Here is a 72,089-nt window from a genome sequence, read left to right as displayed (position 1 = left end):
GCGGTGGACATACCTAGTTGTATGGACAGCTAGGCGACAACGGGAGGAGTAAACTCTCACTGGAGGGGGGATGTTGTACCTCCAGAACATTGGAATTTTAATGAATAAGTTTGAGTAGAATTTTTACTAGAATACTGTCTTGATGCCGTTTTGCAATAATGGTTGAAGGGCTGTCTTAATGAACATTGTGATTCGGAATCTAATCAAGGAATGTTTATGTTGAATAATTATTGTGGTAGTAATTAGGACACACAAGGAAGTGTGAGTGTGGGGGTGGAAAGTGGGGGCTTGGCTCATGTTGCCAATGCCTTTGAGAAGGGTGGTCCCCATTGGTCGGGAACTCTCAGTCCCCATAGTGTTTAAATCGATACTAGTCATACTCATTGCCCCTAGAGCGGCGAAGTCTCAAGTGTACGTGCCTCTGAAACATGGGGAAAAAGGCACTCGAGGTTCTCTCCTTTTGGGAGGTGGGTCTTAGGATCGCTAGATAGTTTAAGTACGCTTCCCCTGAGAGGTGGAGCTAGATCTCATTGCTAGTAGGCTCGAGCTCGACTCACTTTGTGATGAGAGATCATCCCCCACTAGTTGAACCCTAAACCACTTTGTTTGCTTCCGCTATAGATATAGTGGCCACCAGGTTCATCATCAGATCCGTCGTTTGATATGGCGGGGTGGGGACCTCACACCTGGTATCAGAGCCTAGGTGAGGCTGAGAAATAAAGTCGTATTGTTTGAATATTTAAAAAAAGAACTGAAATTATATAGGTAGTTGATCCGAATTCCTTGCATTAGTGTTGCAGGAAGACCCCGTGCTAGAATATCGAAAGTTCCAAGTGTTTTAGCTTATTTATGAGCAAGCTCCACGATCCCTAGTTTACCAGTTCAGGCGAGATGTCATGGAGATACTGATGAAGGCTTATACGCCACACTCTACTTGCATCGATAGAGGATGGGGACTTGATTGGAAACTTGCAGGTGGGATTTACTACATCAACGCTCGGAAGCTAGGATGCCTAGCTACCGATTTGAAGAAGATACGTTGGGGAGAAGAGTTGAGGGTGGTGGAGTTATTCTACTTGTTGCCTACCTGGTTGGACCTGGCTGTTTCAGGCGACTCCAATCAAACCATCAATGATTGGCTCTTGGAAAAGGTCACCGAGGTGATCCCAGCGAGCAGAGTCACAACTTTTGGAGTACCAAAAGAGGAATCCCGGCTTGATATCTTAGTTTATTATCCACTGAAGGATGAGTACAGGAACTACTTCACGAACAAAGTAGTGCATCATGAGAACACAATCTCCTAGGCGTATCTTATACGCAATCCAAAAAGCCATGTAATAAGTTGAACATCAATTATCCTAAACCTTGAGGGGTTTCGATTGTAATAAATTTTCATCAATAAAGTGCTTTTTGTCTCTGAATCTCTGTCTCTTGATAAAGTGGAATCTTGAATTTTATTTAAAGTCTCGTGTCTATTTTGAAATCCAAGTAATGGTATCAAGAATCTCGTATAACCCATGTAGGCACCGCTTGTTGCTCTATACTCGGCAGCGCAAGAGAAGAAGCTCCTCCTTAAGCAAGCCCAACCTCCGATCTTTAAGGGCGAGGGGGCAAATGTGGAGAGAGATGCGGAAGTGTGGATGGAAGCCATGGATGATTACTTTGAAGCTGCAGGAACCCAACCCGTAAATCAGACCATGCTTGCGATGTTCCGCTTGACTGGCGATGCCAAGATATGGTGGAAATAACATTGCAGGGACCTGGATATTAAGGGATCTTCCCAATCTTGGGAAGACATCAAAGCTGCAATAATGGGACGTTATTTTCCACCTGCCTATAGAACCTTGAAGATGAATGAATTCTTTTCACTTCGGCAGCTGACTTCATCTGTCGAAGAATATTATGCAAAATTTTTCACTCTCAGGAGATATGCTCCTAAGATGACCTTGGAACAACAGGTGGCGAGATTCTGCCAAGGGCTAATCGACCCTTTGAATACTCGGTTGGAAGCTCTCAGGCCAACGACACTACAGGATGTCTTCTTGAGGGCCAAACCTCTAGCTCTTGAAGTACAAAAGGTTAATCAGAACAAGAGGAATCATTGGGCAAAAAGGGCAAGGGCGATTTCTTGGAATAACAGACCAGACAATCAGGTATATGACCAGCGTCCTATTGTGGCTACCACCACAACCATGGAGTTCCCATATGTTCGATGCTATGGTTGCGGCGAATATAGACATTACAGATCCAAGCCATACCCTTGAATACCCATGGGCGTGGCCAAGCTAATGAAAGAGGAGGACGTGGAAGGATGAACAGAGCGAGGTTGTGGAGCTACCGCTAGAGTGAATGCCGCAGTGGTACAACCAACTCTGGGTGATGAAGCAGTGGAGAGAGCAACCCTACATGCTGCAATTGACAACCCCAATGGTTGCGAGCAATACGCAGTCATTCATATGCCACGATCGCTCAGAGGTGAACAAGTTGACTTCCTTATAGATTTTGGTAGTACTCTTTCATTTCTTTCACCCAGATGCATGAGGAAGCTTAAGCTAGATAAGTATCCAACAAGCAAGCTAGTTGTAGAGTTAGCAAACGGCAAGGAAGTAGTATCTCAACACTCTGCAGGAAAAATCGACTTTGATCTAGGGGGACACCCAACTTCTGCCCAATTTCAAACCCTACCCTTAGGATTCTTTGATGGGATACTAGGGATGGACTGGTTAAAGAAAAACAAGGCCCATATCCATTGTGCACAAGGGAACTTTACCTTTACAGATAACTTGGGTAATGAAGCCTTAATCCAGGGAGAAAATGGGAGACCTAGGGCTACTCTAGTTAAGGCCAACAGACTCTTAAAGGGACTAAGAAAAGAACAACGAATTTATGCGGTAAAGTTCAACAAGGTGGACCAATCAGATACCTCACTTTGACCAAACTGGTTGAGGGAGTATGATTATGTATTCCCAGAAGACCTTACGAATCTTCCACCACATAGAGAGGTAGATCATGAGATTGAGACTATCCCTGGATGTGAACCTATCTCAAAAAGACCTTATAAAATGTCACTTCCAGAGGCCATCGAACTCAAGGAACAACTTAGGCAACTCATTGAGAAAGGATTCATTCGGCCCAATACTTCTCCTTGGGGTGCTCCGGTTCTTTTTCAGAAGAAGAAGGATGGAACCTTAAGGTTATGCATAGATTACCATGGACTGAACCAGGTAACTGTCAAGAACAAGTATCCAATTCCAAGGATCGATGAACTCTTAGACAAGCTCCACGGCGCCAAAATGTTTACAAAGATAGATCTAAGGTCAGGATATTACCAAATCAGGATCAAGGAATCAGATATTCCAAAGACAGCTTTCAATACTAGGTATGGGCACTACGAATTCACAGTAATGTCTTCTGGTCTAACAAATGCTCCTGCAAGCTTCAATCGACTTATGCACGATATTTTCAGACCTTACCTGGATGATTTTGTCTTGGTTTTCTTTGATGACATTCTGATCTATTCCAAGAATGAGGCAGATCATGAAGAACATGTTCGCAAAGTACTTGATCCTCTTCGGGAACACCAACTTTATGCTAAACAGAGCAAGTGCACCTTTTGCTCACCAAAGGTCAATTATCTTGGATTTGTCATATCGACTGAAGGGATTTCAGTGGACCCAGACAAAGTCAAGGACATCGTTGATTGGCCTCAACCATCCACTGTCAGCGAAGTAAGAGGATTTCTTGGAATAACGGGATGGTACAGGATTTTTGTCAAGGATTATGCACGTATTGCTGCACCCTTGAAGGAACTCCTAAAAAAAGGAATGAGGATCCAATGGAAGACTGAGCACGAGTCTAGCTTTGCTAAGCTAAAAGAATTCTTGGTCTCAGCTCCTATTTTAAAGCTTCCAGACTTCAGTAAAGAATTTGAAGTAGCGACCGATGCTAGCAAATTTGCTTTAGGCGGAGTTCTTACTCAAGAAGGAAGACCGGTGGCGTATACTTCGCGAAAGCTGAGGGATCATGAGAAGAATTATCCTACTCATGATTTGGAACTTTTAGCAGTTATTCATGCGCTGAAGTTATGGAGACATTATCTTCTTGGACGCAAGTTTCAGCTAGTGACAGACTACAAGAGCTTAAAATGGATATTTACTCAACCTATTCTCAATATGCGACAACGGCGATGGATAGAGCTATTACAGGAATATGACCTTGAAATAAAGTATAGACCAGGGAAGGAAAAAAGCATTTGCAGATGGTCTTAGCCGAAAATCCTTTCTCGGAGCTATCTCTATTCCAAATAACCCTATCTGGAATAGAATCAAAGAAGCATCCTTGGTAGATCCAGAGTACCAACGTATAGTATCATTAGTTCAACAGAATAAGATTCCTAAATCCAAATATTACTCTCTTATGGGAGGATGTCTTTACTACAGACATAGACTCTGTGTACCTAGAAACCCAGCTCTAAAGAAGGCTATTTTGTATGAAGCACACGATAGCCCTACATCTGGACATCCGGGCTATGCTAAGACTCTTCATGCTGTCAGGAGGAGTTATTTTTGGTCTGGAATGAAAGGAGACATACTTCGCTATGTGAGGCAATGTCTTTCTTGTCAGTGGATAAAGGCCGAAAGAATCAAGTTACCATGGCAACTTCAACCTCTTGACATACCCCAGATGAAATGGGAATGCATCATTATGGATTTTGTTACAGGATTACCTTCTACATGAGGTTATGATTCTGTTTTTGTGGTTGTTGATATGCTCACAAAAGTGGCTCATCTAATACTCGTAAAGACAACCTTTACTGCTTCAGATATTATCGTGTATTCATCAAGGAGATTTTTAGGCTACATGGTCTACCCAAGCGTATCGTCAGTGATAGAGACACCAAGTTTACATCAAAATTTTGGACTTCTCTTTTCCAATCTATTGGGTCATAATTAGACTTCAGTATAGCATACCATCCGCAAATAGATGGGCAAACTGAAAGAGTTAATCAAGTCATCAAAGGAAATTCTTAGAGCCTATTGTTCGTAAGAACCAAAGAAGTGGTTACAATATCTGTCTTTGGTGGAGTATGCTTATAATTCTTCCGAACACATAAGCATTGGAATGTCACCTTTCAAAGCTCTTTATGGACATGACTGTTTAGCACCACTAAACTTCTCAGATCCAACCATCAGGGTAGAAGCCTCTAGAAAGATGTTAGATGATATGGAAGCTCAGACTAAGCTATTCGCCAAGACATTCAGGCCGCTCGGGATAGACAGAAGCACTATGCAGATAAGAACCGTTCGGAAAGAACTTTCAAAGAAGGGGATAAGGTTTTTCTGCGAGTCCAACCAAAGAAAAGCAACTTATCACTAGGCAGATATAAGAAGCTAAGCCCAAGGTATTGTGGACCATTTGAGATTGTTAAAGTTGTAAGCGACCAAGCCTACAAGCTAAAGTTACCTGGAAACTTGAAGGTTCATGATGTGTTCCACGTCAGCTTACTCAAACCCTATATTCCTAACCCTGATCAATTCTTGGACTCAGATCAGATAGTCATGCCAGCACAAAGAGTTCTCGAGCTCCAACCTGACTGTGTACTTGAAACAAGGGAAAGGAAGTTATGCAACAGAACTATCACTGAGCATCTCGTAAAGTGGAAGGATTACCCTGAAGAAGATGCAACTTGGGAGGACGAACAAATGCTCATAAAGGATTACCCAAACACATTCTTGAGATGAGGACATCTCAAATTTTTCACGTTGGGGAGGTTGTAAGGTCTCTGACCCCGATCAAAAAGAGCACCATTGTACCATGAAATGAACACAATGGAAAAAGTTACTATTTTTAGTAGTTTTTTGAATTCTGTCAGTGCCATGATGTTTAGAATGTTTTAAATCTTCGAAATGTGAATTAAAATAATTTTTGTAAAAAATTTCCAAAAATAGTAAGTTTTTGGTCACCTGACCCGTCCAGTTTCGACCGTCTCGAAAAACTACACTCGCACCCCGAATTTCAAAAAATGCATTTTCGGACCCCGAGGGGCTGCTAAATATGGCAGGTACTCATGCCAGTGCGCCTTAGTTAGAGCTCGGTATAGCAATTTACGGCATTAAAATCAGACTCGTATGACTCGTTTTAGCCTAAAATCAATTTTTCCAAAAATTGAGCGGGGAGGCATCGGAGCCTGAGGCTGTGTGAGAACAGGCTCCAGGCCACTCCGGGTCAGCTTTAGCAGCTAGGGGGCGCATTTTGTTCTTGTGGGAGTCTTGGGAGAGTTTCCAAGCTTGCAACTAGATGTGAGAGCCAGTTAACCAAGCCAACTGGACACTTGGTGGGTAGGAGACTGGACTTGCCATGCTTAACTGGAGTAGCTCCCAGATGCAAATAGCAAAGAGGGTCGATTTTGAGCTTGAGGAGGCCTATTTAAAGGTGTGCTCACACACACACACACACACACACACACACACACACACACACACACACATGCTCACACACACACACACACCCAGTACACACACACACACACCTTGGGGAGGTGCTGCCGGTACACACACAGTTTTTGAAGAAGAAGCAAGGAGGGAGGTGCTGCTGAAATTCTCATCTTGAGGATTCATTGGATCAAAAAATCAAGAGGATTCTCAGCTTCTAATCACAGTAATTATGGTTTAATTCCGGTTCTTTTAATTCTCATCATTATTCTCCCAAATTCTTCGTCTACTATGCCTACTTTTAGCTATAATTCCCAATAGCTGCTCTCTAAGTTTACATAGCTATACTCCATTACATAATCATCATTCAATTAGCTAATTTATGCAGCCACTCATCATTCTTAATGGATGATTAATACTTGATTAGGAAAGATTTCTCTCTCTAGGCAGCATAGCTAATAAATTGTCAGCCAGTAATAATGTAGAATTGACGAAATTCATTCTTTTACCATTCAATAGTATTGTAATTAAATTAAACTCAATCTTCTCTTACATTAAGATGTGATTAAGGCTAAAATTAAACCTTCATTAGGCTAGCAAGAAGAGAATTTTCTATCACACATGCTTGTGGTCATTTTGCATCTTCAAATTGTACTAGGAAAGTGATTGAGCTTGCTTACTTCATCTCTCTAGTAAATCAATTAGTAAAATTATGAATTTCTTAATCATCTAAGCCAAGTGATTAACTTTAGAGCCAGTTCCCATAGGGCAAGTAAAGAATTACCCATAAAATTGCTAGGTCTCGAAGGAAAAATCTAATCTCTTGCATAAGGAGGATTCTTTAATGACTCTAATCTGCCAATTGGTTTGTTATGATGCTCTCAAACTTTAGCTCTTTTCTTCAAGTTTATCATTTAAAGTAGTGAGTAAAATGGCCCCGATTAAGAAAACTCGCTTCGGTGGTGCCCACGACCGCGAGGCGGGAACAAGCAATTTGAATGGAAAGGGAAAAGCTCCCATGGACGAACAAGCACCGGCCATCTCACGAGCCATTGACGAAGAAATGGAAGAGGTAGGTCACAATTTTATTCAGTTGTTTAATTAACATTGCACATGTTTAGCTAGGAAAGAACATATCCCCAAACATGTTGGAGAAAACCGACAGAAATCTTGGCATTTGAATTCATTGTACATTTAAGTCTAAGGTAGGAAAGAAATGATTGATGGATATACTGTTTGCAACAGGAAAGAATGTCTGATAGGGAAAATTTAGCTCGACATGTTCATTCTATTTCCAATGTTGAATTATTCCTGATCCCCCTACTGATCACAGGGGGCAGAGTTCCTCGTTGAGGGTTCTTGAATCCACGACTTGCTTTTTATGCGGTGGATACCCACAACTTGCTTTCTATGCGGTGGGAACCCACGTCTTGCTTTCTATGCGGTGGGAGTGTCCATGTCGTGCTTTCTATGCGGTGGACATACTTAGTTGTATGGACAACTAGGCGACAACGGGAGGAGTAAACTCTCGCTGGAGGGGGGATGTTGTACCTCCAGAACATTGGAATTTTAATGAATAAGTTTGAGTAGAATTTTTACTAGAATACTGTCTTGGTGCCGTTTTGCAATACTGGTTGAAGGACTGCCTTAACAAACATTGTGATTCGGAATCTAATCAAGGAATGTTTATGTTGAATAATTATTGTGGTAGTAATTAGGACACACAAGGAAGTGTGAGTGTGGGGGTGGAAACAAGGAGCTTGGCTCAGGTTGCCAATGCCTATGAGAAGGGTGGTCCCGATTGGTCGGGAACTCTCTGTCCCTATAGTGTTTAAATCGATACTAGTAATACTCATTGCCCCTAGAGTGGCGAAGCTCAAGTGTACGTGCCTCTGAAACATGGGGAAAAAGGCACTCGAGGTTCTCTCCTCTTGGAAGGTGGGTCTTAGGATCGCTAGATAGTTTAAGTACGCTTCCCTTGCAAGGTGGAGCTAGATTTCATTGCTAGTAGGCTCGAGCTCGACTCACTTTGTGATGAGAGATCGTCCACTAGTTGAACCGTAAACCACTTTGTTTGCTTCCGCTATAGATCTAGTGGCCACCAGGTTCACCATCAGATCTGTCGTTTGATACGGCGGGGTGGGGACCTCACAATGCCCCGCATAAGGAGGAACATGAGATTCATACATTACTTTCTCTTGTAGTGAGTTAGTAACACATAGCATGTTGCCATAGAGAAGATAACCATCTTGTAAGGTAAATGGTTCTTTCTTCTTCCCTAGTGCAAGGGCTGAAATCACATCTTTAAAATCGAGATCAATAGCATACTGATCTATCATAGAAGACATATCATTGTGAGTTGCTATGGATACCGCATTCACTCTAGGTTTTCTTGAGAATGCATCAGCTACTTGCTTATTCTTGCCAACAATGTGAGCAATATGAAAATGGATTTGCGAAAGGAAATTTTCCCACCTCATTTGTTTGTTGGAGAGCATTGTCTGTGTCTTGAAGTACTTACGGATTTGGTGATCCGTTTGCAGAATGAAAGGAGTACCCAATAAATAGTGCTTCCAGGAGTCTAGAGCATGTAGAACTGCTAAGAGTTCCTTCTCATATATACCTAGAGCTTGCTCAACAGGGTTGCACCTTCGACTTTCATAGGCTATGGTGTGCCCTTCTTGGAGCAAAACAGTTGTGTTAGAAGCTGGACACACCCCACGGCATTAACTACTCGGAGGATTATTATTTTTTGTAATTATTCATTCATTGAAAAAAACCTGATTTTTCACCTTGTAATTATTGGGACTTACAGAAGATTCCAGATTGTATCCCAGTTTTGATAGTTAGATTGAGTAGATGGTTGATTTTGGAACTTTAGGGTTTGAGAAATTGTTAGGTATATATACCACTTTTTGACCTTTATGAAAAAACCTTTTGTCATTTTAAAAACAAGTTTGAAGTTTGTGAGTGAGCATATTGTGTACGATAGAGAGAGTGTGAGCTTCATCTTGACTCTACGTGTGCTCCGGTGGTCGGAATTGAGTGCGAAGAAGTGCAGCGTGTTGCCCCCGACGAGAGCTACGCGCCGATACCTACATTGCGCGCGTATGGTCTGGTTTTGCGAGCTCCTTCTACGAGCTTCATCGGGTGTTTGGGTAAGCATACGTTGTCTGATTTTTCATTGCAGCATATCCACGCGTTCACATTGAGTAGAACTACACATTAGGCACTTTAGATTTTGGAAACAATGACTTGCATATTTTGGCCAGACATCCTACGTGTTTTTGCACCAGGTGTTTTGGAATGGGATTTTGGTTCATAGACCTTAGGGAGAGCGACCTATTGGTATTAGTAGGGTCTCCTTCAAGTTCTATGATGTTTCGAGATTGTTTGATGGGTGTTTGGCTCTAGAAAGCGTTGTAGGAAGTTTTCTCTTATGCACTCTTGAAGGCTGTGACTTAGACAATTGGTAGAGACCTCTGTAGGAATTAGTTAGGAGTCGGTCGAGTGTAGGTTGACACCTTATGCTTGCTTCCACGCGCCTGCGGGTCGAGCTTCGTCCTTAGCTGACATTACATGTTAGGTGAGTTCTCGCTGTGCTGACGTCCGTCGCGGTGTATCCGTCCAACATTGGCGCCGCTGCCGGGGACAAAAACCTTAGGTAGGTGACCGAGACTAATCCTTGAGGATTGGGATTTTTGGCTTGCCAAGAGTCTCGCTTTACATTTAGTTAGGATCAGAGGGTGGAGGACTCTCTAGGTCTTAGAGGGAGTCTAGGAAGCGTGTGTCTGGCCTAGATCCTTCGACTTAGGTAGATGAGGTAGACTTAGAGGAGAGCTTGAGAGTCCGGAGAGGCCAAAAAGCAACCAAAAACACCATTATCACCATTTCACATGTTAGGTAGGAGTAGAGTAAGTAGGAAATCATGATTCAGGATCTAGAGCACTTCATGCATGTACACTTGCTTGGTAAAGTCATTACAAGTTTGTAAAAGACGCAAAAATAAGCAAAAGTGTGTTTGAAAGCCTGATTGAAGTCCAAAAGTTACTGTGAGTGTTTCTGGTAGATCCACAGAGCATCAGGAGCATTCCTGTTAGAATAAAATTCTAATTTTAAGCCAGGAGACATCCTACGCGTAGGATGTCTACATGCTAATCTGGGAGGAATTTTGGGATTTTGAGTTGACCAGTGTGTTCAGAAGGTAGGGTTTACCCAAATTTCAACTGGAAAGTGGAAATTTGACCATATCTTGACAGGATAAGGCCAGATAGACTGAAATTGCCAGACATCCTACCCAAATAGTGCCAAAACATTATTTTGAGACGAAAACCATAAGAAGGCTGCATGAGCATGTCTTGCATGATATATTGAGTGACTGAAAGGGGTTTCACCTCATTTGGGTGAGAAAATTGGGTTCAAAGTGGACTTTAGCACTTTTGATTGAAAAAGGCAAGAACATCTGAAATTTGGGACTTTTGACATCCATACCAAAATCTAAGCATACCATTGGGTTACTGACATCAAGAGTAGGCTGTGGGACAAGTCTGGGGTCAAACACGCCAAATAGACATCCTACGCGTAGGATGTCTTCTGAGTGATTTTGGACTCCAAACTAGATTTTGAGTATACCAAAGTGATCAGCAACTCAAGGGGAGCCTAGGCTTTGAGTTTGAAGCCATTCTGATGAAAAAGACATCCTACGCGTAGGATGTCTAATGCAAGAAAATGAAGCCAGACTTTGACTTTGAGCATAGTAAGGTGTTATATAGCATAAGGCAAGCCTCCTAATCAATTTTGGTCCAATTTGGAGTTGATTAGACAGATCAATATCAGCAACAGGCTGTCGGAACAGATTTCTAACTCATTGACCAACTAATAGGTGTCCAAACCAAAAAGTAAAAGCAGCTGTAAGCTCAACACAACAAAGGGAAACAACAGTGCAAAAATTCAGGCAAAACACAGCAGGAGACATCCTACGCGTAGGATTTCTATTGGGGCACACTGCAAAGAAAATTTGACCTAGCATAGACAGTGAGATTCCATTTGGCTTAAGGGTGTCAGAACTTCTTTCAGAAGTGAATTTGGACCTTGTTTTCCCATCTGACGAAGCAAAGACTGAATTTAGACTTTTTCGCATAAATTGACCAACATCTGAGGGTAGTCTTATTTCAGATTAGCAAACCTACTCCAGAACATCAGCAGTGTATAAATTACAGTAGTGGTTGAGATTAACTCTCCAGTTATACAAATCATTACTAAGATAACCTCTAGCAGATAAATGCTTTGATTTGATTGCCGAAATTAAAACGCTTGTGTACAGGTATATTCAGCAACAAAGCAAGAAGTTGAGCAGAAACTGACCTTTGCCAGGTGAGTCGTTGGATTTGTGATAAATTGCATTGATAAGTTTGATGAATTTAAGATCAGGAAGATACATTGTTAGAGACCAGAAGGCGGCAGGTGATCAAGGTAGCTTAGTGCCCACCAAAGAGAGTGTAACTCAGGCAAGGTTAGACCCGCTAGCACCGATTATTGAGGAAGGTACTGATACTGACACTTCTTCAGACAAATCTTTCTTCATGATGGGTAGTCAACAGCCAGGAGGTTTCACCTATGATGGACCTATGCGAGGAGGAAAAACCTCCCAAAATCCTTTGAATGATTTCAAACTCACGGAGATCTTCTTAAAGGGAACAAACTCGAGAGGAGCCCTAGTCTATTCTGACTATCGAGGCTGCAAGTGCATTTGTATCGAAGAGAGGCCAGCTCAAAGATTGGAGATAATCCGAGTGTATGATGATGGAGATAGATTCCGAGACAAAAAGGGGAACCACTATTTAATAGTTAGTAATCCTGAAGATTACAACAGATATGAGATAACGTGGCGAAAGGGAAAATGGTTTCAGAAGCTCAAGAACCGCCACCAAACATTGATTGGCCTATAGCTATTTTTATGTATGATAAGAAAACAACCAGGGTTCCGACTTATAACAAGAACGTGGGAATCTACAAGCATGAGAGTGAGGGTATAGTCTCTTACTTTCGTAGCAAAGAACCATACGTAAACGAATTAAGCAAAGACAAGGTTCTTTACTTATTCTCTTATGAAACTGCTACGGGGAAGGGTATAGTTTTTGTTGATAGATACGGGCGAGAATACCAACGTATTCTCCCAGAGGAGGTAGAGAGGGCAACAGGTCCAGGAGCATCATCATATGCCCCTGAGGAAGTTCTAAGAGCCACCTACACCCCTAGCAAGTCCACAAATCCTTTTTCAGATGAGTATGATGCAACCTCACATTCCACCCAACTGTAAGCATTCAACAACCAAGACCAACCAACAAACCAGCCATCATTGCAGGCATGGATTTGACAGAGTGCAACAATGGAACCAGACCAAAACGGAGATGGTTATCAAGCCGCACGAGGGCTCGGGGATTTGCAAGAACCACCACTCTATTCAAGGTATCAGACAGAGAGTAAACCAAAGACTCAAGGGTCAACAGAGCCTGGAGGACCACCCATAGAACGAGTTAGGAGAGAAGAACCACCTCCAACGAGAACCGTTAGAAATTATGGCTTAGGAGCACCACTGGGAGAGAAACCAGCCTATTACAGAAGGCCTGAGAAGGTATACCGACTAGGACAGGGTGATCCAATGATGAGGTTTGTAGACCATCAAAGAATTAGACCCTCTCAAGTGCAAAAATGGTTAAACAAGAAATACACAGGAAGCAGAGACCCAAGAGATCATGTAGCAGCCTTTGTGCATGTAATTAGAGCCGAAGAGGTGTTAGATTTTCCTACCCAATTTGCAGGGTTTGGACTAACCCTAGAGGATGATGCTGCCACTTGGTTTGACTCTGTGGAGCGTAGAGACTTTGAGTCGATCGAGGAAGTGTTTGACGAGTTTATTGAGGAATTCTCTCAAGGGGGAATAGCTCATAATACCGTCTCACAGATCCATAAATTCAAACAGAAGGATGGAGAATCTGTCCGAAAGGCAGCCCTAAGACTAAAAAGATATGTTAAGTTTTGTCCTGTTGAAGAACTGCCAACTCAGTCCAGACTTATGCTGATATTAATCCAAGGACTAAGGAATGCAGATCTCCAGAAAGACTTACATATGAAGAGGAGCACGACGTTGAATGAGTTGACCAAGAAGGCTCTTTACCTTGTGGACAATTGTGCGGTCTACAAATAAGGGGAGTTCAAGGACCTTAATGACGGTTCGTCTTCACAGCAAAGTGGAAGCAAGTCTTCTAAGACAGCACTGAAAGGGGAAATAGCTGTAAACCAGGAGCAGCTCGTAGATGAAGTGCTAAAAAAGATCAACTTGTACGCCAAACCCCAGGCTAAACAGCCCAAGTGGTGTGCTATTGAACAAAAATGGAAAAACCATGGGACCGAGGAATGTTATTATAACAAGGTATATGTGAGAGAGATACCTTACGCTCCCCAAGCTCCAGTAGCTTCCCCTCAAGTTCCACCGATGCCTAGATATCAAGTAGGAAACTTACTAGGACCTGTAGGAGTAGAAAGACCACAACCGGTGTTGGGGCAACAACCACCCCTACCAGGATTACAACCAGTTGGTATAAGATACACACCGACAGTAACTGAATCAGAGGATAAGGCTTTGGTGCCTATGCATGCATATTATGAAGATCCCAATGGATATGCGGCAAACCCTGTCTATTATCCACCGGAAGAACCCTCGACACTGGAACCATGGAGCATGATAGGAAATCAAGGACCACCAAAAACTGCTACACAGGCAGCAGGAGAAGGAAGATATAGCCTAGATGAACGAACACTGATGTTCATAGCCAATGGAGGCATGTGCGGATAGAGGCATGCTTACCAACAAAGAGGAGCTCAAGGAGCACCTCAACAACCCAAGGGACCCTGTTACAAGTGTGGTGGAGACCATTGGCTTAGAGACTGTCCTCATGATGAAATCATTAGAGTCAATGCATATTGCCCAGAATGTGGAATTACTTATTTGATTCCCGACTGCCCTAAAAACCCGAGCAAAGGAGAAAAAACCACCTTGAACATGTTAGAAACAGTACCTTCCAGCGGAGGATCGGAAAATGAAACAATCATACCTATTCAGGCGGTCACACGAGCCCAAGCCCAAAGAAGGACGAATGAACCCATAGTTGAAGAACCAAAAACCGATGCCCAAAGTTCAGAAATGAAAAAATAAGAGAAGCACTTGGAAATCTAGAAAGACGCGTAGGAAATCCAGGAAAGAACGAGAGCAAACAGCCCTATCCGCGGAGTTGAAACATACAAAGGAGAGAGTGGAGCGGTTAGAGGATCTAGCTAGCTTAAGCTCACACACCACAGCAACTGTAGCACCCAAGGAGATAGCAGAGCCCAATAGTGCAGGATCAGGAGGATCTGTACTGGGACAGACAAGGTAAATGAGCAGTTGGATGCGCTTCTAAAAGCTTATGAAGCTCGACTTAAGAAGAACCAAACCCAGGAGCAAAGGTGGATGACTTATCCATATGCAGAAATAGAAAAACAGAGGTTGGATATGTGTAAAAAGATGATCGAAACGGCTCAATCATTGATGGAAGACCCGCTGGGTAAACCTGCAAATTGGCATGAGGCACCGGCTCCCAACCAACTTTAGGGAAACATGTGGAAACAAAGGAAAGACTCACTAATGCCTATGAGTCCAGAGGAGAGCCTATCATAGTGCCAAATACCACCGATGGGGCAAGTGACGGGTTCCAGCCTAAAATATTGGCAGAAATGGATAAGGACTGTAACGGTCTAGACGATCTGTGGAAGCAAATCCGAGAGGCCAACGAGGCTAACTGGATGAGTAACCACCTGAATAGCACGAGAAAAGAAAATAATGTGATCTTATCTCCTATTGAAGAATTTGAGGCAAGGTCGAAAATGAACTTTGAGATACATTCATAAGGGAGAGACCAATGATCAATTAGTTCGGGGCATAGCCAACCAGACTCGTTGATAACTTTACCCTCTTACCTAGGAGAGTATGAAGCTAAGTCGGAAGTGAGAGCAATCCCATCTCAAAGACTTTCTTTTAACAAGGTGATGGATTCACAAGGATTGATTGAGTTGTTATCCACTCCGGTGACATGCACAATCACGTTAGCAGAACTCCTAAGGTTAAGGCCAAACATGTGGACCACAGTAGGAAAATGCCTAGAAAAATTTGGAGTGAAAGACCCCACCTTGAAGCTACAAGAAGGGATCAGAGAGTTGGACAGGCCTCAACTAAACACTAGGCCAGTACCATTGAATAAGATTGGATAATATTGCGAGGGAGAAGACGGAAACACCACGCTACCGGTAGAATTCCAAGGAGTAGTTTCCAAAGCTATTCTTGACAATGGAGCGGGAGTTGCTATCGCCACCAAGGAAATCTGGAAAAAATGGGGAAAACCAGCTTTAAGGGCTACCAGAATGAAACTGCAATTGGCAGATGGGTTCATGGAGAAGCCTCTAGGACTCTTAGAAAAAGGGATTGTCACTTCGTGCGGAATCGAGTATGAGCACACATTTGCAATAGTCGATTTCGACAAAAAGAACAATTATGAGATCATCTTGGGACGACCATTCATGAGACAATTGAAGATGGTCCAAGATTGGGGTTATGACCACATATACCTCAGACATGGTGAGACAACAACTAAAATACACTTGAAAGACCATAGTTACAAAGATGTGAACCAAACACTTGTGGAAGTGTTTGATTCGGCTACAGTAGCAGGATCAGAACTACCAGCATGGTTAGGGCAACCAAAAGAGCTATGGATGTGCGGAGCTTCACATTGTGGAAGCTTAAGAAGAGAGGAATGCATATTAGAAAGAGCAATTGAGGACAAGGAGTATATTCCGGAACCTTTCCCTGAAGATGCCTTGGAACCTCTAGAATGGGAACACATACTAGCAACATTGGATGTCTGTACCATTACCGACATTCCAACAACAAAATTTTGTGATAAGGATGGCTATGATGTGTTACCCTATTACATGGTAAGCGTTATACCAGAAAAAGAGACGGTAGAACCTCCAGAACAAGAAGAGTTTCACAACTCCACTGAACATTTGGAAGTAAATGATGATGCAGATAATGAGTGTTCAGACACCTCAAGTGAGCGCGGAAATAAAACCGAGAATATCAAATTTTATGATTTTTCTAATCAACACCCTAGACACCAAGAACGCTATAGGAGGAAACGAGCAGGAAACAAAGCGAGAGAGAACTTGATGCTGCCCAGGATAAAAGGTAAAACTCACTATTTGATGCTTGTAAAAGCAGAGGATTGTGTAAAAGATCAAATATCAGGAAGATTCTCAAAAAATCAAAAAGAAAGAATGCGAGAGGAAATAAAAGAGGTACGAAAAGCTAAAACCGAAACAAACTCACAAAAATCTCAAAAATAAAAAAAAGAAACAATAAAAGACCAAGAGTGGACCAAACTTGAGCGTAAACAGAAATACCAAGAACTGAAACAGTCTTTGAGAGAGATATGGACTACTGAAGAAGATAGTGATGGTAAAGGGGAGTCAAAATAGAGGAACATGAATGTACCATCACACTATCAAAAATTTACTATCCAGGATAGAAAAATCATAATGACACCACCAGTCAGGGAAAGAACTAACCAAGAATCTTACGATGGGCCTGAAAATGCAAAAAAGATAGACCTCGCAGAACCAAGTGAAAAGCCTCAGCCGGTCTATATAGCTAACGATTTAGAGCCTAGGGAGGAAGAACAACTAACACAACTTCTCAAGACGTATAAAGATGTGTTCGCTTGGTCTTATAAAGACCTCAAAGGAGTCGATCCATTGATATGCCAACATACAATTCCTTTGAAATCGGATGCAAAACCTAGCAAACAACGTCCTTATACATATAATGACACATTTGCTAAACGAATCAAAGAAGAGATTGATAAACTAATGGAAGCTGAATTCATCTATGAGATTGAACATACAGATTGGGTGTCACCCATTGTGGTAGTTCCCAAAAAGAATGAAAAATTGCGAGTGTGTGTAAACCTCAAGAAGGTGAATGCAGCAACCATAAGGAATAATTATCTCTTGCCAATCACAGAACATGTACTTGAGAGAGTCGCCGGGAAACGGGCTTATTCCTTTTTGGATGGGTTATCAGGATACAACCAACTGGCAATAGCAAGGGAGGATCAACACAAAATAGCGTTTGCCACAGAATGGGGGATTTATGCGTATCGAGTTATGCCATTTGGCTTAACTAATGCACCAGCCACTTTCCAAAGGTTAATGACTCACTCATTCAAGGAATACCTAAGAATATTATTCGAAATTTACATGGATGACCTGTGTGTACACTCTCTCCTACGAGAGGAACATATTGACCATTTGCAAAAGGTCTTTGAAAAGTGTAGGACATATCGAATCTGTCTTAACCCGGAAAAGTGTGTATTCATGGTTAAGCAAGGCCGAATCTTAGGACACATTGTCTCAAGAAATGGCATAACCACAGACCTAGACAAAGTCAAAGTCATTGTAGACCTACCCAAGCCTACTAATGCGAAACAGGTGCAATCCTTCATGGGACACTGCGGATATTATCGAAGATTCATATACATGTATGCGGTTATCGTACAACCTCTGTATCGTTTGCTAGTCAATTTTGAGTGGACCGAGGAGTGTGAAACTTCATTCCAAAAGCTGAAGTAAAACCTTATATCAGCACTTGTACTAAAGGCACCAGATTGGAAAAAGATATTCCATGTGCACATTGATGCTTCAGCATATGCCATTGGAAGTATTCTAGCTCAACCTAGAGACGGAACAATGGATTTTCTGGTGTGCTATGCGAGCCGACAGTTAAACAGTGCAGAAAAGAACTACACAACCACCGAGCGGGAAGGGTTAGGAATGATTTATGTTGTAAAGAAATTTCGGCATTATTTGCTTGCAAACAAATTTGTGTTCTTCATAGATCATCAAGCTCTTTTGTACCTAGTAAATAAACCATGCAATACAGGGAGAATCGTACACTGGTTTATTATATTGCTAGAATTTGACTTCACAGTGGTGGTCAAAAAGGGTAAAGCCCATCTACGAGCGGATCATCTTTCGAGGATACACAACGGGGAAGCTCTTGAAGGAGTAGATGATGACATACTAGATGCTTATCTTTTCAACATTGAAATGGTACCCAAATGGTCTCAGGAAATTGTTAGCATTCTTTCCTTTGGAAGTAGGTTTGATAATACGGAATGTAGATCCAAACAACAAACAATTCGACAAACAAAAAACTTCTAGTTGATAGCAGGACGGCTGTATCATCTTGGATCGGACCTAATCCTACGATTATGTATAAATCCGAAAGAATTCAAGTGCTACCATGAAGAGGCACATGTCCAGGGTTGTGCATTTCATTGTTCAACAGTGAAGACACACTAGAGACTGAAACAATTAGGGGTTTATTGGCCAACTATGTATGCGAACACACATTCTTATGTTACCAATTGTACTATATGTAGTGCCAAACGACCAGTGGATCACGCAACTTTGTTTCAGGTAAACATAGAACCTGCATGGAGTCAATATATCATTGAATTCTTAACCACCAGGACGTTCCCTGAGAACATCACAAGAGCACGAAAAAAATCTATAGAGCTGGAAGCTCGTGACTTTCAGTTAATTGGGAAACAACTCTATAAGCGAGGCAAGGACAATCAACTTAGAATATGTGCAAGTGAAAGCGAATACCTGCAGATTCTAGAACACGCACATAGCGGAATAAGTGGACGCCGTTTTTTGGGTGATAAGACGCAAAAATTGTCTTAACCACAGGATTTTGGTGGCCTACATTGCACATGGATGTTGAAGAGTTTGTAAAGCGTTGTGACGCATGTCAACGCACCAAGGTGCCAATAAAAAGAGATGAGATGCCATTACAGCCAATGATGGGAGCAAGAGCATTTGCAAAATGGGGCATTGATTTTGTGGGACCTATATCACCCCCTGCATATCGCACCCATACCCAATATATCATTGTGGCCACAGACTATCTCACAAAATGGGTCGAAGCCAACGCTACACAAAAAGCTGATGCACGCACCACGGCACAATTTTTGTATCAAAATGTTTTTGTATGTTACGGGTTACCAATAGAAATTGTCAGTGACCGTGGAACACATTTTCTCAATGAAGTGATTGAATATCTGCTAGAGGAATTCATGGTCATACATAGGAAATCCGCACCATACCATCCACAGGCCAATGGGCAGGCTGAGGCCACTAATAAAACACTATGCACGGTTCTCACTAAAATAGTGTCAGAATCAAGAACAGAATGGGATCAACAGCTACACTCAACACTATGGGCATACAGGGTAGCTTACAAAACATCAATAAGAACAACACCATACAACATGGTATTTGGCCTAAATGCTATACTACCCATAGAGTTTTTAATCCCAACTCTACGAGTAGCAAAAAGCTTGGAATGGACAGGGCATGAGCTCTCTTCAAGGATTGATGATCTTGAAAAGCTAGATGAACTCCGCTTACGAGCTGTCGCTTCAATCTATGCTAAAAAGAGAAGACAAAAGGAATTTTTTGACAAACATGTGCGTACCAAAGAGTTTAAAACAGGCGATTACGTACTTGTTTATATCTTGAAGCAACATGCCAAGAAACTTAAAAAGCGAGGGATGGGACCATTTGTGATTAGTGATCTATCACAAAGTGGAGCTGTCAAGCTTGCTACATTAGCAGGTAAAGAAATGCCAAATTGGATTAGTGGATGTCAACTGAGGAGGTATCATCTACCACACACATAGGAGATGCTCCAACAAATTCATCAAGGAAAACAAAGAATGAAGGAAAAACAAAGAGTATGGGAGGGAGCTCAAGCCGAAGCACAAGAACGCATTGCAAAAAGACGGCTTCTGCGACAACAACAACAAAGTGGACCATCATTGCGAATCAATGCCATTCGACTGACGAAGTTGGAGGAGGAAACAGTGGAGCCAATAATTGCGGTCAAAGTGGGCAGCAATTAAGTTGAATCAACAGCCTTGCTTGATTCGGGTGCTCAAGCAAATTTGATCTCTTATGGATTATATCAATAGCTCAATGTCATAGGTCAACTTCATCCTACTCCTCAAGTGCTGGAAAGTAGCACATTACACCCATTGAAAACATTGGGATGGACTATATTGCATGTACAGATACATCAATATATTTACCCACACAAATTCTATGTGGTGAAAGATGAAAGCACACAACACCCAATTATGTTGGGGCAACCTTGGCAAAAAGCGTACAATGTGCAGATAGATTGGAAAGAAAAGGTAGTCAAAATTCAGCACGAACATGAACAACATGTGATAGCTTTTGCTCAGCAATACCAGCATGCTCAACTGCAAGCCATGCAATCACTGGAAACAAAGCCAAAAGCACAAATGCCATCAAAGAACAACATGATACCTGAGACCAAAAATCTGGTAGAAGCCAATCATACTACTTACAGACACATGGAGTCACCTGCCACAATGCAAAAATCTAGGCTACCAAAACAAGGAAAACAAGTATGGATGCGGAAAGATAGAAATGACATGGCAAACAAACAACAATGCAACAAAAGGATTTCAACATAGCAGAAGGTTCAACCACAAACCAAGGTCATAAAACAGATATGGATCCCAAAGAAAATGCTTAGTCATAATCCAAATGTCAATCACATTTGGATACCAAAGCAAAAGCAAAAGGAACTCCCTTCAGTACAAGCAACAACGGAAAGCAGACAGCTGCATTTCAAAAAGGAAAACCGACATATGTGGATGCCAATAAAAGACAAACCAGTGGCAAACAAGAAAGTGCCAAACCATCTACAAAAACCGGCAGCAACAAAAAACCAATGGAAAGCAAAGGAAATACGGCCCATAGCCATTACGGCCCAACCAATTCTATCCTTAGAAACAACTATGACTCCATCAATAGTGTCGGCAAAACAATTGCCTTTTGCAAAAAAGACAATTAAACAGAGAGCAGTAGATTTACAGCTGTTACTTACAAAGAAAGTAGGAAACCTCGACGGCGAATGCTAATAAGCATCTAGCTTATTCCCTTCTCTTGCACAGCATTAATTTTTCCATGCATTGACCAAGTATGCATAAAGTAGGGCCACATTAATCGGCCAGGCATTAGCACATTTTTTTCAACCTATGCAAGGCGCATACTCTGAGGCGAAACCTTGTCGTCCGGGAGGACTCCGGCTAGGAGGGGGGGAGGCATTCTAGAGGCACTGTCAAATGCGGAACCAATGACAGAAACAACAAAAAAGGGCATGATTTTTGACTATTTTAAGGGTTGTTGTTTGATTGCAAACTTTTTTGGGGTAACCCAAGTACATATGCCCTTATACAGCATAAAGCTACAAGTATATGGGGCCAAACCCCAAATCAAGCCCCTAGGTGTGTGTATATAAGTAGAAATAGCCATTTTTCAGGTAAAATATTTGTAAAACGGAGAAATCCGGCCATAAAAATTGCATGTGAGTGTATATAATGTGTTGCGGTGATGTTTGTGATTTATTATGATTTTTGGGGATTTTCTGGGTTTGATTTGCTATTTTCTTTTAATTTTGCTAATTTTCGGCAGAAAAACTTCAAAAATACAAAAAACAGGTGAAAAACAGTCGTAATGAAAAACAAAAAATTATGGCGATGATCAATGACTATAGGACAACCTATGGTACATTGGGGATGCAATTATGAGACTGGAGCGAAAAGTGTGTTTTGACGAGGTTTTGATCGAAATGCCAAATTTCTGGTAAACAAAGCAAATGAAGTCCAAATCAAGACATTTTTGAGCCTAAAACGCATCTCGCAAGAAGATAGGAGCACATGTCAAATTTCATGAAAAGTGGTTCGGGGACCTCCATTATAAGAAATTTTCACCCCATTTTTAGCTCATTCTCACTATTGACTTTGTGGAGAGAGCTTCTGCCACCTAGAGCGGATCGACCTTCCAGCAGTTTCTACGCCGCGCACAACCATGCGATGAGCTCCAGACATGAGAGGTAGGCTCACCACCTTGAGCTTTTTGCGCATGTTTGTCATTATGTCGCGAAAACTAGCGTAGGGGCACACACAAAGTGAGCGGTAGAGACCTACAAGTAGACACGGCGGCCTAACGGCTAACCCGAAAGTAACAAGACTTCATCGGCACCTTACCCTAGTCTAGGAGACCAATCCTGGATAGCCAAAGGCAGTAGGAAACCATCGGGAAAAACCCTAATTCCCAGAAACCCGCAAGAGGCCACCAAATGGGAAATCGGCAAAACGGCGACCAAATGCTACCAAAATTCATGGGTAGCACATCTCGACATGCTCGATAAGTCTATATGACCCGCATGACCAAAAAGTGACCCGAAGCGGCACTAAACTTCAGAAACGGCATCAGACACACAAAGCGTCAAATTGCACTTGCGGCCAAACCGCAAGCCCGTTTGCCACCAAACTTCACGAGCGGCTTTCCTAGACCATCAACAACCAAGTCCTATGATGGTAGACCACCACAAATCATCAAAGGTATGTAAACACAATCACGGGTGCTTTTAGAGTGACAAATTGCCAAATGGAGCTCCGGTGAAGCCAAAGTCAACAAAAACCATACGGCAAGGATCCCCAAGGGATCGGGAAGCTATGGAGACCAACATCAAGAAATTTCATCGCCAAAAAGCACTCCAAAAGTCAGAAAACAGATCAGAGGCTCTGAAGTCTACACAGGGAGTTATTTCTCTATCCATTTGACTTTTTTGTTGAAAGTAGGCTCAAAAGGTACTTAGGGGGGCCAAGGGCAAGCACTGGGAGCACCATCAATGAAAAATCACCAGAAGACATCCTACGCGTAGGATGTCTCAAGGGCACTTTTTGGCACAAACTCCAACATTTTTCATCATGCACATGTTTTGAATGACATTTACAAGCTATACACCAAGTTTCATCACATTTGGACCAAATTTGACCTCATATGCATGGAAAAACGCAAAGTTAGGGCATAGAGGCAATAATGGGCCATAGACCTACCAAATCTTGTCCAAATCCCATGAAACTTGCACAGCACATTCACCAACACATCAACAAACAATATGTGTGGTCAGAGAGAAAAAATGATGAAATAGACATCCTACGTGTAGGATGTCTATTTGACCTTTTTGACATGCAAAGGATGATTTGTCATTCCAGATCCAATCACCTCATCATCAGGAGCCCATATATCAAGTTTAAAGCCATTTTAATCACTTTTGACCCCCAACACCCTCAAGATACACTTTTTGAGCCCAAAAACACCTCACAGAGCCTTACAAGCATCAAATCTTGTCCAAATTCAAATCCAAAAACATAGCCATGTTCCATAGGCCAAGGACAACCCACAGACCAAGTTTCATGTCATTTTGATGAAAAAGACATCCTACGTGTAGGATATCTCCAGCATAAATTTAGCCTTCTGTGCAAAGAATGACATCATGGGAGCCAATACCATGGTGCAATGAGCCCATATACCAATTTTCAACCCATTTGGACATCAATTGCTACCTATGATGGACATTCTACCCAAATTGTGACCTAAAGCCTGAATCAGCCCAAAAATCCACTTTTTGATAGCCAAATTCAAATCCAAGCATATATCCATGTTCCATGATCCCTACACTACATGCATGTCAAATATGAACCAATTCTTATGAAAAAGACATCCTACGCGTAGGATGTCTAGATGGAAATTTTTGACCAGATTCGCACTGTGAGCACGTGCACAGCTTCAAAAGTTCCTTTTAAGCTTTATTTTTAAATTTCAAGTCATTTGGATAAGTAAAACTCAGTTTCGCAGCTAATATGGAAAAAACGCTAACTTCGGACTACTGAGTGCAACAGGATCTATGGCAGCCTCGAAGTCACCGGCAAAGAGGAAAAGAATGACCATCAAGGATTATCTGGATGAAGTGGAACCCTTTGTCATTCCAGAAGGAACACTAAAGCCCACCAGCACCTGGATACAAGAGGATATGTTAGAGTCCAATGACCTAAAGATCTACCAGGGAGTGTTCAAAGACACTGAAGGCAATGTTATAGAGCTACAAATGCTGCCGGGAGAACTCAATGAGTTTGTACGAAGCAAGATGGCCGGCTACTTGGAGAAAATTGATCTCCACAACTACTTCGAAGCAATACCGGTGGGGGTGGACATCAAAAGAGTATGGGAGTTTGTAACAAGCATCAAAGAGGATGGAGTGGCCAAGGTAACAGATTTACAAGGCAGACCAAAGACAGAGATAATAATCACTTAGCGGGTTGTAGCCAATGCACTAGACCTCTCCAACGAGGGGGACAACGTAACAAAAAGAAGGGATGAGGTCAAGGTGTACAAAGAGAAAAAGGCAAATTACACCTTTGAAGACATTGCCAACCCAAAGGTGGCAATCATGAGCTACTTATACAACCAGTACTTCCACATGTGCACGAAGAGGCCACAGAAGTACAGGATGCCGCCAGGTGCAATTGCCACAACGTTCACTTGGGCAATGACAAAAGGCACCCCAAAGATAATCAACTATGCGGCATATATACATGACAGCTTAGTAAAGATGGGTAACAAAAATCCAACCTATATAGTGCCAGGAGAACTGATCACCAAGGTGGTTTATGGGGCACTACACGCTAAAGGAAGGTGGCTTGACCCCCCATCTCAGAATGATTGGCTGAGAGTAAAAGAAGACAAGGAAGATGAGCGGCAAAGGGCACCAAGGGTGGCTACGAGATTGAAAAGACGGCTAGAGCCAGTTGAAGAGGAGCAACCCGAGCAGAAGAAAAGAAAGAAGGAGTTTGCTCAAGTGCCGGCCAAAGGAACAAGGTCTCAGAAAGCAGCAAGACTAGAGAGGCTGATGGAGAGTTTTCGAGCGGAGAGAGCCCTCAAGGGTGATTTAAGCGAACTCTGGAATCCATCTCTAGAGTCTATGTCCGGATCGTCCAAAAGAGTGCAAAGGGACCGATTTGAAGATTATATCAAGAATTTTGAGATTCTTGATGCTGCAGCAGAAAACATCCCTCATGTCCCTTTCACAGAGGAGGAAGTACAGCAAGTAAGGCAAAAAATGCTAGATAAACAAGAGAGCCAAGAAAGAGAAAGAAAGAAAAAAGCAGACAGGGACTTAAAGGGAAAACCTGCATCTTTACCAGATAGCCCTAAACCCAGCCCACAGCCATCACCATCGCCCTCACCACCTCCTAGCAGCCCTCCACAGGAAGATAAGGAGGCTGAGGATAGACAAGAAGAAAGGCAAGCAGAAGATCAAGAGCAAAGACAAGAACCTGAGCCAAAATAAGAGACCAAGCCTGAAACTGAGCAAAAAGGATTAGATGAGGCTTACTATGCATTTTTGGACCTGCTAGCTGTAGGCTAGGCGAAGGAAGAAGCCGCCACAGTCGCATTCGACTTGGTGAGGACAGGGCGTAAAGAACAGATGCAAGGCATCAGGCTAGTGGAGCTAAAAGAAATTGCTACAGACACGGTAGACCTCCACCCTCCCTCCAATGACTGGGACGTGGTGATGACAAAGCTAGCCGGATTGAGGGCACAATTCATGGCTTTAGAGAAAGAAATGACAACTCTCAAAGCCACTGAATAAAAGATCAAAATGGAAGTACATTCTCTGCAGGCACAAAGCCAGGGGCAAAAGGAGCGAGAAGCCGACCTACAGGCCAGCTTGGCAAGGGCTCTACAAAACTTCCAAGCAATGGAAGAAGCAAATCAGGAAGCAGCAAAAAGAATACAAGTAGCTGAAGAAGAGTGTCAGCAGCTTAGCAAGTCATTGCGAGATGCCGAGAAAGAAAGAGATAATATGACACTACAGCTGGTAGAAGAAATGAAAGAAGTAGAGGCCATGAGGAATGCTAAGGAAAGAGCAGAGATAGAACAAGAATCAAGCCTGGATGAAGTCCTTGAGCTCAAGGACCAACTAAAAGTCAAAGATCAAACCATCCAGAGGCTGCGAGCATCACCTGCTAGAGTCGGAGCTACGAGCTCGACTCAAATCATGTCTGAGAGCCAACTCTATGAAGAGAAAATGCGGAAACTTCAGAAAGAGCTGACTCTCGAGAAAAAGTAGAGATTGATGATGGCTGAAGGTTCTATAGCCATGCAAACTAGAATGGAAGAGGGCCAAAAAGCCCTGCAAGAAGAAGTGGAAAGCATGAAGATAAAGCTCGAGGAGGCAGAAAGAATAAATGCCGAACTTAATGACCTCCTCATGAATATGGGTGGACAAGCTGAAGCGGAAAAGCAAACACTCCTCAGGCAAATTGAGGAGTTGAAAGGCCAGCAAGGAGGAGAGGCAGAAAGCTCAGGGCCAGCCGCCGCCAATGAGGGCATCGACCTCAAAAATGTGGCAAATCCTGTGGACACACGTATGCAAGAGGAAATCATAGGAGGATCCTCTCAAGAGCCACATGATCTAACACAAGAAGAGGAGGAAAAATTACGTAAGGCAATAGAGGAAGAGCTCAGAGAAACCACAAAGGAAGCCTTGGAGTGGGAGCAAAGGGTCTTCAAATCTATGACCATTCAGAAGATCGACGCCAGCAATCTCAGGCGCGAGTGGCTTCAACCCTCTCTCCCATATCCATTGCTGAAATATGAGGCAGCTACAATAAACAAGCGGATCAGAGAAGAGCCACAGAGAAGAGCCAGCTGTACCTCTCTACAATGCAGACACCTCAAAGCCAGAAGCAGTTAAGCTTATTGTGGATTCTCAGCCAAAGTGGAGGAAGGCTTGGCTTACAAAGTACCCACAATACCTAATCCACTTGGTAGAGGCACCTAAAAATATCAGAGACAACCTCAGCTTCTGTCCTCTACCAAGGGTTAGGACGTGGAGGGCACAGGAAATTTTGCAAAGAAGCCAACCCACTTGGCTGAACTACCCAAAGCTGTTGGGCGTGAAGGCAGGTGAGAGAATAAGTGTCCAATACACGGTGAAAACCCTAACGGGCGCCATAAAATTGTTCACTGGCTCGCCTCACCTTACATGCATTATGATGAGGAAAATGTGCAGAACCATCTTAGCAGTGTTCGATACCTTCAAGCTAGGCAAGGTGACTGACAGCATCTTCTTCTTCTAGGATACATACAGATGCACCTATGATCTGTCAGGTCAGCCTTCCAAGGAGGTGATACATGTGCTGTATCAAAGGATTATGTTTCTACCATCCTATCACCTCCAGGCTTTTGAAGAAGCATTCTATACAGGGTTCTTCACCATGAATACATACATTTTTGGCCCAACAATGCTGAACCTACATGCCAGGTACGAATCACTGCTAAAGATGCAAGAAACGATAAGATGAAGCAGCAGATCAAGGCCATGTCGGGGACGACGTGAGCAAGGAGGGGGGGAGTGTTAGAAGATGGACACACCCCACGGCAGTAACTACTCGGAGGATTATTATTATTTTTAATTATTCATTCATTGAGGAAAACCTGACTTTTCACCTTATAATTATTGGGACTTACAGAAGTTTCCAGATTGTATCCCAGTTTTGATAGTTAGATTGAGTAGATGGTTGATTTTGGAACTTTAGGGTTTGAGAAATTGTAAGGTATATATACCACTTTTTGACCTTAATGAAGAAACCTTTTGTCATTTTAAAAACAAGTTTGAAGTCTGTGAGTGAGCGTACTGTGTACGAGAGAGAGAGTGTGAGCTTCATCTTCACGCTACGTGTGCTCCGGTGGTCGGAATCGAGTGCAAAGAAGTGCAGCATGTTGCCCCCGATGAGAGCTACGCATCGATACCTACATTGCGCGCGTACGGTCCGGTTTTGTGAGCTCCTTATACGAGCTTCATCGGGTGTTTGGGTGAGCATACGTTGTCCGATTTTTCATTGCAGCATATCCATGCGTTCACATTGAGTAGAACTACACATTAGGCACATTAGATTTTGGAAACAATGACCTGCAAATTTTGGCGAGACATCCTACGTGTTTGTGCACCTGGTGTTTTGGGACGGAATTTTGGTTCATAGACCTTAGGGAGAGCGACCTATTGGTATTAGTAGGGTCTCATTCAAGTTCTATGATGTTTCGAGATTGTTTGATGGGTGTTTGGCTCTAGAACGCGTTGTAGGAAGTTTCCTCTTATGCACTCTTGAAGGCTGTGACTTAGACAATTGGTAGAGACCTCTGTAGGAATTAGTTAGAAGTCGGTCGAGTGTAGGTTGGCACCTTATGCTTGCTTCCATGCGCCTGCGGGTCGAGCTTTTTCTTAGCTGACATTACATGTTAGGTGAGTTCTCGCTGTGCTGACGTCCGTCGCGGCGTATCCGTCCAACAAGCTACAAGGCAATCACCACAGGCGTCACATTGGACCTCAAATGGCTTTGAGAGATCCTGTAGTGTAAGCACATGTTGAGAGATACGCTTCTCTTTAAGATTTTTGAAAGAATTTTTCTCCTTGGTGGGCCATATATACCAAAACATTTTCTTTGTTAGGTCATGTAATGGTCCCCCGATTTGTGAGAACTTTTCTATGAAGCGTCTATAGTATGCACACATACCTATAAAGCTTCTTAGTTCATGCATATTCCTTGGATTAGGCCATCCTTTTATTACCTCTAACTTTGATGGATCCATTTGGATGCCGTCTTGAGAGATAATGTGACCTAAATACTGAATCTCTTGTAAGAAAAATTCGCTTTTCTTTCTATTTATATAAAGCTTATTCTCTCGTAAAACTTGAATATCACCTGGAGGTGTTGCTTGTGTTCATCTAATGAATTAGAGTAGATGACTATATCATCAACCAGTAAAGCTTTGGTGAGACTTGAATAGATTCTCCATCAGGCAATTGAATGTGGCTGATGCATTGGTCAAGCCAAAAGGCATGACAATGTACTCGTAAAGACCAAACGTAGTGCAAAATGCGGTCTTTACAATGTCTTGATCAACTATCCTTATTTGATGATAGCCACTTTTTAGGTCAATCCTATTAAAGTAGGTCAACATCTTTAGCTTATAAAATAGGTCTTCTGCCCGTGGAATGGGAAACCTATTCTTGATAGTGATCCTATTTAATGCTCTATAGTCGACACACATATGATATGTGACATCTTTCTTTTGCACTAATAAACCTGGCAAACAAAATGGAGATGAGCTAGTCCTAACCATGCCTTTCTCAACCAACTCATGCACCCTCTTTGAATTATGGTGAGGAGGAGTATGCTATGGTATTCTTTGTTTAGGGGGTGGTGGAGAGCGTTTTTCCCCTGTCTTCATGGAGCCCGCCAAGGTGGTAGGAGACTTTCTTCTTTCTCATTCTCTCAGTGGGGGCTCTACCGTTGAAACTTGGTCTATCCTTTGAGAGGGAGATGACCCATCGAGTAGCAAGTTTCAAAGGAGAGAGATGCCCCATCGAGTAGCACGTTTTTGAGCCCTTCGTACGGATCCTCCTCTTCTTCCCTTATTGGAGAGAGTCCTCTTTTGGAAGTCTCACGAGGAGCTTTCCTAGATACTCTCTCTTCTTGGTGGGGAGTTTGGAGAATACCATGGGTGCACAATTGTTGTAGCACTTCACCTTGGAGGGATGGATTGCCCAAGGATTGTTGAAGCCTAGAAATAAGATAGTTTACAAGCATAGGGGCATCATTAGTTGCTCTATCATTAGCAAAATCAAAGCTATCAACATTCATTTCAATCTCATTAGGAAGAGGAAACTCCAAACATCATAAAAATATCCACCTCCTTTTTGTGGAAAAAAGCAGATCCTTTGACCAGTCTTACACATCTCTTACACACCCACCATTCTTGCACACATGGCATGTACCTATTTGTCAAAACGTTAATTACCTCCATAAGATCATGTCAAATAAAGAGGCCCTCCTAGACTCCATTCTCTTCTTAATGTCTTTACCCTTGTCAGCCATACTAGAAAATTTTAGATGTAAATGTTTACTTGTACTTTGGCACTTCAAGCCCTAGTTTCTACTCCTCTTTACCTTCAAGATAAGCACTCAAGAATCTATACCCATGGCTCGAATATTATTAATTGAGAGAAATAGAAGAGAGGGTTTCACAGAGCCAAGATAGCACTGGTTCCTGTCAAGCTTCTAATAGCTCAATATGGTTAAGCCATAGGCAAGCCCTATAGGACTCCATTATTAAGACCATAGGTCTCAACCGTATCCCCGTTAATTGCATAAAGCAGGCGTGCTTCAAGGATGAAAACTTCCTATTCTACTTACTCTGTTGCAATTAATAACACCGACCATTTGTAATAAGCTTGAGGACCTCCTTCTTGAGCAAAAAAAGAGAAACCAATAGCTCTAATACCAATGTAACATTTAATACACTAGTAACTTGTGTGTAGCAAAAATGATAACATAGTGAGCATTCATTAAGAACAAGTTCCTAATGAGCATAGATAGAGTACTTGGTTGGAAGAAAGCAACATAGCAATTACACCTAGCTATTTTGGCATAGACAATAATTGAAAAGGGAGATAAATAGAACAATTGACAATAGTAGAGGATCAGATTTACATGGAGCCGGTCCCCCCACCAAAAAGGCTTTGTATTATAGCTTCTCCCATCAAGGGAGACTTTTGTACAATACAATCTTTGTGTTCCTTGACAAAACTCTTTGGTTTAATGAAGATGGACGCTTCATGCACCAAATTATGCTTGAAAAACACACCTAGTAGGCCTAGCCTCAGTCTCAGGACCTCACACGCCTTCAAAGATGGTGAGAGCTAGCAAGGAATGAGAAAAAAGAAAGAGGAAGAATATGTATCTTAGAAGAAAGAAGTATTATCCTCACATAATCATTCTTATAGCATAGCTTAGCTTAATAATTAGCATGGTAGAGGAGATGAGTATGCCCTTGAAGCTTGTCTCTTGGTTGAATTTGCATTCCATAGCCAAGAGTTGTTGATGTAGGCTGTTAGCAGAAAGCTAACTCAGATACCATTTTCAGAGCTTTCATTGTAAAAACATTTATTATTTTGATGAATCGGGAATATTGTAACTCCTATTTTCCCCAAAAAGATTTGTAATTGATGAGACGGAGCTACAAGCTTCCAGAATGTATCAACCTGTCTTTAGTTAGAGCTCCTAGATTATTAGTTTTGACCACCAAAAACCTTGGCTAAGGTATAAAAGCCAATTTTTGTAAGTTTTTCATAAGTTTTGGATAATAGAAACACAGCGTGAGCTAACGGCACTCACTTATCTCCTTTTGGAGCTTCCTACTCCCTCCCCGGTTGTCACGTTGCAAATGCTTTGTCACATTGCAACTGCTTTGTTGCGTTGCAACCGCAAGTAAGAGCTCTACGCATTGACATAAGCATTTCATGGTTATTTTTTAGCTTTTGGCGTCGCCAAGACCCGCGGCCTAATCTCATCATAAGTAGGAATTTAAGCTTGAAAATTAAAAACTAAATATGATTGGGGCATCATTGCTAAGCATTTAGATGCATTCTGGGTTGAAAACGACTACGTCAAAAACTCAATGCTGTTAATAGTCATGATTTTTGCACTTGACCTAAAGTGAGATGGAGACCATAAGCATGTGTGATTAGGTCTTATAAACATGCCCTAGAAGTTTTGTAATGTTTGGATTTCCTTTGATGTTGTAACAGATGTGATTTGTTTGCCGATGAGCGATTAGCTTTTGGTGATTTCAGTCATTTGAGTATAGCCTGAGTTAGATGTGAGTTGTCTGTTGTTTTCCAAAAGATTGACAACCTCTTGTAGCCTCTATGCACTAGGCGATTCATCTTCGTCCCATGGATTGACAATTATATTCGTGGTTCTCGCTATGTCTGCAATTAGATAGGAGTGAGGTTAGACACCCATGCCACATTTGGCACTACTCCCGGGGATCAAAGAGACCTCAACTAGAAAAAAACACGAGCGTCTTGTGAAGTTATCCTTTAACTTCCTTTAGGTTCTCCTAGAGTAAAAACTTTTTTTTATAAAATGGCATAGCTTAAGATTGTTGTCTTTTGCTGTGTAGAGGTAGCTTGGAAGTAAGTGTACTTGCTAAGTGCCTTTAGGATTGTAGGATTGTAGAATTAGATTAGGATTTTGAGATGATTGATGGACGAGACAAGTTTTAAGATCAAGGCTCAAAAAGCCATAAAAAACAATAAAACGAGTGTTTGTGGATACTTTCCACAACCCATTGCAGTAGAACCTAGGAGTAGAGTAAGTAGAATTCAAGGTGGATTTCAGAACATTGCTCTCTCCAAAGGAATCAATCGTTGTGAGTTGTTATGTGAATTTGCAAAATTTCATGTCTATGGCTAGAAATAGCATCGGAAGACTGTCAACCACTCAATCCAATAGGAGAGTATTGTTTAAAAGTTGTATGAACCAAGCTCAAGGACACATTGAGGTAAAAATTTCAAGAGTTTGCAAAAACTTAAATTTTTTACTTTTTCTTGACATTTTAGGCCATTTTGACTTGACTTAGAGGCTTAAAATAGCTCATGAAGAGACTGTCTAAGGAAAAAGTTCAAAAAAGTGTTCATTTTAGGCTTAAAGTAAATAATCATGATTATTTACGTTTAGCTAAAAGGTGACCAAGGTTGATACCAGAGACTCTATGCATGTGTACAAACATCTTTTGTAAAGGCCCATAGAATTTGGATCACCAAATTGACCAAAAACTGGAAAGAAACTAAATTCTGTACTGACTTTCAAACTCAAGAACTTGAGTGTAAATCGAGAAAATTTTGTTCAAACTCAGTGAAACTTGATTTGTAGGCTTATACTGATGTGATAAACATGTGTACATGCTCAATTGGCCTAAAGGATGCAAAAATTTGCCAGTAGTTAATAATTGTCTGTCCCATTTTTCAACTTTTTTGACCAAGTCAGCATACCACTAGTTTTAGCATGTTGTATTATGCCCACAAACCAAATTTGATAAGATTTGGATCATTGGATTGGAAATTGTGGCCAAATCTGCAAAGTTAGTCTGCGGACACAAAACTGTTGACCATTTGAACAAAAATTATCCAAACTTGATGAAACTTGGCTGGGGACCTTAAGTTAAGTTGCTTAACAGATCTATGTCATGATTGGGACAAAAACTTGCAAAAAAATGGCAAGAGTAAATAATCGTGATTATTTACATTTGCTACAAAAATTGATATTCTTGCACATTTGAGTATACCACAAGGTCAAGCATATCAAGTAGACCATACAAATCAATTTTGGTGAAATTTGGATCACAAAAGTGAGACTTAAGCCATATTCTTGAAAACTGAGTCTGTGGACAGAAAGCAGTTGTTAACTAGGACAAATTTTGTTCAAACTTAGTGAAACTTGTCCAAAGACCTTAACAAGTTGCATACTTGGCAAATCAAGCCAGAAAGTGCAAAAACTTAGAAAAGTAAATAATCGTGTACTGTTACACAGAGACACCATTTGTGACTTTTGAACTTGTACAATGCTAGACTAACATAATACAAGGCCACCAGGCAATCTTGGGTTCAATCGGATCCAATTTGATAAATGTTCACTCAGTTTCCAGGTTGCACATTAGTTCTTTGGCTTTCTGCTAAAGTGGAATGTGAAAGTCTTTATTGCTGACTCACTTAACTCAATTGGAAGTAATACACATAGACCGGTCACAATAGTTAGCAAGAATTGTACGATCTTTGTGAAAGAATAGCTAACTTGATTAAAACTGATACAGGAATCAGGTTGCAGACAAGGAATTGAAAGCTTGACAGAAGTTGCAATCAAGTCAAGTGGAAGAAATTGACAACAAGTCAATCCGATGTTAGGACTCTATCCAGGGCTTCATGAGTCTATATGAACCTTAGATTTGGTTGTATACTAGCAAATCAAGGCATATTTGGAGAGACCACTAGTAGAGTATCCCGAAAGAGAGTGTGAATCAAGGTGAGCACTTGCACACTATCTTGGAAGAAGTTTCATACATTTTTTTAGATTCAACATCTGAAATGTCTTCCTATTTGACTCATTCAAAAACCAGAACGACAGTGCGCTACAAGCATATATTCTTTTTTTATAAGACTAATAGCCATGGAGAATATGTATACCTGGATCCTAATGAAGAGTATGCTATTTGCATTGATGACCATGGCATAGAGTTCAAAGAGGAAGTCAGGGAAAACAAACAAGGAAAAATGTATATGGATAGAAATGGAACTCAGTATTTACAAGTTGAAAACCCTGACGTGATAGACAAATGGAGGTTAGAAGTAAATACCATAATTCAAGATATGGCAGCAAAAGAAGGACCACCAACTTTAGAATTTGAGGAATACAATCAAGTTGATTTGAAGACTTTGAAATGGCTTAGTACGGATAATCCTAGGATTGGAGTCTATTGTTGGGAGGATAGAAACGTCAAAGATCTTCTTTGGATTTCTAATGCCAAATTAGGACAGCTAACGCCCATGAAGATCATTTATATCTTCAGAATCAAAGATAAGGGTTCAACAAATCTACGAACCTACTTGTTTAGGGATTGTTATAACAATAAATTTGTTATGATGACTCCTGAGGAGGTGGAACAAACCAAATACCAATGGGTACTCCATAAGGGATTGAATATTGGACCAAGGACTAGAGACTATTCCAAGAGATGACCTCCGCGAGAGATTTTTGAGAGTAACTTTAAAAACACAGAAACCACCTCATCACAAAGAAAACCGGGTGACACTAAATCCAGTCCAGGGCTACATGAGTCATTATTTCCAACAAATCGGTTTGAAGGACTCGGAATAGGATGAACTGCCAGGAGACCGGGAGTTGAGCCAAATAGACATGTCAAACCAGCTGATTTTCAGAAATGGTCAAAAAATACAGTGGATCTAGGGATCCATATGACCACTTAGCAAGCTTTAAACAAGTGCTAAGAGCAAAACACATATTTGATTTCCATACTCAATTCGAGGGATTTGGAATGACATTAGAAGGAAAAACACTGACATGGTTCCAAAACATTCCACCAAGGTTAATCATGGACTTGAACACATTAGCTCAAGGATTTGTAGCTGGTTGTTTCAAAACGGGGATCAAACATAATACGGTAGCTCAAATCTATAGGCTTAAACAGAAACAAGGTGAGTTTGTTAGGAATTATGCAACTCGAATGAAGCATTACATTGCAAGATGCCTAGATCTAGAGATACCTACAGAGGAAAGACTAGTATCATTGTTTCTAGAGGGAGTGCTAAACAAGGAACTTCATGCTATATTGTATAGCAAGAAGCATACGATCCTAAAAGAGTGTGTGTCAAATGCTATTGACTTAGGAGACAATTGTGATATTTTCAACAAAGAAGACATTCTAAGGATAACCAAAGCGAGAAAATAGCATCCGCCAAACCAGCACAAGAATGACTGCTGTAGCACTGCTTTCAGCCGTAAAAGACATTCTCAAAAGGATGAATGACATGATGAATAACATGCAAAAAGCACCTATGAGGGGACCATGGCAAGGGAGACCTCAATAGGGACAACCACTTAGGCGGCAAAAATGGTGTGCAATCGAGGGTAAATGGACCAACCATGAGATCAATGAGTGCTATTACCGACCAAAGTATGATGTGAATGTTCAATACGTGCCTATGAGACCACAGGGACAACCCATGTACAGATATCAGCCTAACATGTCCCCAGCTCAAAGACCACCTATGGGTATGAAAAGACCTCAACCCGTGTTGGGTCAACAACCTCCATATCCGAGACATAATGCAGTGCCTGTTAAGTACATGCATCCAGAGGGAGTCATAGATGAACAAGCACTAGTGCCAGTTACACCCTATGTTGAGCATAGTCCATCTACAATAATGGTAGAAGGAGATTGGTATAATTCACATCCACTACCAATATAAGAACCTGTGACTTATACTACATCACAACTTGCATCAATGTACTATGTAGCTAATCAAGGTGTTAGACCTCCTATGATAAGGCCCATGATTAAGCCAAGAATTGGAAACTGTCATAACTATGGTGCAGATGCATTGGAAAAATGAATGCCCAGATCCTGACAAGAACCTTAAGCCAGTTGAAGCTTATTGCATACAACGTTGCAAAAAGGGAGGACACTTCCCGGAAGATTGTCCAAGAAATCCTTTAAATAAGGGTAAGACAGTAGTGAACGTAGTCCAAGTGATACCTAGTAGCTCATCTGAGAATGAACCGATTGTTCCAATCAAGGTAATCACCAGAGCCCAGGCTAAAGAAAATAAACATAACTCCTCTGATGATTCGGAGAATACTAAAATTTCCTCTCAAAACACCAAAAGAAGCAGAAGAAAAAGGTATGAGATGATAAAATAGAAACAACGGGCTAGAATCGAGGAGAAAGCAAAGAAGCTATTTCAGGAAAAGGTGAAAGAAAATGGAAGCAAAATCAAGGAAACAACAGTAAAATTTGGAGGATCAATTTTGGTAGATAAAATTTTTGAGCCAATTAATGCAGCCTTGGAAGCTTATCAAGAGGGACTTAAAGCAAGCCAAAACATGGAAAACAAATGGAAAAACTATCCTTCTCCAGACATGGAAGCAAGAGATGCTGGAAAAACAAAAACCCAAGCTCGAGAGTATGGCAAAACCTGAGGAGCTTGTGGTAGGAACCAGTAAAGAGAAACCCAAAGTGGTTATAGAACCCCACCTTGAAACAAAAGAGCTAGAACTTATAATGCCGGACAGCGAAGCTGCCTTAGATGGAATTCCATTCATAAAAGAAGACTGGCCAGGACACTTATGGGAAAAAGCTAGAGAGATTAATGATGGGAGCCTTACTCTAAAGTCCGCTCCTATAGAGGAAGTTAGGTTAGACAATCTACCTCCTGATATGGACATGGATGTACAATCCTTGTATGTGGATTGCAGATCTGAAGCTTCAAGAATTTTTAAATCATTGACTTTGAAAACACTACCCTTTTATGTGAGAGGTAACAAAGATGACTCCATAGTGTGTAAAACCACTCAAGTAAAAAGAGCGGAACGGACCCTAGAAGTAGACAACATCCATTCAATCATGTCTACACCCATCCAATTCACTCTTACTTTAGGAGAACTGTTGAAAATCAGACCATATTTATGGAATGATCTACAGAAAACTCTAGAGAAGGTGGGCATAACAGGGTTAATCGCAACGAATTTGGAAATATTGAAACATAAAATGGATAACAAAGAGATTAGATCTGTTCCAATGAGCAAAGTTGGAGAATACTACAAAGGGGAAGAAGGAAACTTGACCCTTCCAGTGAGATTTAATGATATCGAAACCATGGCAATATTGGATAGTGGGGCAGGCATAGCCATAGTCACTAAGGCAGTATGGGAATCCTGCCATTCAACAAACTCGAATGAAATTGCAATTGGCTGATGGACACATCGAAAGACCCTTAGGACTGCTTGAGAAAGTGATAGTTAATTTCTGTGGAATTGAATATCAACACACTTTTGCTATAGTGGACTTTGGAAAGAAACTGAATTACGAAATCATAGTGGGAAGACCTTTCATGCGACAAGTACAACTCATCCAAGATTGGAGAAACAATTATCTGTACTTGAAGAAAGTGGGATCAATAACAAGGGTTAATCTAAAAGATCACACTTATAGAGATGTCATGAAAACGCCCATACAAGAATTTGATTCAGTCTCTTCGGCTGAAACTAAGCTTCCATCTTGGTTGAACAAGGATACACCTATTTGGATGTGCGGAGCTGCAGAAAACGGGAGCTTAAAATGATAAGAATGTATTTAAGAAAGGGATTGCACAGACAAAAACTATGTACTTGAACCCTTTCTAGAGCATTTGTTTAAGCCATTTGAGTGGACTCAAATTTTAGCAACAATGGATGTATGTGTAAATATGTCTATGCCTACTCAATTTTGCAATGAGGATGGCTATGGCATAATTCCCATATAAATGATTTCAACCCTTCACATTGAAGACAAAATTCAAGAATCCAAGCACTTGATGAAAGCTCAACAAGTCTTTTCAGACCTCTACTATGATGCAATAGATGAATTAATAAAACATTCACCTACCTCAGATGATTCGGGGTCAGAAAAAGAACATGTGAGAGCTAAACTACTAATGAAAGGAGAGGAGGAAAAGTTTTTTGACTTTACAAACCAGAAACCAAGAAGACACAAATGGTATAGAAGAAAAAGAGACACGAGAAAATTGAAAGCTAGACCTATGCCGTCAGTTTATAGTAGAACATAGTTTCCGATGCAGATAGATGCACATGACTGCATCAATGACAAAATCACTGGTAGATATCCTTTAAACAAAAATCCAGAAATATCAAAAACATCGAGAAAAACGAGAAAGGAAACTCAAGTAAAATCGAAACCCCAGGACAAGAACTCGACCATGACACGAGTTGAACGAAAAAAGAAATATCAAGAGTTGAAAAAGCTGTAAAGAAGATATATACAACTAAAATGAAAACCACTGAGGAGGAAGTTAAAGATGTGATGAGTGTTCCATCCCATTACAAGAAATATATTCTCCAAGACCGAAAAATCATAGGTAAACAACCTATAAGAGAACTACAAAAACAGGGCGAGTCCTACGAGGGACGTGAAAACGCAAAAAAGATAGATCTGGCCGACACCAAGAGAAGAGCCTAGACCTTCCTACATTGCAAACAACCTGATAGAAGAAGAAGAAGAGCTTTTGTTAAGCTTACTAAAAGAATATCGAGATATCTTTTCTTGGTCTTATAAGGATCTCAAGGGTGTTGATCCAAAATTTGTCAACATACCATACCGATGAGAGATGATGCTAAACCAAGCAGACAAAGGCTATACACATATAATGAGACATTTGTCAGAAAAATCAAAGAAGAGGTTGAAAAGCTAAAGGAAGCCGAATTCATTTATGAAATTGAACACATAGATTGGGTATCTCCAATTGTGGTAGTACCCAAGAAAAATGGAAAATTAAGAGTGCAGCTACCATTAGAGACAACTTTGCTCTTCCAATCATTGAGCATGTTTTAGAACGGGTTGTAGGAAAAGAAGATTACAGCTTTTTAGATGGCTTTTCGAGATACAATTAACTTCTGGTTGATCCCAAAGATCAACATAAAACTGCCTTTGCAATTGAATGGGGTATTCTTGCCTATCTGGTTATGCCTTTTGGGTTAACTAATGCTCCTGCCACCTTTCAAAGATTGATGAGCCATGCTTTTAAAGAATATCTTAGGAATTTCTTGGAAATATATATGGATGATCTATGTGTACATTCATCAATCCTGGCTGATCATTTTGAGATCCTCAAAAAGGTATTCAAAAAATGTAGACTTTATAGGATTTTCTTAAATCCTGAAAAGTGCACATTTCTGGGTAGACAAGGAAAAGTTTTTGGACATATAGTGTTTAAAAATGGCATAGCTACTGATTTGGATAAAATTCATGTTATTGCTGATTTGCCTAAATCGACAATAGGAAAAGGGGTTCAAGCCTTCATGGGACATTGTGGATATTACAGAAGGTTCATTACATGTACATTATAATTGAAAAACCCATGTATAGCTTGATTACACACTTTGAATGGACTGATGAGTGTGAACAATTCTTCATGAAGCTTTAGCAAACTCTCACCTCAGCTCCAATATTGAAAGCACTAGATTGGAATAAGATATTCCACATACATGTAGATGCTTCCAATTTTTCCATCGGGTGTATGCTAGCTCAACCAAGAGACGGAAAATTTGATTTTTCTATTTCTTATGCTAGTAGACATCTGAATGTGGCAGAGAAAAACTACACAACCACCGAAAGAGAAGGATTAGGAATGATCTACGTCATGAAAAAGTATAGACATTAACTATTAGCTAACAAATTTGTGTTCTTTGTGGACCACCAAGCCTTATTGTACCTAGTCAACAAGCCATGCAACACAGGAAGAATAGTTACAGAAAGATGCAGTGTCAACAGATGATGAATGGTTAGATAGAATAGACCTTCGCATCAAAGTACACTTGAAAAATCATAGCACAAATGCATTGGCTGACATAGGAGCTCGAGTAAATGCAGTCAGTTATTCCACGTACAAGAAAGCGACAAGTCAGTCTTTGAGAGCAACAGAAATAACGACTATTAAAGGATGCAACAAGAACCCAACACCAACATTGGGAGTAGTCAACTTAAATGTGATAGTACATGGATGTTCATGCCCTCATCAATTTGTATGCTTACTAGATGAACACATGAATGAAACAATGATTCTTGGAATCTCATGGATGCAAACATACAAGGCAGTACCAGATTGGGATACCAATCAGCTCAAGCTATCACCTAAAGGCGGACGACTCATTGTTTGAATTGCACCAAGCAAAGAGGAATGGAAAGGAGGCTACCAACAGAGCAAACCACAAAGCAATCAATCTTCTCCATCCTATAACCAAGAAAATGCTCCAAGTAACATGCAAGGAGTCAAGAAAATTTGGACCAAAAGCATAGTTTAAGGACAAGCCGATTCAAATCTAGGTGCCCAAAACATCATCTACAGTACCAAAGACGGTTCCAAGGTTCAAAACACAAAGAGGAGCATCTTCAAACACACGGAACCTAGCATGAAATGGATTTGGAAGAAAAAGGAGCACTTATCTTCTCCGCAAACCGTAAAACCAATCAAGCAATGGAGAGTTAAGTCTTAAAAGACTCAACCACAACATTCTGACCAAGACAAACCAAGATACCAATGGCGGGTAAAATCTCGACAACCATCATTATTGATACCAACAACTCAAAAAATTAGCGTGCCAAAGCATCTTGATGGTACAATCAAGAAAAGAGCACACAAGCTACAAGATTTTCTCTTTGGAAGACAACAAAAGAAAACCATAACATCAGACATCCTTGAGTTAATTACTCAAGACCCAACTCTTGCACAACATAATAGTTTTAACTGCATGGATCTTCAAAGCATGGTAGGGCCAATCAAGGCTAAGCATAGACACAATTGTTCAACCCATGCACACAGTCGTTCCGACGTACGCCATCTAGGAGGGGTGGAAGGGAACTAAGTAATTAAGGGCAATGTTTGAAGAGGGAGGAAAACGTTTAATGTGAATGTGTGATTTTTTGCAAAATTACCTAATAATTCCCTTACAAATTATCAACAAGGGATATTTAACTGATAACATCTCCCTGATGAGTGTAAATAGTGTATATACTATGAGAAAATCATTAAAGAAAAACCTTTTTTGGTTTTTTTAAAACATTTTTCTTGATATTGGGACTTAAAAATGGAGAAATCCAACAAAAAACAATAAATCTGTGTTTTTCAATAGATTTTTGTAATTATTGGATTTTCGCTTTGCTTTTTTAGCGCATTTTGTTATTTTCTTTTATTTTTTATAAACAAGTCTTTTAAAAAAAGGAAAAAGCTAAAGAGCTCGATGGAAAAACTGAAGATACACTGATGATCAAAAGGACAAGGTAGACATGCACAAAAAATTACAATCAAATGGACAGATGTAAGCGGGAAGCCTAAATTAGGCGGTCAAGGCCTACTTTTGCAGAATTCTTGTAGAATGAGCTACAGGAATCCAATTGAGGAAATTTTTGAGTCTAACATATATTTCACGACCTAGTAGGACTAACAGGAGAATCTGGGGAAAATTGGTTTGAGAAGTCCGACTATAGATATCCATGGTAGTCTAGAATCACCTCATTTCCACTTGTTGCCCTTGGAGAGAGAGCTTTTTGACCTTCTTCGTGCGCGATTTCTCGAGTCCACAATCTCCCGTTTACAATGCCATCTCACATGAGACATGAGGGGTAAGCTCTATACTTATTAATGATCCATTCTGTATGGCTGGTAGCTAGTCTAAGCCCAAGGAAAAAACCCTAGAAACCGAGCAGTGCATGAAGTCCTACGACCAAAAATTGACCATAGCGGACTGTCAGCTCAACCAAATCGGATGAGACTTGGATTGTATCATGCCTCCATATAATAGAACACTTCTATATCACCAGATGACCATTCGACAAGGGTCGAGGGGGGTCCCAAGTAGAAAAGCTAGGTTTTTGACAGATGCCACAATTGGGTTCTGACTCCACAGACAGATTGTAGACTGGGTCTATACACAATGTATATGGTTGGTTTCATTAAAAAAATCAAGGAAACCTCTCAAAAAGCACGAAATAGCTCGAAGGCTATAAAGCGTCAAATTTGACATACGAAGTAAAACTGACTCTAAATGGGCCAAAACTAGATGGGTTGCTTCAGGACTATGTAGCCGACAAGTCCATAGCCTCAAAAGTGACTAACTAACTCCACAAGCCATGTAGTCACAAAAATTAGTGAATTCGGAGTCGACAAAGCACGAAGTGATGCTGACAAGACAAAACTTTACCAAATTCAATTTAGGACTTGTTTTAGGTGTATTGAATATGCTTAGGTCAAAATTTGTCAAGTTTAGCGAGAAAAGTTGACTGCTGTAAATAATTGGGATTATTTACTTTTGTAAATTTTTGGCTTGTAAATGGTACCTTCACCTCATCTATCACTTGTACACACCTATTACATGCTACATTTCAAGTATGAGCCAAATTGATCAAGAAAAACTGTCAATAAAACGCAAAGAAGTCCTTCCAATGCAAATTTTGAGTTATCTGTCACATTTTTTAATCCAAATCACCTTATATCTCATACACAGAGTCTACATTATGCCTAGAACCAATTTGCACCAAAAAATGTTCATTTTGATGAAAAAGTTAATAATCGCGATTATTTACTTCTTTGCCAAGATGGGGGGGAAATTGCAACTTTGACTTCATGGGACCAAAGCACATGATGTCCCAAGCCCACTAACCAAGTTTGAAAAAATTTGGAGCTCAAAATCTCAAAATCCCTTTATATATGCTTTTTCAAAGACGGAAAGCCTAAGTCTGACACCATTTTCACCCTGTGCACTCAAATGAGCCCACACTTCACTCTGAGTATCTAAATGCTATATATTTCAAGCCTATGATGCCAAAAATGCAAAAAGTTGAAAAAATTCCTTAGCTGTAAAGAATCGTGATTATTTACTTTTGTTGCAATTTTTTGCTTGGACTTTATGATTTTGATCTTTACATGTTTTTATGCATCTATGTATATTCAAAAATTAATTTGAAGCAAATTGGACTCAATTTGTCAGCAATTCAGACCGAAGGGCATTTTAGAGCGGAAATTGCAAAAATTTTCTTACTTTAGCACTCTATTCACTTAACAAGAGTAATGCAAGCTATGGAGAAGGCCAAGAAGAGGGTCTCTCAAAAAGAGAAAGTGCAAGAGCTGCCACCATACCAACTGGACCCTAGTTTAGTAAAGACGGCCAAAGCAACATATCTGTCCAGTGAAAAGCTTGAAGAAAACAACACCACAATTTTCACAGGCAGGTTCAAAAGTGAAGAAAGACAACAGGTAGAGCTACAACTGTTACCTAAAGAGATCTATGATGTCGCGGCAAAGCCTGACACAAAGGAGGCCAATAGAAGGCTCGGCCTTAGGGATTGGTATGACCAGGAACCATGTGGCGTAGACTTCCAGAAAGCCTATGAGCTCTTGTCTACAATTAAGGAAGATGGATCAACCCAAATTACGGACCAACAAGGGTAGAAAGTCAAATTAGTGATCACAAAGGAAATTGTGGCCAAGGCTTTGAAGTTGCCAACAGAGGGGATGACAATGAGGGCACGAGACAGAAAGACAACATGCACCTTCACCAAGGAGACTGTTGTGGCAACCTTTGCTGACCTCATTCAAAAGCAAGTGGAAGAACGAGCATGTCTTTATCATCAGCACTTCCATTTTCTAGCAAAGAGATCGCCAAGGTGCACAACACCTAACCATGCAGTTGCAACTACATTCACACAAGGGTTGAAGTCGACAACCAGGCAACTGATTGATCACGTGCTATCAACACTGAAGGGCACCAAGAAAGAGGGTAAGATCACGTATCTGGGTGCACTTGAAGTATTAACAAGAATAGTGTACCATGCTATTGGCATGGCAGACAATTTTTTGCCTGCCCCAGATGAGAACACATGGATTGTGTCTGCACAGCCATCTCGAAGAACTACCCGCTCGACAAAGAGAGTTTACAAATCTGATGAAGAGTCAGCAGAAAGCTCTCATGAAGCACATAACAGCAAAAGCTCAGACAATGAGTAAACGCGAGCCATGATAGAAGAGATGAAGAAAAAAGCAATGGTTGCACACTAAGAGAAACCTTAGCAGAAGAAGGCAAGATTTGAAAGAGAGAAACACACTTACTATGGAGCCGCAAGTTGCAGGCGAGGACCCAAAGAAGTGGGTTCCTAAAGAGATAAGGGGTCCCCGAACTAAGAACCTGTTGGGACGGATACGCCGCGACAGACGTCAGCACAGCGAGAACTCACCTAACATGTAATGTCAGCTAAGGATGAAGCTCGACCCGCAAGCGCGTGGAAGCAAGCATAAGGTGTCAACCTACACTCGACCGACTCCTAACTAAGTCCTACAGAGGTCTCTACCAATTGTCTAAGTCACAGCCTTCAAGAGTGCAAAAGAGGAAACTTCCTACAACGCTTCCTAGAGCCGAACACCCATCAAATAATCTCAAAACACCATAGAACTTGAAGGAGACCCTACTAATACGAATAGGTCTCTCTCCCTAAGGTTTATGAACCAAAATCCCGACCCAAAACACCTGGTGCAGAAACACGTAGGATATCTGACCGAAATCTGCAGGTCTTCATTTCCAAAATCTAAAGTGCCTAATGTGTAGTCCTACTCAATGTGAACGCGTGGATATGATGCAATGCAAAATCGGACAACGTATGCTAACCCAAACAACCGATGAAGCTCGTAGAAGGAGCTCACAAAGCCGGACCGTACGCGCGCAATGTTGGTATCGGCGCGTAGCTCTAGTCGGGGGCAACACGCTGCACTTCTCCGCACTCAATTCCGACCTCTGGAGCACACGTAGCGTCAAGATGAAGCTCACTCTCTCTCTCTCTCTCTCTCTCTCTCTATCTCTCTCTCTCGTACACAGTACGCTCACTCACAGACTTCAAACTTGTTTAAAATGACAAAAGGTTTTTCATTAAGGTCAAAAAGTGGTATATATACCTTACAATTCCTCAAACCCTAAAGTTCCAAAATCAACCATTTACTCAATCTAACTATCAAAACTGGGATACAATCTGGAAACTTCTGTAAGTCCCAATAATTACAAGGTGAAAAATCAGGTTTTCCTCAATGAATGAATAATTACAAAAAATAATAGTCCTCCTAGTAGTTAGATGCCGTGGGGTGTGTCCAGCTTCTAACACTCCCCCCCTCCTTGCTCATGTCGTCCCCGACATGGCCTTGATCAACTGCTTCATCTTATCATTTCCCTCATCTTTAGCAGTGATTCGTACCTGGCATGTAGGTTCAGCATTGTTGGGCCAGAGATATCTGTATTCATGGTGAAGAACCCCGTATAGAATGCTTCTTCAAAATCCTGGAGGTGATAGGATGGTAGAAACATGATTCTTTGATACAACGCATGTATCACCTCCTTGGAAGGCTGACCTGTCAGATCATAAGCACATCTGTATGTATCCTGGAAGAAGAATATGCTGTCGGTCACGTGGCCTGGCTTGAAGGTCTCGAACACTGCTAAGATGGTTCTACAGATTTTTCTCATCATAATGCATGTAAGGTTAGGTGAGCCATTGAACAACTTTATGGAGCCCGTTAGGGTTTTCACCATGTATTGGACAATTATTCTCTCACCTGCCTTCACGCCCGGCAGCTTTGGGTAATTCAGCCAAGTGGGTTGGCTTCTTTGCAAAATTTCCTGTGCCTTCCATGTCCTAACCCTTGGTAGGGGACAGAAGCTGAGATTGTCTCTGATATCTTTAGGTGCCTCTACTAGGTGGATTAGGTATTGTGGGTACTTTGTAAGCCAAGCCTTCCTCCACTTTGGCTGAGAATCCACTATAAGCTTAACTCCTTCTGGCTTCGAGGTGTCTGCATTGTAGAGAGGTATGGTTGGCTCTTCTCTGATCCGCTTATTTATTGTAGCTGCCTCATATTTCAGCAATGGATATGGGAGAGAGGGTTGAAGCCATTCGTGCCTGAGATTGCTGGCGTCGATCTTCTGAATTGTCATAGATTTGAAGACCCTCTTCTCACATTCCAAGGCTTCCTTCATGCTTTTTCTTAGCTCTTCCTCTATTGCCTTACGCAATTTTCCCTCCTCTTCTTGTGTTAGATCCTGTGTCTCTTGAGAGGATTCTGCTATGCTTTCGTCTTGCATGGGTGTGTCCACAGGATCTGCCACATTGTCGAGGTCGATGCCCTCATTGGTGGCTGGCCCTGAGCTTTCTGCCTCTCCTCCTTGCTGTCCTGTCAACTCCTCAATTTTCCTGAGGAGTGTTTGATTTTTCGCTTCAGCTTCTCCGCCCATATTCACGAGGAGGTCATTAAGTTCAGCGTTTACTCTTTCCGCCTCCTCGAGCTTTTTCTTTATGCTTTCCACTTCTTCTTGCAGGGCTTTTTGGCCCTCCTCCATTCTTGTTTGCATTACGATAGAACCTTCAACCATCATTAACCTCTGCTTTTTCTCGAGAGTCAGCTCCTTCTGAAGTTCCTGCATTTGCTCTTCATATAGTTGACTCTCGGAAATGATTTGAGTCAAGCTCGTAGCTCTGACTCTAGCAGGTGATGCTTGGAGCCTCTGGATGGTTTGATCTGTGACTGTTAATTGGTCCTTGAGCTCAAGGACTTCATCTAGGCTTGCTTCTTGTTCTATCTCTGCTTTTTCCTTAGCATTTCTCATGGCCTCTACTTCTTTCGATTCTTCGACCAGCTGCACTGTCAGATTATTTCTTTCTCTTTCGGCATCTCGCAATGACTTGCTGAGCTACAGACACTCTTCTTCAGCTATTTGTATTCTTTTTGCTGCTGTCTCATTTGCTTCTTCCATTGCTTGGCAGTTTTGTAGAGCCGTTGCCAAGCTGGCCTGGAGGTTAGCTTCTCTCTCTTTTTGCCCTTGGCTTTGTGCCTGCAGAGAATCCCTTTCCATTTTGGTCTTTTCTTCGGTGGCTTTGAGAGTTATCATCTCTTTCTCTGAAGCCATAGATTGTGCCCTCAATTCGGCTAGCTTTGTCATCACCACGTCCCAGTCATTGGAGGGCGGGTGCAGGTCTACCATGTCGATAGCAATTTCTTTTAGTTCCACTAGTCAGATGCCTTGCATTTGTTCTTTATGCCCTGTCCTCGCCAAGTCGAATGCGACTGTGGCGGCTTCTTCCTTTGTATAGCCTGTAGCTAGCACGTCCAGAAATGCGTAGTAGGCCTCATCTAATCCTTTTTGCTCAGACTCAGGCTTGGCCTCTTCTTTTAGCTCAGGTTCCTGCCTTTGCTCTTGCTTCTCAGCTTGCCTTTTATCTTGTTTGTCCTCAGCCTCCTTATCTTCTGGTGCAGGGCTGCTAGGAGGTGGTGATGGTTGTGGGTTGGGTTTAGGGCTATCTGGTAAAGATGCCAGTTTTCCCTTTAAGTCCCTGTCTGCTTTTGTTTTTCTTTCTCTTTCTTGGCTTTCTTGTTCATCTAGCAGTGTCTACCTTATCTGCTCCACTTCCTCCTCGGTGAAAGGGACATGGAGAATGTTTTCCGCTGCAACATCGAGAATCTCGAAATTCTTGATATAATCTTCAAAGCGGTCTCTTTGCACTCTTCTGGATGATCCGGACATAGACTCGAGAGATGGCTTCCAGAGTTCGTTTAAATCACCCTTGAGGGCTCTTTCTTCTCGAAAACTCTCCATCAGCCTCTCGAGTCTTGCCGCTTTCTAAGACCTGGTTTCTTTGGCCGGTACTTGAGCAAACTCGTTCTTTCCTTTCTTCTTCTCGGGTTGATCCTCTTCAACTGGCTCCAGCCGTCTCTTCAATCTCGTAGCCACCCTTGGTGCCCTTTGCGGCTCATCTTCCTTGTCTTCTTTTACTCTCAGCCATTCATTCTGAGATGGGGGGTCAGGCCACCTTCCTTTAGCGTGTAGTGCCCCATAAACCACTTTGGTGATTGGCTCTCCTGGCACTATGTAGGTTGGCTTTTTGTTGCCCATCTTTACTAAGCTGTCATGTATGTATGCCACATAGTTGATTATCTTTGGGGTGCCTTTTGTCATTGCCCAAGTAAACGTTGTGGCAATTGCACCTAGCGGCATCTTGTACTTCTGTGGCCTCTTAGTGCACATGTGGAAGTACTGGTTGTACAACTGGCTCATAATTGCCACCTTTGGGTTGGCAATGTCTTCAAAGGTTTAATTTTCCTTTCTCTCTTTGTACACTTTGACTTCATCCCTTCTTTTTGTGACGCTATCCCCCTCATTGGAGAGGTCTAGTGCATGGGCTACAACCCGCTCCATGATTATGATCTCTATATCTGGTCTGCCTTGTAAATCTGTTACCTTGGCCACTCCATCCTCTTTGATGCTTGTTACAAATTCCCATACTCTTTTGATGTCCACCCCTGCCGGTATTGCTTCGAAGTAGTTGTGGAGGTTAATTTTCTCCAAGTAGCCGGCCATTTTTCTTCGTACAAACTCATTGACCTCTCTTGGCAGCATTGGTAGCTCTATGACATTGCCTTCATTGTCCTTGAACACTCCCTGGTAGATCTTTAGCTCATTTGACTCTAACAGATCTTCGTGTATCCAAGTGTTGGTGGGCTTTAATGTTCCTTCTGGAATGACAAAGGGTTCCACTTCGTCCAGATAATCTTTGATGGTCATTATTTTCCTCTTTGCCGGTGACTTCGAGGCCGCCATAGATCCTGTTGCACTCAGTAGTCCGAAGTTAGCGTTTTTTCCATATTAGCTGCGAAACTGAGTTTTACTTATCCAAATGACTTGAAAATTGAAATTAAAGCTTAAAAGGAACTTGTGAAGCTGTGCATGTGCTCACAGTGCAAATGTGGCAAAAAATTTTCAAATAGACATCCTACGCGTAGGATGTCTTTTTCATCAGAATTGGTTCATACTTGACATGCGGGTAGTGTAGGCTCATGGAACATGGCTATAGGCTTGGATTTGAATTTGGATATCAAAAAGTTGATTTTTGGGCTGATTTAGGCTTTAGGTCACAATTTTGTAGAATGTCCATCATAGGTAGCAATTGATGTCCAAATGGGTTGAAAACTGGTATATGGGCTTATTGCACCATGGTATTGGCTCCCATGATGTCATTCTTTGCACAGAAGGCTAAATTTATGCTGGACACATCCTACGCGTAGGATGTCTTTTTCATCAAAATGACATCAAACTTGTTCTGTGGGTTGTCCTTGGCCTATGGAACATGGCCATGTTCTTGGATTTGAATTTGGACAAGATTTGATGCTTGTAAGGCTCTGTGAGGTGTTTTTGGGCTCAAAAAGTGTATCTTGAAGGTGTTGGGGGTCAAAAGTGATTAGAATGGCTTCAAACTTGACATATGGGCTCTTGATGATGAGGTTATTGGATCTGGAATGATAAAACATCCCTTGCATGCCAAAAGGGTCAATTAGACAGCCTATGCGTAGGATGTCTATTTCATCATTTTTTTCTCCCTGACCACACAGATTGTTTGCTGATGTGTTGGTGAATGTGTTGTGCAAGTTTCATGGGATTTGGACAAGATTTGGTAGGTCTTTGGCCCATTATTGCCTCTATGCCGTAACTTTGCCTTTTTCCATGTATATGAGGTCAAGCTTGGTCCAAATGTGATGAAACTTGGTATATGGCTTGTAAATGTCATTCAAAACATGTGCATGATAAAAAATGTTGGAGTCTGTGCCAAAAAGTGCCCTTGAGACATCATACGCGTAGGATGTCTCTTGGTGATTTTTTCAGTGCTAGTGCTCCCATTGCTTGCCCTTTGCTCCCCTAAGTCCCTTTTGAGCCTAATTTCAACAAAAAAGTCAAATGGATAGAGTATAAATCCCTGTGTGGACTTCAGATCCTCCGAGCCGTTTTTTGACTTTTGGAGTGCTTTTTGGCGATGAAATTTCTCGATGTTGATCTCCATAACTTCCCGATCCCTTGGGGATCCTTGCCGTAAGGTTTTTGTTGACTTTGGCTTCACCGGAGCTCCATTTGGCAATTTTTCGCTTTAGAAGCACTCGTGGTTGCGTTTATATGCCTTTGATGATTTGTGGTGGTCTACCACCATAGGACTTGGTTGTTGATGGTCTAGGAAAGCCACTCGTGAAGTTTGGTGGCAAACGGACTTGCGATTTGGCCGCAAGTGCAATTTGACGCTTTGTGTTTCTGAAGTTTAGTGCCGCCTCCGGTCACTTTTTGGTCATGCGGGTCATATAGACTTGTCGAGCATGTCGAGATGCTTCTACACATGAATTTTGGTAGCATTTGGTCTCCGTTTCGCCGATTTCCCATTTGGTGGCCTCTTGCGGGTTTCTGGGAATTAGGGTTTTTCCCGATGGTTTCCTACTGCCTTTGGACATCCAGGACTGGTCTCCTAGACTAGGGTAAGCTGCCGATGAAGTCTTGTTGCTTTCGGGTTAGCCGTTAGGCCGCTGTCTCTACTTGTAGTTCTCTACCACTCGCTTTGTGTGTGACCCCTACGCTAGTTTTCGCGACATAATGACAAACATGCGCGAAAAGCTCAAGGTGGTGAGCCTACCTCTCATGTCTAGAGCTCGTCGGGCAATCGTGCATGTCGTAGAAGCTACTGGAAGGTCGATCCGCTCTAGGTGGCAGAAGCTCTCTCCACAAAGTCAATAGTGAGAATGAGCTAAAAATGGGGTGAAAATTTCTTATAATGGAGGTCCCCGAACCACTTTTCATGAAATTTGACATGTGCTCCTATCTTCTTGCGAGATGCGGTTTAGGCTCAAATTTTTTTTGATTTGGACTCCATTTGCTCTGTTTACCAGAAATTTGGCATTTCGGTCAAAACCTGGCCAAAACACGCTTTTCGCTCCAGTCTCATAATTGCAACACCACTGTACCATAGGTTGTCCTATAGTCACCAATCATCACCATATTTTTTGTTTTTCATTACGACTGTTTTTCACCTGCTTTTTGTATTTTTGAAGTTTTTCTGCCGAAAATTAGCAAAATTAAAAGGAAAATAGCAAATCAAAGCCAAAAAATCCCCAAAAATCATAATAAATCACAAACATCACCGCAACACATTATATACACTCACATGCAATTTTTATGGCCGGCTTTCTCCGTTTTACAAATATTTAGCCTGAAAAATGGCTATTTCTACTTATATACACACACCTAGGGGCTTGATTTGGCATTTGGCCCCATATACCTGTAGCTTGATGCTGTATAAGGGCATATGTACTTGGGTTACTCCAGAAAATTTCGCAATCAAACAACAACCCTTAAAATAGTCGAAAATCATGCCCTTTTTTGCTGTTTTTGTCATTGGTTCCGCATTTGAGAGTGCCTCTAGAATGCCTCCCCCCTTCCTAGCCGGAGTCCTCCCGGACGACATGGTATCGACTTAAAGTATGTGCCGTGCATAGGCTGAAAAATTTATGCTAATGCTTGGCCGATTAATGTGGCCCTACTTTATGCATACTCAGTCAATGCATGGAAAAAGTAATGTTGTGCAAGAGAAGGGAATAAGCAAGATGCTTATTGGCATTCGCCGTCGAGGTTTTCTGCTTTCTTCGCAAGTAACAACTGTAACTCTACTGCTCTCTGTTTAATTGTCTTTTTTGCAAAAGGCAATTGCTTTGCCGACACTATTGATGGAGTCGTAGTTGTGTCTAAGGATAGAATTGGCTGGGATGGAATGGCTATGGGCCTTATGACCTTGGCTTTCCATTGGTATTTTGTTGCCGCGGATTGTTGTAGATGGTTTGTCTCGTTCTTGTTTGCCACTGGTTTGTTTTTCATCGGCATCCACATATGTCAGTTTGCCTTTTTGAAATGCAGCTGTCTGCTTTCCATTGTTGCTTGTACGGAAGGTAGTTCCTTTTGCTTTTGCTTTGGTATTCAAATGTGAGTGACATTTGGGTTATGGCTAAGCATTTTCTTTGGGATTCATATCTGTTTTATGACCCTGGGTTGTGGTTTTTGGTTGAATCTTGTTGTTACCATGTGTGTGTCTGCCATGTCATTTCTATCTTTCCGCATCCATACTTGTTTACCTTGTTTTGGTAGCCTAGATCTTTGTATTGCGGCCTGTGACTTCATGTGTCTGTAAGTAGTATGGTTGGCTTTTACCTGATTGTCGGTCTCGGGTATCATGTTGTTCTTTACTGGCATTCGTGCTTTGGGCTTTGTTACCAGTGATTGCATGGCTTGCAGTTGATCATGACGGTATTGCTAAGCAAAAGTTATCACCTGTTGTTCATGTTCGTGCTGAATTTTGACTGCCTTTGCTTTCCAATCTATCTGCACATTGCACTCTTTTTGCCACGGTTGCCCCCAGCATCATTGGGTGTTGTGTGCTTTCATCTTTCACCACATAGAATTTGTGTGGGTAAATATATTGATGTAGTTGTACATGCAATATAGTCCATCCCAATGTTTTCAATGGGTGTGATGTGCTACTTTCCAGCACTTGACGAGTAGAATGAATTTGATTTGTGACTTTGAGTTGTTGGTATAATCCGTAAGAGATTAAATTTACTTGAGCACCCAAATCAAGCAATGATGTTGATTCAACTTGATTGTTGCCCACTTTGACCGCAATTATTGGCTCCACTGTTTCCTCCACCAATTTCGTCAGTCGAATGTCATTGATTCTCAATGGTGTTCCACTTTGTTGTTGTTGTCGTAGAAGCCGTCTTTTTGCAATGCATTCTTGTGCTTCGACTCAAGGTTCCTCCCGTACTCTCTGTTGTTCCTTCATTCTTTGTTTTCCTTGATGAATTTGTTGGATCATCTCCTGTGTGAGTGGTAGATGATACCTCCTCAGTCGACATCTACTAATCCAGTTTGGCATTTCTTCACCTGCCAATGTAGCAAGCTTGACAGCTCCACTTTGTGATAGATCACTAATCACAAATGGTCCCATTCCTTGCTTTTTAAGTTTCTTGGCATGTTGCTTCAAGGTATAAACAAGTACGTAATCACCTGTTTTGAACTCTTTTGTACGCACATGTTTGTCAAAAAATTCCTTTTGTCTTCTCTTTTTAGCATAGATTGAAGCGACAGCTCGTAAGTGGAGTTCATCTAGCTTTTCAAGATCATCAATCCTTGAAGAGAGCTCATGCCCTGTCCATTCCAAGCTTTTTGCTACTCGTAGAGTTGGGATTAAAAACTCTATGGGTAGTATAGCATTTAGGCCAAATACCATGTTGTATGGTGTTGTTCCTATTGATGTTTTGTAAGCTACCCTGTATGCCCATAGTGTTGAGTGTAGCTACTTATCCCAATTTGTTCTTGATTCTGACACTATTTTAGTGAGAACCATGCATAGTGTTTTATTTGTGGCTTAAGCTTGCCCATTGGCCTGTGGATGGTATGGTGCAGATTTCCTATGTATGACCATGAATTCCTCTAGCAGATATTCAATGACTTCATTGAGAAAATGTGTTCCACGGTCACTGACAATTTCTATTGGTAACCCGTAACATACAAAAACATTCTCATACAAAAATTGTGCCGTGGTGCGTGCATCAGCTTTTTGTGTTGCTTTGGCTTCGACCCATTTTGTGAGATAGTCCGTAGCCACAATGATATATTGGGTATGGGTGCGATATGCAGGGGGTGATATAGGTCCCACAAAATCAATGCCCCATTTTGCAAATGCTCTTGCTCCCATCATTGGCCGTAATGGTATCTCATCTCTTTTTATTGGCATCTTAGTGCGTTCACATGCATCACAACGCTTTACAAAATCTTCTGCAATGTAGGCCACCAAATTCCTGCGGTTCAGAAAATTTTTGCCGTCTTATCGCCCGAAAAATGGCCTCCACTTATTCCTCTATGTGCATGTTTTAGAATCAACAGGTATTCACTTTCACTTGCACAGATTCTAAGTTGATTGTCCTTTCCCGCTTATAGAGTTGATTCCCAATTAACTGAAAGTCACGTGCTTCCAGCGCTATAGCTTTTTCCCGTGCTCTTGTGATGTTCTCAGGGAACGTCCTGGTGGTTAAGAAGTCAATGATATATTGACTCCATGCAGGTGCTATGTTTACTTGAAACAAAGTTGTGTGATCCACTGGTCGTTTGGCACTACATATAGTACAATTGGTAACATAAGAATGTGTATCCGCATACATAGTTGGCCAATAAACCCCTAACTGTTTCAGTCTCTGGTTCGTCTTCACTGTCGAACAATGAAATGCACAACCCTGGACATGTGCCTCTTCAAGGTAGCACTCGAATTCTTCCGGATTTATACATAATCGTAGGATTAGGTCAGATACAAGATGATATAGCCGTCCTGCTATCAACTGGAAGTTTTTTGTTTGTCGAATTGTTTGTTGTTTGGATCTGCACTCCGTATTATCAAACCCACTTCCGAAGGAAATAATGCTAACAATTTCTTGAGACCATTTGGGTACCATTTCAATGTTGAAAAGATAAGCATCTCGTATGTCATCATCTACTCCTTCAGGAGCTTCCCCGTTGTGTATTCTTGAAAGATGATTCGCTTGTAGATGGGTTTTACCCTTTTTGACCACCACTGTGAAGTCCAATTCTAGCAATATAATAAACCAGCGTACGATTCTCCCTGTATTGCAAGGTTTATTTACTAGGTACAAAAGAGCTTGATGATCTATGAAGAACACAAATTTATTTGCAAGCAAATAATGCCGAAATTTCTTTACATCATAAATCATTCCTAACCCTTCCCTCTTAGTGGTTGTGTAGTTCTTTTCTGCACTGTTTAACTGTCGGCTCGCATAGCAAACTAGAAAATCCATTGTTCCATATCCAGGTTGAGCTAGAATACTTCCAATGGCATATGTTGAAGCATCAATGTGCACATGGAATATCTTTTCCCAATCTGGTGCCTTTAGTACAGGTGTTGATATAAGGTTTTCCTTCATCTTTTGGAATGAAGTTTCACACTCCTCGGTCCACTCGAAATTGACTAGCAAACGATACAGAGGTTGTGCGATAACTGCATACATGTATATGAATCTTCGATAATATCCGCAGTGTCCCATGAAGGATTGCACTTGTTTCGCATTAGTAGGCCTGGGCAGGTCTACAATGACTTTGACTTTGTCTAGGTCTGTGGTTATGCCATTTCTTGAGACAATGTGTCCTAAGATTCGTCCTTGCTTCACCATAAATACACACTTTTTCGGGTTAAGACAGATTCGATATGTCCTGCACTTTTCAACGACCTTTTGCAAATGGTCCATATGTTCCTCTCGCAGAAGAGAGTGTACACATAGGTCATCCATGTAAATTTCTAAGAATATTCTTAGGTATTCCTTGAAAGCGTGAGTCATTAACCTCTGGAAAGTGGCTGGTGCATTAGTTAAGCCAAATGGCATAACTCGATACGCATAAACCCCCCATTCTATGGCAAACGTTGTTTTGTGCTGATCCTCCCTTGCTATTGCCAGTTGGTTGTATCCAGAAAGGAATAAGCCCGTTTCCCGGCCACTCGCTCAAGTACATGTTCTGTAATTGGCAAGGGATAATTATCCCTTATGGTTGCTGCATTCACCTTCTGGAGGTTTACACACACTCGCAGTTTTCCATTCTTTTTGGGAACTACCACAATGGGTGACACCCAATCTGTATGTTCGATTTCATAGATGAATTCAGCTTCCATTAGTTTATCAATTTCTTCTTTGATTCGTTTAGCAAATGTGTCATTATATGTATAAGGACGTTGTTTGCTAGGTTTTGCATCCGATTTTAAAGGAATTGTATGTTGGCATATCAATGGATGAACTCCTTTGAGGTCTTTATAGGACCAAGCAAACACATCTTTATACTTCTTGAGAAATTGTGTTATCTGTGCTTCCTCCTCAGGCTCTAAATCGTTAGCTATATAGACCGGCTGAGGCTTTTCACCTGGTTCTGCTAGGTCTATCTTTTTTGCATTTTCAGGCCCATTGTAGGATTCTTGGTTGGTTCTTTCCCTGACTGGTGGTGTCATGATGATATTTCTTTCCTGGATAGTATATTTCCGATAGTGTGATGGTACATTTATGTTCCCCTTTTTTGACTCCCCTTTACCATCACTATCTTCTTCCGTAGTCCATATCTCTCTCAAAGATCGTTTCAGTTATTTCTGTTTACGCTCCAGTGTGGTCCATTCTTGGTTTTCTGTTGTTTGTTTTTTTTTATTTTTGAGATTTTTGTGATTTTGTTTCGGTTTTAGCTTTTCGTACCTATTTTATTTCCTCTCGCGTTTGTTCTATTCGATTTTTTGAGAATTTTCCTGATATTTGATCTTTTACACAATCCTCTGCTCTTACAAGCATCAAATAATGAGTTTTACCTTTTATCCTGGGCATCAGGTTCTCTCTCGCTTTGTTTCCTGCTCGTTTCCTCCTATAGCGTTCTTGGCGTCTAGGATCTTGATTAGCAAAATCATAAAACTTGATATTCTCGGCTTCATTTCCACGCTCACTTGAGGTGTCTGAACACTCATTATCTACTTCATCATTTACTTCCAAATGTTCAGAGGAGTTGTAAAACTCTTCTTGTTCTGGAGGTTCTACCGTCTCTTTTTCTGGTATAACGCTTACCATGTAATGGAATTTGCCTATTCAATTTGAGAGTAGCGGAATTTAATGAGAGTACTTTCAAGAAATGATTTTGTGAGCATAGCGGGTTGACATAATGATTTTGTGAGCATAGCGGGTTGACATAATTGAAGATAGTAACATAATCATAGCAATTAGTTAACTTGGCATAGACAATACTTTTGCAAGAGAGAGAATGATTTTTCAAGAAATGATTTTGTGAGCATAGCGGGTTGACATAATTGAAGATAGTAACATAATCATAGCAATTAGTTAACTTGGCATAGACAATACTTTTGCAAGAGAGAGAATTTAGAGAACATGACAACAGTTGAGGACCGGATTTATGTGGAGCCGGTCCCCCCTCCAATAGGCATTTGTATTATGATTTCTCCCATAAAGAGAGACTTGTTACAATACATTCTTTGTGTTCCTTATGACCTAGGTGAAGCAATGAAGATGGAAAGCTTCATGCATCACCATCATAGCATAACCTAAACTTGAAGAAAGCTTTAACTATACCAAGCGTCAGTCCCAAGACCTCAAACACCTTCGAAGGTGGAGAGAGCTAGTAGGGAATGAGGGTAGGGAAGAGGAAGAATAAACATTTCATACGAGAAAGAGCTAGTTCATCACTTATCATAAATCTTGTGCTAGCATACATAATAGCATAGTAATGAAGAAGAAATAGATGGCAAGCTCAAGCATTGAAGCATGGCTCTTGGATGGATTTGCACTCCATAGCCAAGAGTGTTGGTGTAGGCTCTCAACCTCTACTTGCTTGGAGAAAGAGAGGGAGCTCTTGCACTTTGCATAGTACACAATGAGAGTGTTTGTGAGTGTGTGTGGGTGAGTATACCCCCTAAGCACCCCCCTAGCTTTCTTGGGTTGACCCCCCCTTGTAGCTCATGCTTGAAGCTCATTGGACCCCTCCAGGCCTAGCCAATCACAAGCAGGAGCCATTACAAGCAACAGGGATAGCCTTGGGACAAGTGTCCCCCTTTCCCCTTTGAGAGAGAGGACTTGATAAATGCAAAATCAATTAATTAAATATCCTTTATTATCATTGGACCCCTTGGGTGGCCAACCAATAGGTTTCAGGCACACCATGAGGGCAACATGAGGAGGAACTTGACAAGTGTCCTTGCTGCCTCTTCAAGCTGGGGCTTCCCTTGTGTGTGTGTGTGTGTGTGTGTGTGTGTGTGTTTTCTCTCTCATCCCCCCCCCCCCTTGTAGGCTCGCCCCCCTCCTTGTAGGGATCTTTTTGACTTTGGATGAGCAAGCCCCTTAGTCATCAAGCATGACTAACCACTTGAAGTAGGGGGTGTTCCCACAAGCATCTCAAGAAAGCTTCTCAAGGCACCTCAAGCTCCTTAATCATGCACCAAGTCAAGCACCTCAAGCAGGACAAGCACCTCAAGCACGACAAGCACCTCGAGTTTGGGCCGGGTTCCCACCTCATGCTCAGCCCTAGCTTACCTAAGGTCAAAGGACTTTTACACACATTATTGGAGGTCTTCAATGAAGCTAACCCTAAGGTCTTATGCTCCATTGGTTAGCCTTGCTCTTGATAGACCATCTCCCATTTTTGTAAAGAATGAGGATGCAAGAGAGCTACACAAGGCAAGCACAAAGCACACAGGGATGGAAAGCTTCTTCTTCTTCTTTACAGAAAAGAGAGTACAAAATGACTAAGTGCTAAAGCTGAAAAATAGCACATATGTACATGCGGTCACTAAGTGTGAATTCGCTAGAAGCGTACTAGGCTGGCACTATAAGTGTAGTCCAGCTGTAGAATCACTGGCAGAGATCCTCCGTGTCGGTCACCTAACGCGCCAGTGAGTAAATGCAGTAAGCGGCCAAGACCCGTAGTGGATGCCAGCTCAAGGTGTAGAGCTCGACATCTCAACACTCCCCCTCGAGCTCTGCATGTCGCAGAGTCCAAGCATAGTCCGGAAACGTCGAAGCTTCTCAGCTCCAAGGGCCTTGGTAAAGATATCCGCTATCTGCTCCTCTGTGTTGACGTAGAGCAAGTCGATGTCGCTTGCCAACACTCGCTCTCGAACGTAGTGGTAATGGAGCTCTATGTGTTTGGTCCTAGCATGGAACACTGGATTCCTTGCCAACTGCATGCTGCTGAGGTTGTCACAATGAATGACAATCTGCTGGTCCACCTGCACTCCCAATTCCTCAAGTAATGTGCGTAGCCAAGCTACCTCGCACGCCGCAACTGCTGCACCTCTATACTCGGCCTCTGTGCTCGATAAAGCAACTGTAGGCTGCTTTTTGCTGCTCCAAGTAACAGCAGCACTCCCAAAAGAGAACATGAAGCCACTCGTAGATCTCCTATCAACAATGCTACCTGCCCAATCTGCATCTGTATACCCATACAATGCTAATGGTGCATCTGCTGCATAGAACAATGCGTAGTCAAGAGTCCCTTGCACATACCTAAGTGTGCGTCGTACTCCATCCAAATGTGGCTTCCTCGGAAGCTGCATGAACTGACTCTCCAAGCCTACTGTGTAGCTCAAGTCTGGCCTTGTGATAGTGAAGTAGATTAGACTACCCACCATCTTCCTGTACATATTGACATCCTCAACAACATCACCCTTCTCTGCACTCAGCTTTGCATTCACATCCAAGGGAATGGAAATCGGCTTACAATCAGCCATACCATACTTTGACAACATGTCCAAAGCATATTGTCTCTGTGACAGCCATACACCCTCTGGAGTCCTGATCACCTCAATGCCAAGAAAGTAGCGCAACTCGCCCAAATCTTTCATTTCAAACTCCTGTTTGAGAAGACCCTTCACATGGTCAATCTCCATAGCATTGTCACCAACAATAATAAGGTCATCTACATATATGGTAATGACCACAATCCCCACATCACTCTCACGTACATAGAGTGAATGATCAGCATGAGCTCTCCTAAAACCAATACTGACAAGATACTTGGCAATCCTGTCATACCATGCTCTAGAGCCTTGCTTCAAACCATACAAAGCTTTGAGAAGTCTGCATACATAATCTGGGTAACCTGGATCGACATAACTGGGTGGCTGATCCATATACACTTCCTCTTGCAACTCACCATTCAAGAAGGCATTCTTTACATCCATTTGATGCATAATCCATCCTCTAGATGCAGCCACTGCTATGACAGCTCTCACAGTCGTCATCTTTGCCACTGGAGCAAAGGTCTCCTCATAGTCTATGCCATACGTCTGTGCATAACCCTTTGCGACCAGCCTTGCCTTGTGACGCTCAATGTTACCATCAGCCTTATGCTTGGTTTTATACACCCATTTACAGCCAATAGCTTTCTTGCCACTTGGCAATGGCACCAACTCCCATGTGTCATTTGCTTCCAATGCAGCCATCTCTTCATTCATTGCATCATCCCAATGCACATTTCCAACTGCATCCTCAAAACATGTGGGCTCCACATCCTGTATCACCTTAGCCATGTAGGCTTGGTGATGCGCTAGATACCCATCATAAGTCAATTTCTGAACTGGATTTCTGACTCTATTAGATCTGCGCGGTCCTTGGTCACTCCTTTGCCCTCTAGCATCTTCTTGTACTTTCCTTACACCAGGTGTCCTGACAGCCGGAATTCCAAATTCCTCATCAAGACTTTGTTCAGAACCATCTGAATCCATGTCTACATGTGAAAAACCTGATGATGCATCAACCATAAAGGGAGGTTCATCAACCTTTTCCTTTCCTTTTCGTGATACATTCCCTGTACCTGTTGGTGGAGTAACCTGCGTACGTAGTCTACCATTCCATGGTTTCTCAACAGAGCCACGAAAAGAGGACTCTTGTGGTCCACTCAAAACCTGTGACTGTGGCCTCACATTTTGTACAACCACATCATCTTTTACATCAGCCCCAATAGTGCCATGTGCATTACTGTACCAGCTGCTCATCTCATCAAAGACTACATCTCTGCTCACTCGTAATTCTCGTGTAGTAGGATTGTAGCACTTGTACCCCTTTTGTTCAAGGGAATATCCCACAAGAATACATTTCTTTGCTTTAGGATCCAATTTCCTACGCAACTCATCTGGTACATGCACGTAAGCTATGCAACCAAACACTTTCAAGTGTGCCAAATCAGGCTTTGTACCTGTAAACTTTTCCTCAGGTGTTACATCATGCACCGCAGCTGTAGGTGTCCTGTTCATAATGTACACAGCTGTATTTACAGCTTCAGTCCAGAAATGATGAGGCATGTTCTTCTCATTCATCAATGCACGTGCAGCCTCTGCAATGTGCCTGTTTTTCCTTTCTGCGACCCCATTCTGCTGTGGAGTATATCTGCATGTAAACTGCCTGTGTATACCATGCATTTGCAGAAAATCTGAAAAATCATTGGAGAAGTACTCTCCCCCTCCATCTGACCTCAATGTCTTGATTTGCATATCTGTCTCCTTCTCAATCATGACTTTGAAGTCTTGAAAGTGACCAAACACTTCACTTTTGTTACGCATGAAGTAGACCCATACTTTCCTTGTATGGTCATCAATGAAAGAGACATAATACCTACAACCATGTATACTTGTAGTATCGGTTGGACCCCAAACATCTGTGTGCACCACCTCAAGTGGCCTTTTACATACATTGCGCTCATGTGGAAATGAGCCCTTTGACTGTTTTCCAAACTGGCATGCTGCACACACTTTATGCATACCATCCACCTTGAATTTGGGCAAACCTTTTACAATCTGTTTTGATTGCATGCTGCGCAATCTCTGCTCATTGACATGGCCAATGCGTTTGTGCCAAATGTCAACATCAGCCACAACACCTGTGCCCTGTGCAAATAATGCAGCTTTTACCTCAGGCATGTCTACATTCAGCGTAAACATTCTGCCCACACATTTGCCCTCTGTGATCAGCTTACAACCATTCTGGAAATCTTCTACATAACAGCCATTTGGATTGAAGCGAACCTGCAAACCCTGCTCAACCATTTGTCCAACAGAAACAAGATTCTTTGTAATGTTTGGGACATGAAGTACATCTGCTAAGTACTTTGATTTCCCACTCTTCGTATTTAGAGGTATGTCCCCTACATGAGCAATGGGGTGAGCTGTATCATCTCCTGTCTGCACATAGCCTGACACATCTGGTTTGCGCATATCTCTAAACCACTCTCCACGAGACGTCATGTGATTAGAGGCACCTGAATCCACATACCAAACATCATCTTGGGTGGAATTCTCTGCAGTCATTGTATTCATTACATGTTGCATAGCAAACATGCGCTCGTTTTTTCTATCATCTGCATCTCTGCTAGTAGATGCATAGTTGCCCTGTTCTCTCTTTCTACTTGCTTTTCCCTTTGGACAGTCACGTGACATGTGACCTCTTTCACCACAAGTCCAACATTCTCTACTATCCGGAGTATGTTGCTGCCTGCTTGATCCTGCACCACGACCTCTTTGACTCCCCCTGCCTTGAGACTGGTTTCCCCTGCCACCTGTATTGTTTTGATTTGATTGACCTTCCAGAAATTGGCCCCTGCAACCCCTTGGGCCTCGACCACGACCTCTACCTCTACCTCTGTTGGAGTTAGAATAGAAGGCCTGTTCAGAATTATTTCTGCCATGAGAAGAAGATGTGTCAAGGTTCTTCTCCTCAAGAATAAGCATAGAAATCAAATCTTGGAACACGGGGATGTCGTCTCTTGTATTCATGGAAGACCTAAAATGTACATACTCATCTCCTAGACCATCCAAGCATGCACGGACAATGTCATCGTCTTCCACTGACACTTTAATAGATCCAAGAGCCTCAATGATACTCTTGATCTTCAAGGCATAATCATTGATTGAGAGGTTGTTCCTCTTAACCTGATTTAGCTCCGACTTTAGTTGAAGCTTCCTGGCCTTGGTGTTCACCTCGAACACTCTGCCTAAGTTTCTCCATGCAATGGCGGGGGTTTCAGCATCCTGTAGATAGCCCATCATGCCATCTGTGATGCTCATAGACAGCCAATACATCACTTTGCTCTGGCCTTGTTGCCAGTCCCTCAAAGCTTTCCTTTGTTCTGCTGTAGCATTTGCCTCGGGAATCTCTGGTTCCTTTTCATTGTCTCCTTCTACATAGTCCCAATAACCTTTTCCTTTTAGGAAATTTGTTATTCTGAACTTCCATGCAGGGTAGTTATTTTTCTCAAGCTTCTCAGTAACAATCTGACTGAAACCGTCAGACATCTTGAAGCACTAAGACAAAATAGCTGCAATCTGCAAAAACCTGCAAATCTGTTGAACCTGCTATCGTGGTTCCTGTAACGCTTTCTACACTCAACAAGTGTCCACAATCAAGCGTTTCACAACCACTGTACTTGTACAGTAAATCTCTGTATACTGCGAACAAAGGGATTGTGATGCTCTTGCTCTCTTAGCCTCTCTTGCCTGCACCAGGCTCTGATACCATGTAAAGAATGAGGATTCAAGAGAGCTACACAAGGCAAGCACAAAGCACACAGAGATGGAAAGCTTCTTCTTCTTCTTTACAGAAAAGAGAGTACAAAATGACTAAGTGCTAAAGCTGAAAAATAGCACATATGTACATGCGGTCACTAAGTGTGAATTCGCTAGAAGCGTACTAGGCTGGCACTATAAGTGTAGTCCAGCTGTAGAATCACTGGCAGAGATCCTCCGCGCCAGTGAGTAAATGCAGTAAGCGGCCAAGACTCGTAGTGGATGCCAGCTCAAGGTGTAGAGCTCGACATCTCAACAATTTGGGCCCCTTTACTATTGGCCCCGTGTTGAGATAGATTTATAAGCACATATCTATATCTTAACACTTGTTCCCGTTTATTCTCCCACATTAAGTGATCAATTTAATATGAGAAAATCATTTGGGTTGGTTAGATATTAGATTTTATGACATTACATCTCTCTTGAAATCATAGTCGTCCTCGACTATGAGGTAGAAGAGATAAAGCCTTAGTCATTAGTCAATCGTACTTAGCGGGTAGAGGATCCCTTTTTTACCCTACGACATCTTTCCAAGATGGATGACTAATCCATTTGGTGCTTCGGAGACATAGCTGCCGCAAGCATGTCTGCTCTTTAGTCCATTTCATTCTCCCAAAGTAGAGTGACAAATTATACTTGGTGTTTGAGAGACGTCGTCATCACAAACATGGTTCTAAGCATGCATACTAGTTAAATTTGTGCACAATTAAAAAGAGGACTAGTCTTATAAGACAAAAACATGAGTCATTTAAAAGAAATTTGTACATTTGCTTACTCTAATGTAGCATTGTAAGCATTGACAAGGTTCATACTATCCTTAAGTTGTATTCCTTGCATCCATCTAGCATCTTCAAAAGGATAATTTTTGAACTTAATAAGATACAGTCGGATTATGTTACCATGTCGTAGTACCTTGTCTTCATGCCAAAGGACAGCTTTGGGTTGTAGCACCTCTTCTTGGTCTTCAACTTCAGGAGGGTCTTCAATAATTGGTTCAGTTGGTGGCTCTCCTTTGTAGGGCTTAAGTAGGCTTACATGAAAGGCATTGTGTATAAGCCAATTGTTGGGCAACTTGAGTTGATAAGCCGTCTCATTGATGGGCTTCAAGATTTGGAAAGGACCATAGTATCTTTTTGCTAGTTTAGCATAATACTTTTGATGGCCCGTAGGATTTTTGCCCGTCGTTTGCCTTAATCGAGCCTTAGGAAACTTGAGTAAGACCCAATCATTTTCTTTGAACATTAAGGCTCTTCTGTGCTTATCAGCAACAGCTTTTTGCCTTTGTTGAGAGATGGCTATAGCCTCCCTAATCTTTTGAAAAGATTCTTGTAGGTCACGGCTATACTCATCGGCGGTGAAGATCTTCCCATGTACTTTGAGTAACAAGGGACTTTTAGGTCTTCCCTCTATGATCTCGAAAGGTGCTTTCCCCGTAGAAGTATGGACAGTATTATTGTAGGCATACTCTACTAGAGGTAAATACTTTTCCCATTGTGAGCGTTGATCTACTTCGTTAACATAAGTCTTGAGTAGATCGAGTATCGTAAGATTGGCTATCTCACTTTGGCCATCCGTTTGTGGGTGATAGGCCGAGGAGAAATTCAATCTTGTTCCTAGATTTTCAAAGAGACCTTTCCAGAAATTACTGGTCATTCTAGGATCTCTATCTGACACGATGGATGTGGGTAATCCATGGTGCTTGAAAATCTGAGATATGAAGAGAGTTGCCATTTGATGTGCCTTAATAGTCTTTTTGACAGGAATAAAATGTGCTTGCTTGCTAAACCTGTCGACTATTGTCCATATTCCTATATTCCCATGGATAGACTTGGGTAATCCAAAGATGAAATCCATGGATATACTCTCCCATGGTGAATTTGGAATAGGCAATGGCTGGAGTAATCCAGGTTGCTTCCATGTATCATACTTGGTCTTTTGGCATACTACACATTTTGAAACATACTCTTGTATGTCCACTTTCATGGTAGGCCAATAGAAATACGTCTCTACTCCTCGGAGAGTAGGTTGAATACCTCTATGCCCTGCATATGGAGGAGCATGGGATTCATACATAACCTTCTCACGAAGGGAATGGGTAACACATAGCCTATTGCCGTGGAGAAGATAACCATCCTGCAAGTTGAATGGTTCCTCTTTCTTTCCCAAATCAAGGGCTGACATTATGTCTCTAAAGTCAGGGTCAGTAGCATACTCATCTATCATAGAGGATAGATCATTGTGAGTAGCTATAGACACCGCATTAACTTTTGGTCATCGTGAAAGTGCATCAGCAACTTGATTGTGCTTACCAGCTATGTGAGCAATATGGAAATTAAATTGTGAAAGAAAATTTACCCACCTCATTTGTTTGTCGGAAATCTTGGTTTGCGTCATGAAATACTTGAGACTTTGCTGGTCGGTTCGTAGGATAAATGGAGTCCTCAATAGGTAGTGCTTCCATGTGTCTAGGGCATGTAGAACAGCTAAAATCTCTTTCTCATAAATGCCCAAGACTCGTTCATCACTATTGAGCCTTCGGCTCTCATATGCTATGGCATGCCCTTGTTGAAGCAAAACCGCTCCAGGACAAGCACCTCAAGCACGACAAGCACCTCGAGTTTGGGCCGGGTTCCCACCTCAAGCTCAGCCATAGCTTACCTAAGGTCAAAGGACTTTTACACACATTATTGGAGGTCTTCAATGAAGCTAACCCTAAGGTCTTATGCTCCATTGGCTAGCCTTTCTCTTGATAGACCATCTCCCATTTGGGCCCCTTTACTATTGGCCTCGTGTTGAGATAGATCTATAAGCACATATCTATATCTTAACACTTGTTCCCGTTTATTCTCCCACATTAAGTGATCAATTTAATATGAAAAAATCATTTGGGTTGGTTAGATATTAGATACCAATGTAATGGAATTTGCCTATTCAATTTGAGAGTAGCGGAATTTAATGAGAGTACTTTCAAGAAATGATTTTGTGAGCTTAGCGGGTTGACATAATTGAAGATAGCAACATAATCATAGCAATTAGTTAACTTGGCATAGACAATACTTTTGCAAGAGAGAGAATTTAGAGAACATGACAACAGTTGAGGACCGGATTTATGTGGAGCCGGTTCCCCCTCCAATAGGCATTTGTATTATGATTTCTCCCATAAAGAGAGACTTGTTACAATACATTCTTTGTGTTCCTTGTGACCTAGGTGAAGCAATGAAGATGGAAAGCTTCATGCATCACCATCATAGCATAACCTAAACTTGAAGAAAGCTTTAACTATACCAAGCCTCAGTCCCAAGACCTCAAACACCTTCGAAGGTGGAGAGAGCTAGCAGGGAATGATTTGCAATGTCCTCCCCTCTTGTATTCTCTAGGAGAATAGCCATAACTTTCATCGGAAGAGGAGGAAGGTGAAGAAGAAGGAGAAGAGGATGACCTCTTCCTAGCCCTTTTCTTCCTTTGTTTCCTCTCTTGCCTTTCAGAGTGATGAGGAGAAGGACTATGGGTTGCTCTTTTCCTCTTGGGAGGAGTAGGCGATCGTCTAGACCGCCGTCTTCGTGGAGCCACATCTTCAGAAGAACTTAGACTGTCATTGCTTTCTTTCTCTTTGGATTCCTCCTCTCGAATGGGAGAGAGTCTTCTTTTGGGGGCCTCTTCAAGAGGCCTCCTAAGCTCTCTCTCCTTTGGGAGAGGAAGGGAAATTCCATTAGCACGAAGTTGTTGAGTAAATTCGGCTTGCAAAACAGGGTTGCCCATAGCTTGTTGCAACCTAGTGACGAGATAATTCCCAAACATGGGAGCATCATCATTAGCACCTTCATGTGCAAAATCAAAGCTATCAATGTTCATTCTACTCTCTTGATTATTGTCAGCCATGTTAACAAAATTTATGTTTATACTTAGTGTATGCTTTGGCAATACAAAACCTTAGTTACCACTCCTCTTAGCCTTTGAAAATTGGCTCTTAAGTATCTACACCCACGGCTCAAAGTGGTTAATTATAGAGAGTAGAGGAGTAGGTCTAACATAGCAGAGTTGCCAAGGGCTAGCTCCTTTCGGACTTCTTATGGCTCAATAATGGTAAAGCCGTAGGCAAGTCTAAAATGACTCCATTATTAAGTCCAAAGCTCACGAGGTGTGCACCATCCCCCACATAGTGGGCTTAACAAAACCGATATTAGATCCCAGTTCCACTTACTCTATTATAATTAACAACATTCCCCATTTATAGGCTACTTAAGGACCTCTCTTCTTAAGCAAAAAAAGAGAAACCAAATGCTCTGATACCAATGTAATGGAATTTGCCTATTCAATTTGAGAGTAGCGGAATTTAATGAGAGTACTTTCAAGAAATGATTTTGTGAGCATAGCGGGTTGACATAATTGAAGATAGCAACATAATCATAGCAATTAGTTAACTTGGCATAGACAATACTTTTGCAAGAGAGAGAATTTAGAGAACATGACAACAGTTGAGGACCGGATTTATGTGGAGCCGGTCCCCCCTCCAATAGGCATTTGTATTATGATTTCTCCCATAAAGAGAGACTTGTTACAATACATTCTTTGTGTTCCTTGTGACCTAGGTGAAGCAATGAAGATGGAAAGCTTCATGCATCACCATCATAGCATAACCTAAACTTGAAGAAAGCTTTAACTATACCAAGCGTCAGTCCCAAGACCTCAAACACCTTCGAAGGTGGAGAGAGCTAGCAGGGAATGAGGGTAGGGAAGAGGAAGAAGAAACATTTCATACGAGAAAGAGCTAGTTCCTCACTTATCATAACTCTTGTGCTAGCATACATAATAGCATAGTAATGAAGAAGAAATAGATGGAAAGCTCAAGTATTGAAGCATAGCTCTCAGATGGATTTGCACTCCATAGCCAAGAGTGTTGGTGTAGGCTCTCAACCTCTACTTTCTTGGAGAAAGAGAGGGAGATCTTGCACTTTGCATAATACACAATGAGAGTGTTTGTGAGTGTGTGTGGGTGAGTATACCCCCTAAGCACCCCCCTAGCTTGCTTGGGTTGACCCCCCCTTGTAGCTCATGCTTGAAGCTCATTGGACCCCTCCAGGCCTAGCCAATCACAAGCAGGAGCCATTACAAGCAACAGGGATAGCCTTGGAACAAGTGTCCCCCTTTCCCCTTTGAGAGAGAGAGGACTTGATAAATACAAAATCAATTAATTAAATATCCTTTATTATCATTGGACCCCTTGGGTGGCCAACCAATAGGTTTCAGGCACACCATGAGGGCAACATTTGGAGAAACTTGACAAGTGTCCTTGCTACCTCTTCAAGCTGGGGCTTCCCTTGTGTGTGTGTGTGTGTGTGTGTGTGTGTGTGTGTGTGTTCTCTCTCATCCCCCCTCTTGTAGGCTCGCCCCCCTCCTTGTAGGGATCTTTTTGACTTTGGATGAGCAAGACCCTTAGTCATCAAGCATGACTAAGCACTTGAAGTAGGGGGTGTTCCCACGAGCATCTCAGGCAAGCTTCTCAAGGCACCTCAAGCTCCTTAATCATGCACCAAGTCAAGCACCTCAAGCATGGAGCCATTCAAGCACCTCAAGCATCTTAATCAAGCACCTCAATCAGGACAAGCACCTCAAGCACGACAAGCACCTCGAGTTTGGGCCGGGTTCCCACCTCAAGCTCAGCCCTAGCTTACCTAAGGTCAAAGGACTTTTACACACATTATTGGAGGTCTTCAATGAAGCTAACCCTAAGGTCTTATGCTCCATTGGTTAGCCTTGCTCTTGATAGACCATCTCCCATTTGGGCCCCTTTACTATTGGCCCCGTGTTGAGATAGATCTATAAGCACATATCTATATCTTAACACTTGTTCCCGTTTATTCTCCCACATTAAGTGATCAATTTAATATGAGAAAATCATTTGGGTTGGTTAGATATTAGATTTTATGACATACCATGTAATAGGGTAACACATCATAGCCATCCTTATCGCAAAATTTTGTTGTTGGACTGTCGGTAATGGTAGAGACATCCAATGTTGCCAGTATGTGTTCCCATTCTAGAGGTTCCAAGGCATCTTCAGGGAAAGGTTCCGGAATATACTCCTTGTCCTCAATTGCTCTTTCTAAGATGAATTCCTCTCTTCTTAAGCTTCCACAATGTGAAGCTCCGTACATCCATAGCTCTTTTGGTTACCCTAACCATGCTGGTAGTTCTGATCCTGCTACTGTAGCCGAATCAAACTCTTCCACCGGTGTTTGGTTCACATCCTTGTAACTATGGTCTTTCAGGTGTATTTTAGTTGTCGTTTCGCCATGTCTGAGGTATATGTGGTCATAACCCCAATCTTGAACCATCTTCAATTGTCGCATGAATGGTCGTCCCAAGATTATCTCATAATTGTTCTTTTTGTCGAAATCGACTATTGCAAATGTTGCTCATACTCGATCCCGCACGAAGTGACAATCACTTTTTCTAGGAGTCCTAACGGATTCTCCATGAACCCATCTGCCAATTGTAGTTTCATTATGGTAGCTCTCAAAGCTGGTTTTTCCCATTTTTTCCAGATTTCTTTGGTGGCGATAGCAACTCCCGCTCCACTGTCAAGAATAGCTTTGGAAACTACTCTTTGGAATTCTAGTGGTAGCGTAGTGTTTCCGTCTTCTCCCTCGCAATATTCTCCAACGTTATTCAATGGTAATGGCCTAGTGTTTAGTTGAAGTCTGTCCAACTCTCTGATCCCTTCTTGTAGCTTCAAGGTGGGGTCTTTCACTCCAAATTTTTCTAGGCATTTTTCTACTGTGGTCCACATGTTTGGCCTTAACATTAGGAGTTCTGCTAACATGATTGTGCATGCCACCGGAGTGGATAACAACTCAATCAATCCTTGCGAATCCATCACCTTGTTAGAAGAAAGTTTTTGAGATGGGATTGCTCTCACTTCCGACTTAGCTTCGTACTCTCCTAGGTAAGAGGGTAAAGTTCTCAAAGAGTCTGGTTGGTTGTGCCCCGAACTAATTGATCCCTGATCTCCCCCTTGTGAATGTATCTCAAAGTTCATTTGCGACGTTGCCTCAAATTCTTCAATAGGAGGTAAGATCACATTCTTTTCTTTTCTCGCGCTATTCAGGTGATTACTCATCCTATTAGCCTCGTTGGCCTCACGGATTTGCTTCCACAGATCATCTAGACCTTTACAGTCCTTACCTATTTCTGCCAATATTTTAGGATGGAACCCGTCACTTGCCCCATCGATGGTATTTGGCACTATGATAGGCTCTCCTTTGGACTCATAGTCATTAGTGAGTCTTTCCTTTATTTCCTCATGTTTCTCTAATGTTGGTTGGATAGGGGTTGGAGCTGGTGCTTCATGACAATTTCCCATTTTACCCAGCGGGTCTTCCATCAATGATTGAGCCGTCTCGATCATCTTTTTACACATATCCAACCTCTGTTTTTCTATTTCTGCATATGGATAAGTCATCCACCTTTGCTTTTGGGTTTGGTTCCTTTTAAGTCGAGCTTCATAAGCTTTTAGAAGCGCATCCAACTACTCGTTTACCTTGTCTGCCAGAACAGATCCTCCTGATCCTGCACTTTTGGGCTCTGCTTTTTCCTTGGGTGCTATGACTGTTGTGGTGTGTGAGCTTAAGCTAGCTAGATCCTCTAACCGCTCCAATTTGTTCTTTGTATGTTTCAACTCCTCGGATAGGGCTGTTTGCTCTCGTTCCTTCCTGGACTTCCTACACGCCTTTCTAGCTTTCCAAGTGCTTCTCTGATTTTTCGTTTCTGAACTTTGGGCATCGGTTTTTGGTTCTTCAACTATGGGTTCGTTCGACCTTCTTTGGGCTTGGGCCCGTGTTACCGCCTGAATAGGTATGATTGTTTCGTTTTTCGATCCTCCACTGGAAGGTACTGTTTCTAACATGTTCAAGGTGGATTTTGCTCCTTTGTTCGGGTTTTTAGGGCAATTGGGAATCAAATGAGTAATTCCACATTCTGGGCAATACGCATTGACTCTAATGATTTCATCATGAGGATAGTCTCTCAGCCAATGGTCTCCACCACACTTGTAACAGGGTCCCTTGGGTTGTTGAGGTGCTCCTTGAGCCCCTCTGTGTTGGTAAGCATGTATCTGTCCGCCCATGCCTCCATTGGCTATGAACATCAGTGTTCATTCATCTAGGCTATATCTTCCTTCTCCTGCGGCCTGTGCAGCAGTTGGTGGTCCTTGATTCCCTATCATGCTCCATGGTTCTGGCGTCGAGGGTTCTTCCGGTGGATAATAGACAGGGTTTGCCGCATATCCATTGGGATCTTCATAATACGCATGCATAGGCACCAAAGCCTTTTCCTCTGATTCAGTTACTGTTGGTGTGTATCTTATACCAACTGGTCGTAATCTTGGTAGGGGTGGTTGTTGCCCCAACACCGGTTGTGGTCTTTCTACACCTA

The sequence above is a fragment of the Adiantum capillus-veneris genome, chromosome 27, assembly GCF_014529385.1.
Source record: "Adiantum capillus-veneris isolate H3 chromosome 27, ASM1452938v2, whole genome shotgun sequence".
Lineage (NCBI taxonomy): Eukaryota > Viridiplantae > Streptophyta > Polypodiopsida > Polypodiales > Pteridaceae > Adiantum > Adiantum capillus-veneris.
The sequence above is the reverse complement of the archived record's forward strand: the minus strand, read 5'-3'. Positions refer to the sequence as shown.